Raw genomic sequence first — 66,759 nt, 5'->3', positions numbered from 1 at the left:
TTTGATTCTAAATATCGATTTTTAAGATATCAATACTAATTTTCAAATCGATTTAAGATACTGTTCTAAATCTTAATATCGATTTATATGTTGATTCTTGATATCGATTTAAGATATTGTTTTGATTCTTAATATTGATTTATATCCTGATTTTGTATATCGATTTATAAGCTATCAACAGGAATTTCCATATCGATTCGTGGCTGACAAAGACATCATTGCGTAAATCGCCTAAAACATGAACCGCTTAAAGGTATATGTTATTTTATTATAAAAATTTTGGCGGGTCCCATAAGCATTAAACTTTTTCTGCTATAAAAGGAGATCCTTGCAATATTATCCCATAAATGTTAAAAAAAATTTATAACGCTTCGTCTTCTTTCGTTGTAGCACCCTTTGTTGTCTCGGTGAGTTTTTGTGTTGTGCAGGTTACCAATGGCTTACATTCGTAAGAGAAAAAATACTTTGTCGTTAGAGAGAAGATCTCCTGACGAAATCGCCTAACAACATATTTTGTATGAGCAATTAGAAGCGTACTACAAAATAATAATGATTGAGAATGATAAATAAATGAAGCAATTGTTGGTAAAGTATAGAGCGAAGCCTAATCCGTCAGATATTGAAGATGATAATCCAACAAAAAATGATGAGAACGAAGTACAGGTGAAAAAAAAATGGTGATGAAGAGAAGCAAAAGGAAATGAATGAGGAGGATAATTGAAAAAAGCAAAGGAAATTGAGGCAAAAGAAGGAGGAGGTGGTTGATAGGGAAAAGCAAAAGAATAATAAGTAGAAGGAGGAAGAGAAGCGAAGGCAAAACGAGGAGGAGAAGAGAGAAAGACAAAGAAAGAATAAAAATAAGGAGAAAGACAAGCAAAGGCAGAAGAAGGATAATGTGAAGGAAAAGTAAAAGAAAAGCAAGAAGAAAGAGAAAGAAAAGCAAAGGCAATTGAATAAGAGAAAGGAGGAGGAAGAGAAACAAACACAGTTGAAAAAAAAAGGAGGAAGAGAAGCAAAGACAATTGAAGAAGAAGGAAGAGGACCTCTAGATAAGCAGACTACTATGTGTAGCTCTAAAGTTTGTCATATAACAATATTAGGCTTATGATGTTGACACCACTGTCTTCAAATTCTCATGTGGAAGACCTGAATGTAAACCACACAAAATTTAGCCATACACAAGTTTCTCAGCAAAAGAGCACTCACATTCATTGGCTCCAATGACAAAGTGTTCCATCTGAAGGTTGTCCAGTTTGATAATGTCAATAAAGGGGCGCATCTCGTCTGGCCTCATTTTTATCCCATATTGTTCTGCTCTGTCAGAATAAGTCAATACATTAACTTAAATACAATTCAAACATTAAAAGTTTAAAACATAGTAATACATGCAACTTCATAGACAAGGAAGTTGTTTATCAATAAGCCATGAGATATGCTCACCTTAAGAAACATGGAAGCAACAAAAGACAAAACTATTCACCCAGAAGGAATTTAAGAGATGAAAGTTGTCAAATCAATTGGTTGCATTTGGCTTTCCTAAAATTGAGCTCAAAAATAATGGGGAGAGCAAAGTGACAAAACATAAGCTGGTCTGAAAAACATTTACGTAAAGAAGCAAGAGGCACATGGACGCAATTCGGTTTTCAGGAAAGTTGAAGTACAAGGTCCTAAACCTTGTCAAAATGTTAAAATAATTTAGTGAAAATGAAAAAATATAAAAAAAGTCAAGAAAATTCTCAAGAGGATAAATCAAGGAGTGTGCAATGTTCCTCATGCATTTTCCTGAACAAAGAACAAGTGAGAGTTGTAAAACTTTTCTCTGGTCCGACCAAAAAATATTCTAGACTTTCTCATCACAGACATAGCCTACATAAATTATCAGTATCAACCTTAACCTGTTGTTATGAAGAGGACTTTAAACTTTCTTGAATTCAAATTTGGCTAGTTATTGTTGTAAAAAGGAGGGTCCATCTTGAGAGAAACATTTGATAGGGAAAAACAATTTGTCGATAGAAAGGACCTATGGTTACACTTTCTTTTTTGATATTTATCAAGGGAGAACCTCGCCAGTTCAGATGGTGGGGCTCTGAAGAGATTGATGCTCTGCCGTATGGCCAACACCCAAGTAGTTAAAACCCCTTGGCTGCCCCCCTTGCCCATCAGGAACCCAAATGCTTTGGCCATAAGGCAAGGGACACACACCGCGAATATGGAACTCATAACATCCTTCAACTTGGATGTCTTGCGCCAACCCACCTAGCCAGATGTGCGAAGTGCCTATGGTTACACATATGCCAAAGAATTAGAAAACATCCTTTGGGATATACAGCAGCACTTTAGGGCAGTGCAGATTGACCTTCAGCCATAGTCACAAATGCAACTATGTATCTTAAGTGCTAAGCTACAGTGGTGCAAAAAAGACAAGGTTGCAAAAGAGAAGGGAGGTGCTCCATCCACACTTGGGGTGACTCTAGGAGAAGTGAAAGATTCAGTTCCTGCTAAGCCACATGGCCAAGGCGGCAAGGCAAGCCTTCATGAGGCTCAAGCATACAGGTATGGTTCACATCACAAAAGGACAATGATTTAAAAAAGCAACGACTATTTTTTGAAATACCTGTGTATATACAAACAAAATAATATCAAAAGACAAGTGAGCTTTCAAAGAGAAAAATTCCTACTTGACACACTAAAAAATAGCTTAGAAAAAGAGAAAGAAAATAAAGAGAAAAGGACAAGAAAAGCTCTCTGGCAAAAGAATCAAGTGCGTGTGAAGAAAAAGAAAAAGAACATTCTGTTCTTCTGAGAGATTATTCTGCCTATTTTCAAAAGAGAGAATATTCTGAGAATCTTCATACGTGCATTCATACTTTGCATATCATTATTGTAAAATGTAGATGTGATGCGCAGACACCTAGGTAAAGAGAGAGAGAGAGAGAGAGAGAGAGAGAGAGAGAGAGAAAGTCGGCTGCAAAATAAGAGAACATGTTAATTCTAATTAGGGCTAGTATCTATGTTAAACAGAGAAAGGCCAACAAGAGAAATGACACATAAGTTCCTCATTAAACTACAAATTCAAATAACCTCTAGACTAGGAAAACTGAAATATAAAACATCTTAACCTCAACACTCCCCCTCAAGTTGGAGCATAGATATCAATCATGTTCAACTTGTCACAACATTTTGAGAAATTCGGTCTATCAAGAGGTTTTGTAAACATGTATGCAACTTGGTCCTCCGACTTTAGATATTTGATAGTGATATGACCAGATTGAACCATATCTCTTACATAGTGGCAATCAACCTTAATGTGCTTTGTTCTCTCACGAAAGACAAGATTGTTCGCTATATATGTGACAGCCTTGTTATCACACATCATGGTCATAGGAGAGGAAACCTTCACCTGAAGATCACGAAGAACAGTACGAACCCACATCAATTCAGTAGTTGTTTGGGACATAGCCCTATATTCTGATTTTGCACTCGATCTAGAGACCACATTTTGCTTCTTACTTCTCCATGAAATCCGGTTGTCTCCCAAAAACACACAGAATCCTGTGGTAGATTTTCTATCTACTACAGATACTGCATAGTCAATGTCAGAATAGGCCACTATCTTCAGAGTTCCACCTTTTATGAACAATAACCCTTTTCCAAGAGAAGATTTTAAATACCTGAGAATCATTGTAGCTGCATTCCAGTGTACCTCAGTTGGTTTGTCCCTAAACTTACTAACTTTGCTTACTGCTAAAGCATTATCCGGCCTGGTCAAAGTTACATACAGTAGCTTCCCTACTAGTGAGGGATAGCTTTTGCTATCAACCGGTTTTGACCATTCTTGAACCAACTGAACTTTATGGTCCATGGGAATATTTGTTGGTTTAGCTCCCAACATTCATGTTTCCTTTAATAAGACAAGAACATACTTCCATTGAGACAAAACCATCCCTTCACAGCTCATGGCAACTTCTATACCCATAAAATATTTAAGTGAACCAAGGTAAAGACAAAGGAAGGAGAAGGAGGGCGAGGAAGAGAAGAAAAAGAGAAAGGAAGAAGCAGGAGGAGGAATAAAAGGAAAAGGAAAAAAACAAAACAAAGGATGAACGTAAAAGAACGAATGAACGAAGAAGTACAAAAGCAGGAGAAGGAAGGGGATGTAGATAAGAAAAGTGTCACTAAGGTACGTTAATCGCTATTGGATGTCACGATGTACTGTTGTAGGTATTATTATGTATAGCGATTACTATAAATAGCGATTACTATTACAGTAATTACTATGTATAACGATTACTGCGATAGCGATTACTATGTATAGTGATTAATCATGATTTGATATTTTGTGTTACAGGTAGGTAAGAAGAGAAGCAAAACAGAAGGTGATAAGCTGAAAGGGCGGCGTCATTGGCCTGTATTTCTGTCGTGGTGCAGAAAGCTGAGTGAATATCATAAGGACCGATTATAAAAGATGCACTTCGGTGGCCTTCTTGACCAACATTATTTTGAAATTTGTTAGAACACCATGACCCACCTAGTCAATAAGTGGAACCATAAGGCAGACACATTTCAGTTTGAGGGTTTTGAGATGACGATGACCCTAGAAGACATGACACGGATTACAGGTCTTAAGTGCTATAGAAGTGCTGTCCTAACACGAGATTCAAACTATAACCCAAGGGACAATTGCACAGTTTTTCTAGGAATATTGATGGAGAAATGGCGTGAGTGCATTTTTGGTAGAAGCAATTCTTCATCGATGAAAGTTTATTTTTTTCGTAATAAATGAGAAGGCCGGTCCGCTGCACGTGCATCTGAAGCAACTGACCAAGAGTTGTACGACTTTCTTCTTTGTTTTTTTGGTTTTACTTTATTTTCTGATTGTTCTGGTTTGAGAATAAGTTACTTGTGGATGCAATTCCTGAAAGACTTAGATAAAGTCGACAACTGGGCATAGGGTGTTGCTATGCTCGCACACTTATATAGTCAACTTTACCGTGCGAGTAAGGTTACAAAAACCGTTGAGGGTTTTGGCCATTTATTCAGGTATTTGTTTATTATATATTTAATACTTATAGACTACTCTCATTGAAGGTTATGGTATTACTAATATATTATTTTTGCAGACCTGAATGTGTGAGCATATTGTCGCCTTGCGTCCTCAGTGTGGTCCTGCAGTTTGTGGTTTTCTCAAGATCGGCTAGTGAGCTTCAATAAATGTTAAGGAGGAAAATGCTCAATTCATTTTAGATAGACTGTAATTAAATGAGGTAAATGACTTAAAATCATTGCAGTGTTTAGCATTCTTAAGCAATCATCACTTTAGGATATTGTCTTCCTTAGTATAAATCGTTATCTACTTGGCATCTAACTTTCATTAGCGTAAATCATTATAATGTTTAGCATTCTCAAGCAATAATCACTTTAGGATTTTGTCTTTCTTAGTACAATTCGTTATTTTCTTAGCATCTAACTTTCATTAGCGTAAATCGTTATAATGTTTAGCATTCTTAAGTAATCATCCCTTTAAGATGTTTTCTTTAGTAAAAATCATTATCACATTCAACATTTTGCATGAATAATTATGTCTATATCTCAACCACAATCTTGATTGTATAAGTTGTTTAAAGACCGTATGGAGATAGGGAGGATGAGAACGAAGATGTTGTTGTTGTAGCTGCGAGACTGCCTGTATGCGATATTTGGCTCTTTAGCAAATATGAAGCTGAGTTGCAACATGATAGTCGAGTACTCCTACAATCTGGCTTGGAACAGTCGGTATCAAAAGTGCCTGTGTTATTGAGAAGAAAGATGAATAGTGATGGAGCCAGGAATGTAAATTGGCACGAACACTTTAGGAAACAATTGAATAGCTGAAACAAAAAAGGTGTTCATGCCATACCATATGATTATAAAGAACGATAATATGACCCTAACTATTTAAAACAATATTGGCAACCCATGCATCTAAATCAAGCAATTCTTTTCAAATTACCATAATATAATGTTGCCAATTTTATAACATTCAAATAGAGAAGAACTTTAACATTCTTCTCTAGTTTTTAAGGGCACCACAGTACCAGGGAAATGCCTCCCCTTATTTTGTTCTCGTTTCTTTTTTTTTTTTCTTTTTTTGGACGGAGAAAGCTGGGGCTAGGCAGACTCCTACCAATTATACAACCATACCATTGAGGTTCGAACTTGCAACGTCCCTAACACAAAGTGACGTGCACTTACTGCACCTGTCAGACAAGCGGAGCCCCCATTGGTTTTTTTCCTCCTTTCTTTTGTGAAAAGCGAATTAGAAATTGGTCAAAATACTCAGTGGAGAGAGAGCGAGAGACACCGGTGGGCCTCTGCTCTGCATAGGCGATCTGTTGAGCGACGTTGGGGAAGTAAGTGGCGTTGACAGCCCCCGAGAAACTATTGTTTCAGCCGAACCATCTTCTTCTTCCATTCACCAGCCTCTCGACCTTCAATTCTTGTTTCAGGTACCCATTTGATCTTTTCTCGGATGGAATCGGTAACCCATGTTGGACCCTTTTCTGATGCAAAGGAAAGAATCTACGAGTCTTCTTCTGTGGCTAGATATTAGCGATTATATGCTTCGTTTGTTTGGTCCAACCATACATCTATTTAATTCATTTCGTCTGTCTTATTGGTTCATTGTGATATTATAAATGCTATTTGTCTTTCCTAGAACATGATTTTACTGCAAAATTTTAGCAAATTAGAAAATCTTATTATCGTGGATTTCCTATAATCGGTAGCTGTTGAGTGGGTGCTATCTTTTGATTTGACATTTGATCACATAGTTTCACATTTTCCCTTTCCTTATGTATAACATTCTTAGTTTCATTCATTTTGTTCTTTCCAATTAGGAAAAGAAGAAGCGCTGAGCTGAATAACTAACACGGCAAAAAGACCTTTCTAACCAATTCAATGACCATCATTTGTTTCCTTCTTATGGAAGGATATGGTATATCTCATAACTCATAAGGTTATAATGGAATATTTGGAGCGCTTTACATCCCAATCCCAGCATATCATTAAGTGTTGTTTCTTGCGTGCACCTTTTGAATGGTGTAATTTCTTCTTGTCGACAAACCCATCTCATGTTTTACAGGATATGTCCCATCAAAGAAGAGCGGATTACCCAGCCCCAATTTACATCTCTGTTTACCATCAAGATCTCCATATTGTGCGTACAATGCAACTTTGCACCTCCTATCATCTGCTTTGGTACCCATTTCTTGTTCCCTGCCCGTGTATTCATATTCTATGTCAACTAATGAGTAGGTTAGAGTTTAGGTCTTAATATAGCATCAGTTATCTTTACATGAAACAAGAAATTGTCAGGGGTGATGTAATAGGAATGATATTTATTGCTACTCCTGCACGATTCTTCTTGCATGAATTCTACAGTTTGTTGAGCTATGTGTCTGAAGGGTTGTATCCTATAATTTATTTCAATAACATTTGTCATTAACCTAAGTTAACATGGCTCTAGATTTCCCATTAAGTAAATAATAGGTGCAGAAAACACAGATTCAAGGAGTATTGATTGGGTTCCACATGACAGTGTATCTTCATCTAGAAAATGTTTCGCATCTTGTTTCTACGTGCATTGTGCAAGCACATACCACATTTCTGGCTATGTGCGAACACATAATACAACCAGTGGGTATTTATTCCTGTGAATGTATGTGTTCCTTAACATTATACATAATAAGAAATTAAGCGCTCTATGTTTTTGCTGTCTAAGCTAGAGCATAAGCCACTTGTTGCACTGCAAGAAGTCCACTTGTTTGGACTGCAAATGAGCAGTGAATTGTGCTATCACTGCTGTGCAAGTATTGACTCGGAATGTTTGCTGCAATACTTAAGGCAGGCATGGCATAGAGAACACAAGCTGCTATAGTGAAGGGATACTTCGATAGTGTATAGGCGCACTTGGGTGCATCGGTGCAGTCACCAAGTGCCAGGCATTGCATGGTGCAAGTTTAACAGAACTTTGATGTCAAAATAGTCCCTGGATGTTGATTCATTGGACATTTCCAAATCTTGGTGATAACACTAAAATAAAGCAAAGTAAAAATGAAGGAATAGTGTAAAACAAGTCTCGGGTCACAAAAAGTGTAGAGGACTATAAATCTATAATGATGAAAAATGTTGGTTTTTTGTGCTGCATCGCACACCCCTAAAAATATATAGTGGCTGGTTGCACGGTCTACAGACTAGTGGGAAGAAAACCTGTAGTAATATGCTTCATTTTGAGCCTGTTATGGGATATAGAGACATATTCAGGTGGTTGATTGACTTGCACTTTGCAAATTGAAGTGATGGGAAGGGTTCACTCAACCTGATGGACGTTCAAACAGATGACTGTACAATGTGTACATCCACATGAGAAATAGCATTTATTATGATGCTATTGGGTATAGATGCATATATTAGCACTACAAACTACTAAATTTCTTTTTACAAACATGTTATACATCCCTTCCATGTGAATGTAGCATTTTGTTATCCAAGGCTTTTGTTGGAAAATAGCTCTCTCTCTCTCTCTCCTATATATATATATATATATATAGGAGAGACCGTAACAGTGGATGGCCTTAACGTTGGATGCACGTACGTCCAGCGTTGATTTCAGAAAATTAGAAGTGATCACAACCGTCGCTAATTGTTTGGGCAGAAAATAAACATTTAGCAGCTGTTGCGAACACCACTATTTGTCTTTGTTTCGCCAAAAAATCTGTGCACGATCAGCAGCAAATAATTGTAACGCCCCAAAAACTTAAACCAGAAACACGTTTTTTTTTTTTATTCGGAATCATTTTATAACTCATGGTTAAATGAATGGAGCGATACAGGTAAAAAGATCTTCAAACAATCGACACATCCTTTATTTCACTTCAGTTCATGAACTTTACAAAAGTATATTTACAAAGAACGAATTCCTGATGGCATATCAATTACAAGTTGGCCAGAGAACCAGTAGATCAAACAGATGTCGAAACCTCTCCTGTAACCGCTTGTGGTGACTACTCAGGACCTGAAAATGTTAAAATAGAATAGAAATTAGATTACCACGTCTAAGCAGAAATTCTGTACTGATAGTGCAAGTATATCGTGAATCGAGTGTGTGGTATGAGTATCATGGTTGATCTTTAGTGTATCATAAGTCAGGTAAACACTATGTAACAAAGATCTAAATTCATGTACATGAGCAGGTGATCAGTTATTTAGCAATAACCAATAGGCAACCTTGATAAGCAGGTGAGGTATGCCACAGTCAATGAAATAACATGTATATTTTCAGATAACAATTTAATTACCTCGTATCCACCAAGTTAAGAATTTTACTAATTTACAAGTTGATCACATAAAGCATCTGGAATACAACTTACATATCTCTCTCTAGTGTCTCCACTAGTTGTGAACCTAACTCTTCTAAATGATGTTTAATTATCTTATCCCGTGGGTACACACGGGCACAGGTGACCATCTCAGAAGAGAACGTTCGAGAGTATATTATTATTGGTAATTTTATTAACCCGAACATTCTAACTGAGACTGAATCCTCAAGGGAGCGACCAACAGCCGAGAGAATCTCCCAAGGGCGCAACTCAAGACAAGATGCATTCCCAACTTCTGCAGAAGACATGAAACTACCACTTAGGACACATAGGTAGTCTTGGTCCCTAACTCCGAGGACGGGGACCCACGAGCCGCTTCTCGCTCGACACCAAACACAAGTCTTCGAAGTCTTGGACCACCCACCCTCTCCAAGGTAGGTCTCAACTTTGTAATTGGGTTTCATTAATTTATTTATTTTCCCGAAGTTTAGAACATTTCCACAACTGTCATAGCATTAACCCCATTCTTAGTAATACACACACTCAAACATTGAGACCCAATTTCCTTGTCATGTCATAGCATTAACCCCATTCTAACTGAGACTGAATCCCTAAGGGAGCGACCAACAACCGAGAGAATCTCCCAAGAGCGCAACTCAAGACAGGATGCATCCCCAACTTGTGCAGAAGACATGGAACTACCACCTAGGACACATAGGTAGTCTTGGTCCCTAACTCCGAGGACGGGGACCCACGAGCCACTTCCCGCTCGACACCAAACACAAGTTCTCGAAGTCTTGTACCACCCACCCTCTCCAAGGTAGGTCTCAACTTTGTAATTGGGTTTCATTAATTTATTTATTTTCTCGAAGTTTAGAACATTTCCACAACTGTCATAGCATTAACCCCATTCTTAGTAATACACACACTCAAACATTGAGACCCAATTTCCTCGTCATGTGATATGTTCATTGTTCACCATAAATTAGACATAAGTACCCATCATAGGTGGCTATTCTATAAGTATGACCCAATTTCTCTGTTAACAAAAATATCATGTATCTTGAGAGTTTGTTAACAGAAATGTCAATTAAGCTACTCTGAAATTTGGTGATAATCTACCTTGTACTGACACTTGTTCAATATAGAATGCACTTGAACACTGAATTAGTGCAGAAATATAACATTTCATACATAGGTTGCAATAGCTTATCGAACAAATTTTTCAAGAAAACAATTAGCACAATTAGCAAAGGTTACTTCATCCAGATTTTATAATCAATCATAACTATTTAAGATGAGAGGTAATAATGGCTCCAAATGTACCAATATTCAGATCACTCAGGGACTGACATAATTCACTACATATGGCTAAAATAAACTGACGGAATTAGCCACTAAGGAATATGAAAAGAAACTCATTCTGGAACTACCCTTGCATGTCAACAGGGAATCAACATCTTTAGCAAATCAACAATAAAGGATTCAGTACAATCATGCATATAACAAAAATATGTCGGAACAGTAGCAAACAATCTGTGTTAGCATGATGCCCATACAACAGGTCCATCAAGAAGGGTGTTGGCGTAGTTTATAATATATATAATTATATATACATTTACCTTTCACACAACCATGTCGATATTTGAAACTATCATTACTTTTGGATTCTCAAGAACAACAGATGAAACGAAAGGAAAAATACATATATGGTGGCTTATCAATACCACTGGTTACTCATCTGAAGTTAACTGAACAACAAAACTTAACAATTATAGATTAGGATCGGATGCAAGAAAATGCTATTTACCACAAATCAACCATGAGCAAGAAAATCAGTCTGTCAGATAAAAAAAACAAATCCTAATAGGAAAGTGAATAAGATCCAACCGATGCCCAAAATGTTATAAATTAAAGATTTAAGGCTTAGTCAGTCAGCCCCTTTTTTACTCTTTTTCTTTGATCGCACCAAGAAAGGTAAACAAGAATCGACACCCCCAATCGAATTTGATTTGGGGATTAGGTATTGCCCTATTAGGGTAAATCAAGAAGACCCCCAAATCGATTTGATTTGGGGATTTCTTGTTTAGGGCTAGGCACAAAACCATATTCCCCCCCTCCAACTACTATCTTTACCCTTATTGGAAACCCCAAGCCACAACGTTGGATTTTCCAACATCCAAGAATCGCTTGGCAAGCTCATACGTGCCCACTAAATTGGGGTTTTTCTGGACCGACCCAACCCCAACTCGATTCCATCCATACCCAACACCATCAGGGATAGAAATCATACCTTTTCTTTTTCGACGACGAACGAGAAAGAACAAGGCTGACGACCGAGCTCAGGTACCTCCAAGATCGGGCTTCTTGTTGCACTCTGATGCTGTAAAAGCAAAAGGAATGAGAGGCGAGAGGTAGGGAAAAAGAAATACGGAGGGAGAGGTGCATGAGAGCCCCACCCTCTCCACCTACCTCCTTTATAGCGGCGACCCTCCCCTCGTCACCGATGAACTGGGAGAGCCGGTTACCATGCTGTAACCCCTCCCCTCCCCCGGTCTCTGCTATCCGCACCCTTAGGCAAGAATCGTGCCCTAGGCACGATTCTTATGCTCGACTTTTAATAAAAAAGGGGAACAGGTCCGGGTCCGAACCCGATAACCCACCGTACCGGATCCACTCTAAAGTGGATCCGGGTCTGTAATAAGTTACAAACCCATTCAAACCAGTAAATTTTAAAGTGGATCCATTGACGTGAGTTCGAACTAACACCACTTGGGCAAAACCTTAAGTGGATCTATTTGGGTCCATGGTGAATTCGACCCGACCCATATAATTCGTACCTTACTGCCTACTGCATTTGGATCCAGTGAAGGGATCCAAGACCCAAATCTCCCTAATTTTCGTAGTTATTACAATAATGGTCCGATAACAGTGGACAATTTGCTTGTCCACTGTTATGGGCTTCTCTCTAATTGTCTGGGCAGTGATCACAACCATCACTAATTGTCTGGGCAGAAAATAGACAATTAGCTGCGGTCCAAAAAGTGTCACCTTTGATCTGTTAAGGTGCTTTAATCATTTCAATTAGTTGAACATTGTTAATGTTCTCGCAACAATGCAGATTAAAATCACATAAAAAAACTAATATCACCTTGTTTTAAGCTAAGTTTCGATCATTAGAAATAGTGTTAAAATCATGATGTTTTTTAACATATCAGTTGTATTTATGTCTTAGGATATGATTTAACCTATCCATCTTCAAGAATTGCGCATGCCTGAAAGGCCATACTCTTACAATATTGGCATCAACTGGTGCTTGGTCACATTATATGGTTGGTGAATAAGATGAAATAGAGAATTGGGGTAGTAGTGGAGGAAAATGCCAAGGATTGCATTTCTTTTCATTGCAACCATACCCATGTTAGTGGCAATCCTCTCCCTTTCCGTATTCAGATACTCTCTCTCTCTCTCTCTTTCCCCAATAGTTTCCTACTCTCTTTCCGCTAGGGTTAAGGTTCATAGTGTAGGGAAGAGACACAAACTCGGGGGGGGGGGGGGTGAGGGTCAGGACTGTCTGCTAATTAAAACCAATTGGTAAGCAGTTCATGAGAATTGGATTCCCTTCTTCAGATGGAGAATCAAATTCTTGATATTTGAGGGGAATGGTAATCCAATTCCGCCTCTATATTCTGAATCCAAACAAAAAATGTGGAACCTTGAGGAATCCGATTCCAATTCCTTCCTCTGGATTCCTCAAATCCAAACAGGTCCGGTTAGATATTTCCCACCCAACCTGTTCTTTTTCCTTCTTTAGATGGTTTTATGGGATATTGGAGTGAGCAAAGTGGTACAGTGAGGTCGTCCACCATGGTAATGGTGTGCTTGCCTTGAACCCCGAAGAACAGAACTTGGTAATGATGGGTATCTGGGGTTCCTGTTGTGTGCATAACTCTCATTCGGTGGACACTTATCTCTCTTTTACAGATACAAAGTGCCCCCCATGTTAGAGCTTAGCACGTTCTCTAATGCTCTTTGCTTAAAAACCATGTTTTTGTTTTTTGTATTAGAAGGAAATGATAGAGGAGAATGAAAATTGTTTAGAAGTACAATGCAATCATCTTAAGGAAAATATAAATTTTGAAATTTCAGAATGTATTTATGTTGTTTTTAAGATGGAACAGATTGAAAATGGTTGATTATTGGTCCTTTAAACATAGCTAAGAGAATTCAAACCATAAAGAAGGTTGGGCCCATGATCTTCTTTTGGGCTCACCAAATCTGCGTGGAAGCAAGAGGTAGAGGAAGGTTTGGAGGAGTTGGTTTCTCACTTATGTTTTCCTCTCTGTTGGGACTAAGTGGGGGTTCCAAGAGGTTTACTGGCTGTATCCTGTTTTTAAGAGTTCTATGAATCTCTTTTCTCCCCATTGGCCAAACCCTGCTAGGGAATTAATATGTACTCTGATTATACTTATTTTACTTGATGAATATTTATCATTAAAAAAAAAAGCTTGGGTTGATCTCTCATTTGCTTAAAACCAACGAAGAGTTTAATAAGGTAAAGAAATAAACTTTAAAATTATAATTTTCAATTCTAATGCTTCTTATAAAGTTCTTAATCCACCAAAGACTTTTGTGTAGCTTGCCTCAGTTGTTGGGACTTCTAATATTATATGCATTGTGCAATTTTCATCAATGACATGCTATGGTGCCCCAGGGTGGGGGTAGGAGCGGGTCAAGTCCATATCGAGAGTGTGAAAAGAATCGTTTATGGATCTGGATTTAATCCAGACCCGTATCCACATATGGGTTGTGCTATGTTGTAATTTTAAACATTCACTAAAGGGTATTTCTGTACCCTAATCTTTGTAGTCTTTATTTTACATATGTTTTAAATAGATCAGTCACGAGTGGAAGAGGAAGCTGTGACTTTCAGCAGTTCTCTTTTTCTTTTCTCGTTTTCTCCTTGCGCAGGTAAACCTGGAGTTCACCTTTTCGCATGGTATCAGAGCAGTAGCCTGGGATTGCATCTCCAAACAGGACTGTCCAAAGAGATCTTAAGCTCCAAGCCGAAAATCTGTGAGTTCAATATATCTCGTCTGCATTTTCTCCTTCAATCTGCCTTCTTGGTCTAAACCCAGAATCAATCTGCGTCTTTCCCTCTTGAATCCTTTTAAACCCAAACCTCCAATCAATCAACGTCTGCCTTCTTTGTCTAAACCCAAAATCAATCTGCGTCTTTCCCTCTTGAATCTTTTAAACCCAGACCTCCAATCAATTAGCGTCTCAGCATATTTCTGTTTTCGTGCCTTCTTAAATCAGCGTCTCAACATATTTCTGTTTCTTTAATCGACAATTTCTGAAATTTCTTTTCTAAAATCAAGAACGTCTCTCGACTTCTATCTTCTTCTTCTTCTATTGACAACAATCTTTAAAAGGATCATCAATCTGCTGTCAATTTGTCTTACTTGATTTTTTTTTTCTGTGTTATCTATACCATTCTCGTTATTTGAGACTACGGGTTTTGTTGAAGGCTAGTTATGTTCATTCAACAAGGTATATTTCTTTTTATCAATCTGAAACCGATTCAGTGTTGACAACATCAGACCTCTTATGTTTGCTGACCACGACAGGATATAACCTTTCTGGTTAAACTTTCAGCAAAAAAAAAAAAGTCGTTGATTCTCTTATCTATTAACTGAATCTGGTTCGAAAGTTTTCTTTTTCTTATTCCCAATCACTTGTGTTACCCTCAATGGATTCCTCATTCTCACAAATGCTTCTTTCTTCTAATTTTCTTAGTCAACTCGTTTCTGAGAAGTTAAACAATAGCAATTTCTTGACCTGGAAAAGACAAATCGTCCCTTTTATAAGGAGTCAAGATCTCTCTGGACATCTGGATGGGTCAATTCCAACCCCTCCAAAGTTTATCTCGCAAGAAAAGGAATATGATAAAGGGGCATCCTCTACTGTGCTTCTCAGAAACCCAGATTATATCGCGTGGATGAAGAGAGACCAAGCATTGGTGGCATACATCACCTCTACATTGTCACAAGAGGTTCTTGTAGCCATCCCTGATGATTGTTCAGCCAGGGAATTGTGGGATAAGTTACTTCAGACATATTCACAAATATCCGAGGCTAGAGTTATGTTTCTTAAGCGAGAATTTCAGATGTTAATGTAAGATTCCATGTCGATCATGGAATACTTAAATAAAATGAAGAGTATCACGAATCAATTGGCTATCGTGGGATGTGTGGTTAATGACAAAAACAAAGTACAATAAACTCTAAGCGGACTAGGGCCAGATTATCATGTTCTAACAACGTCATTATTGTGCCTCCCAGCGCTTCCTAAGTTCGAAGATTAACGTGCAAAATTGTTACAATATGAGATGAGTCTGAAGGGGTTTTCTGAAGAAAATCATGTGCAATATGGGACTCAAGAAGTTCTTGCTACAGGGCTAACTTATGGCAGAGAAAGAGGAGGTAGTGCTTTTCGAGGCAGGAATGGACAGGGAAGAGTTGGTTTTGGGGGTCGTGGGCTACTTCCAACGCCCAATGTTTCTTTCAATTTGCAAGGTCAAAGGCCCATTCCTACCTGTTTCTTATGTAACAAAAGGGGACATATTAAAGCAAATTGTTGGTTCAATCCCCAGAATAAAGGAAAATCTTTACAATTAGAAGCCAAGAAAGCCACAGAAAATTCAAAGGCTTGGGGAGAAGTAAAAGAGTTACTATTGACAGCACTGGCAGGGCTAAATATGAAGCAAAATGATAAAGGCACTTAGTATGTTGACTCAGGGGCAGCAACCCACGTTTCAGGTGATGCGGGTAAACTCTTAAACCTTATTCCTTATGTTGGTAGAAATAGCATAGTCACAGGAGATGGGACTCAACACTCTATATCGCACATTGGAAATGTTGTTATACCCATGTCTAAGTCTTCCCTTCAACTTCCAATTGTTCTTCATGCACCAAATATTCAGAAAAATATTGTTTCTGTGTCAAAACTTGTTGATGATATTAATGCTACAGTTGAATTTACTCCCTCTTCTGTTTATGTCAAGGATCTTCGCACGAGGGAGACATTCGCTGAAGGAAAAATGCGAGTCAATATGTACATCTTTCAAGAAGATCCCTCCTCCACAGTTCATTCTACTTGTTCATCGAAGCTCTATCAGCATCCATCATTAGTCTCATCTGAGTCTGTGTTCGTTATTTCTGAATGTAATAAGCCAATCCTTTGGCACAGTCGATTGGGTCATTGTGGTCATCATTTCATTGAAAAACTTGTCTCAAATAATTTGATTCCTAAGTCTAGTCTGGGTTCGAAAACAAGTAAAATAAAATGTTCGAGTTGTCATTTATGTAAGAGTCATGTTTTACCCTTCAATTCAATCAATAAAAGAGCTTCAAGGCCTTTTGAAATCATATGTTCTGATGTCTGGGGCCCTGCCTCAATTGCTTCTGCTTCTGGAAGTAGATATTACCTTATCTTTGTTGACAACTATTCACGTTACACTTGGATATTCTTCATGAAGCATAAATCAGAAGTCTTTGGAATATTTCGAAAGTTCTATTCTTTTATCAAAAACCACTTCTCTGAAAACATCCTACATTTTCAATGTGACGGAGGGGGAGAGTTCTCCTCTAGTGATTTTATTGAATTCCTCCAGCATAATGGAATAAGGAGGAGAGTGTCTTGCCCCCCTACACCTCAACAAAATGGGATTGATGAGAGGAAGCATCGACATATTGTTGAGAGTGCAATGAGCATGATGCATGATAGTAACCTTCCTATTACTTTATGGTCAGAGGCCTTTCACTCTACAGTGTATGCGATAAACCGCTTACCCATGTCACTGTTGGAAGACAGATCACCATACTTTGCACTTTTTGGCATCCATCCTGATTACCATGAATTACGTGTTTTTGGATCTGTTTGTTATGTGCACATTGATAGCTCATTAAGGCATAAGTTTGAAGACAAAGCCTTGAAGTGTAGATTTGTGGGGTATGCAGATGAATATAAGGGGTACAAGTGTTATGATCCTTCAAGTAAACACATCAAAGTATCGAGAAACGCTATTTTTGATGAGATGAACTTTGATAATCAACCAACAAACTCCTCTGGCTCATGTTCCAATGTTGAGGTATATTGTCCATGGCTAAGCTCCGAACTCTTCTCCAACATTAATACTGAATGCCCTCCGGACTGCCGTCAGAAGGGTACATGTGAGGAGTCAGAAGATGCATCACAATCAGAAGAAGTTAATGGTCAATCCTTGGAGACAGGAAGGTATAAGGACATCGTCTACACTCGACGTGAGAAGGACCTTCCACCTGTCTCTGCTTCCTGTACGGACCTTAATATGCCTCCTACTTCCTCACAGATGTTGCCGGTCAGAAGGTCTACTCGGGCTCGTCACCCACTTGACAAATGGGTCAGTTACAAAAATTTTTCACTGGATTATCAATTGTTTTTGACACCATAACCAAAGAATATGAACCTCTCACCTTTTATCAAGCTGCCAACTCAAAGAAGTGGATTGAAGCGATGAATGAAGAAATGGAAGCTCTACATGAATGTGGTACTTGGGAGGTTGTTCCCATTCCACCAAATAGAAATGTAGTCGGATCAAAATGGGTGTACAAGATTAAATATAAACCTGATGGGAGTATTGAAAGGTACAAAGCTAGACTTGTTGCCAAAGGATTCACACAAGAGCAAGGGCAGGATTTTGATGAAACTTTTAGTCCTATGGTGAAAATGGGGACCATTCGAATTGTGTTGGGTCTAGCTGTTGAACATGGATGAATATTAAGTCAGCTAGATGTTAAAAATGCCTTCCTGCATGGAGATCTCAAGGAAGAAGTCTATATTGAGAATAGGTGGTTTTTAGTTTAAGTTCTCCTATATTAGAGGTTTTCTGAAATATTATTTTCATAAGGACTTAGATGTAATTTTTCTGTTTTGCCTCTCTCTATTTAATATAGAGAGAAGCCCTAATCTTAATTAACGAGTTCTATTGTGCAGCCGTCTCTCTCTCTTTCTCTCTCTCTCTCTACACTCACAGGTGGTTGTACACCCCCATCTCATTCTACATGGTATCAGAGCCCTCGATCGTGGGAGCGTGATTTTCATCAACAGGGACTGATTTTCATCAACGAGGAGCAACAACCCTACGACTTCTTAAAATCAGGTTCGGTGGTGGTTGACTGGGGAAGATCTGATCACAGATCTGGGATGTTACCCAGATCTGTCGTCAGGTCTAAGGAGAAGATCTACTGCGACCTAGTGTTGCCGAGACTTGTTTCTACTATGACGTGATTATTTTTTTTGTTCGTGAGCTGTCGAGGGGTATTCCTGATGGTTGGGAGTAACAGAATTTTTTTTTCTGTGTTGCCGTGATTGCTGAGTTCTTGTCAAGGTGTGTTCCTGCTGTTACAAATTTTTTTTTTTCTGTGTTGCCGTGATTGCTGAGTTCTTGTCGAGGTGTGTTCCTGCTGTTTGGGAGCAGCAGAAATTTTTTTTCTGTGTTGCCGTGATTGCTGAGTTCTCGCCTATGCTGATTGCGTGTTATCAGAATTCTGCCGTGAATGCAACTTTCTTTTCTGTGCTGATTACTTGTGATACGTGTTATCAGAATTCTGCCGTGAATGCAACTTTCTTTTCTGTGCTGATTACTTGTGATACTTACTGGATGTCGTGCCTTATATGTTGGAGAACAACAGGTGTAGTGAATACTTTGGTTTGCAACTGTAGTCTATCATTTATCGTGATGGGTTTGGGCCAGCAATGTTCGTGATTTCTGTGGTATCAACAACAACTGAAATTTAGTTGTTTTTAGTGGGTTGGTTTATTTCAGAATGTGGTTGGTGTGTCGAGTTTTTTTTTAAAGAAACATGGTAGCTTAAGTTACTGTGTCGTGGAAAATAGCAAGTGTGATTTCATGCTGGGCTGAATTTTATTTCGTGTGTGGGCTGCTGTTTGCTGTGGAAACAACAGGTGTGGTTTCCTGCTGAGTTGAAAAAAAAAAAAATTCCTCTTGATCACTTGCTGTTCAAGTGAGGTATTCTGTTTTTTTTTTCAGGATGGGTGAAACTTCGAAATGTGATTCCAAACTGGAACATATTGGGGGAGTATAAGGCTTTTGCCAACCCCTTCTCATATGGCTCTTTCGTAAGGTTGAATGAAACCAACTATGCCAGGTGGTCCAGAACTTTTATGATGTCGGTATCTGGACATCGTCGAAAACATATTTTGTTGGAAGGCGAACCCACTGAGAAATTGAGAAAATATGTCACTTGGGATGAAGATAATGACATAGTTATGTCATGGATCATGAATAGTGTCGAACCCCATATTGCCGATGGATTGATCTACTATAATACAGCCAAACTAATGTGGGACAATCTTCGTGATACATACTCACAAGAAACGAATGTGAGTCGTATCCTGCAAGTTGAACAAGAAATATATAACTTGCGACAGAGAGATCAGACCTTGGCCCAGTACTATGCCTCTGTCAAAGCTGCGTTTGAAAGACTTAATGCTCATAGGCCTCTTTGTTGCTCGAAGCAAAAGGATCATCGAGAACAAACCATGGTTGCTCGTTTTCTTACAGGTCTTTCTTCAGATTTCTCTGTTGCAAAAGTTCAAATGTTGACTGGTTCAGATGTTCCCACTCTTGCTGATGCTTACAATCGTCTGAGTAGACTTGCGATCTCTCTGCCACAATCTCAGCCTGTGACTCAGTCATCTGCTCTTGTTGTCCCATCTAGTTATGAGCGTGGAAATATTCAGAATAGCAGAGGACGAGGACGTGTACGTAGTATGGGAGGCAGAGGAAAGCTTCAATGTACATTCTGTGGAAAATCTGGACATTTAGAAGATCGTTACTGGGATAAGCATGGTCGGCCAATCTCTTCTTCATCAAAGTCATATACCCCTAAAGCAAATGTTACTACTATTGAGGCAACAAATGCACCAGAGAATATCACTGCAAATGAAAGTAGTATCACCCTTAGTCGTGCGGAATATGATGAGTTGATTGCTCTTCGACCTTTGAGTTCCCCCACTCCTATAGCTGGGGTTGCCTATTCAACCGGAAATCATCTCCATCCGAATGATAGTAAGTGGGTTATTGACTCTGGTGCATCCAGACATTTGTGTGGAAATTCACGTGTTTTTTCAGATCTAAAGGTCATTAAGGCTCAACTTGGAGTCTCATTAGCCGATGGGAGCTCCTCCCTGGTTGTTGGTCAGGGAAATATTTCTATATCCTCCTCATTACAGTTGAAAAATGCTCTTCATGCTCCAAACTTTCCTCAAAGTTTACTTTCTGTTAGTTGTCTTATAAAAGAACAAAACTGTAGAGTAATATTTGATCCAATGGGTTGTCATTTTCAGGATTTGCTAACGGGGAAGAAGATTGGTGGAGGCTATGAAGAAAATGGACTTTACTACCTACATCATCCAATGGGTTCTGTTCATGCTGCAGTGGAACATTCATTCAGTCCTGTTCAGTGGCATCGTCGTCTTGGTCATCCTTCATTGTCAAAGCTTCGGTCGGTCTTTCCTCAGATTCCTTCCACCACATCATTTCAGTGTGAAGCATGTCAGTTGGGCAAGCATCATCGAAGCTCGTTCCCTTCGAGTCAGAGTCAGTCTAATAATAAAGTTTTTGAACTCCTCCATGCAGATGTATGGGGTCCTAGTAAGATTCCTACTAGGACTCAGTGTCGTTATTATCTTGTTATTGTTGATGATTTCTCCAAGTTATCATCGGTATTTTTAATAAAAGAACGATCTGAAGTTCCAAGTCTTATCAAATCCCTAATTCTTGAAATAAAAACTCAGTTTGAATCTATTGTCAAGATTGTTCGCACTGATAATGCTCTAGAGTTAAAATCAAAAGGTCTGTTACAATTTTACCAAGATCATGGCATCCAACCCCAAACTTCCTGTGCCTATTCATCTCAACAAAATGGGGTGGCTGAGCGAAAACATCGGCACCTCCTTGATGTTGCCAGGACCATTATGATTCAATCAAATGTTCCTGCCTTATACTGGGGTGATGCGATTACCACTGCTTGCTATCTGATCAACCGCATGCCTTCGTCTTCTATGGGTGATCAAATTCCATTACATATCCTAAAACCTGATGCCCCACTTTTTTCTTTCTCACCAAAAATATTTGGATGTGTTTGTTTTGTACACAAACTTGACCCTGACTGTGATAAATTAGCCGCTCAAGCTACAAAATGCATATTTATCGGTTATCCAAAAAATCAAAAGGGCTATCGATGTTATGATCCTATTTCTCGCCGAGAGTATGTCAGTGCGGATGTATCTTTCTTGGAATCCTCTCCATATTACTCTAGTTCCGGTTCCCCGCTGCAGGTTGATCCAGCTGAATCTTTTCCATTACCTATCCCTCCTTTTTCTTTGGAATCTGTGCCCTCCTTACTGAACCAAACTTTATCCTCTTCCAGATTTAATAATCCTCCATTGGTATATGTGCGTAGAGCTCCACTTCCGCAAGAGCCTTCATCTTCTTCTTCTCCTGAGGTAAGTTCTACTGACAATAGTGATCTTCAGGATGATGATAGCAGGCCTATTGCTCTACGAAAGGGGACAAGACAATGCACCTTATATCCCATATCTCATTATGTCTCCCATGCCAGAATTGGACATCAAATGAAGTCGTTTATTTCAGCCATGTCTGCTGAAACCATTCCTCTGAACTATCACCAGGCAACACTTGATAATCGCTGGAAGCTGGCTATGCAAGAAGAAATGGCAGCTTCAGTCTCTCAGCATACCTGGGATCTAGTTGATTCCCCAGCAGATGCTGACATTGTTGGATGTAAATGGGTATATATAATAAAGTACAAATCTGATGGTTCTATTGACAGGTACAAGGCCAGATTAGTCGCGAAAGGGTATACTCAGAATCTATGGAATTGACTTCTTTGAAACTTTTTCTCCTGTGGCACGGATGGATACCATCCGTCTTGTTCTCTCAGTAGCTGTTCAGCATGGTTGGAGCTTGTGTCAATTAGATGTGAAAAATGCATTTCTTTATGGGGATCTATCTGAGACCGTTTACATGCAACAACCTCCAGGTTTTGAGGTTGAGGGGGAGTGTCAGAAGGTGTGCAGATTGAGAAATGCGATTTATGGCTTGAAACAAGGTCCTTGTGCATGGTTTCAAAAGTTGTTTGAAGTGATGTCAAGCTTTGGCTTTAATAGATCGGCAGCAGATCATACACTTTTTATAAAGAAAACTAGCTCTGACATAGTTGTTATGGTGGTATATGCGGATGACATCATTCTTACAGGAGATGATGTGAAAGCTATTGAAGCCACAAAGGCTCATCTTCAAAAACACTTTGTTACAAAAGACCTTGGTTCACTCAGGTATTTTCTGGGTATAGAAGTTGCTAGAAGCCGTGAAGGGATGGTTTTGTCTCAACGGAAGTATGTTCTTGACTTATTAAAGGAAACAGGCATGTTGGGAGCTAAACCAGCAAATATTCCCATGGACCATAAAGTTCAGTTGTTTGAAGAAGGGTCAAAACCTGTTGATAGCAAAAGCTATCGCTCCCTAGTAGGGAAGTTATTATATGTAACTGTGACCAGACCAGATATTGCTTTAGCAGTAAGCAAAGTTAGCCAGTTCATGGATAAACCAACTGAGGTACACTGGAATGCAGCCATAATGATTCTCAGATATCTAAAATCCTCTCTTGGAAAGGGGTTACTGTTCAGGAAAGGTGGAACTCTGGAGATAGTAGCCTATTCTGATGCTGACTATGCTGGATCTGTAGTAGATATAAAGTCTACCACAGGATTCTGTGTGTTTTTGGGAGACAACTTGATTTCATGGAGAAGTAAGAAACATAATGTGGTTTCCAAGTCGAGTGCAGAACCAGAATATCGGGCTATGGCCCAAACAACTGCTGAATTGATATGGGTTCGCACTATTCTTAATGATCTCCAGGTGAAGGTTTCCTCTCCAATGACCATGATGTGCGATAACAAAGCGACAACATATATAGCAAACAATCCTGTCTTTCATGAGAGAATAAAGCATATTGAGGTTGATTGCCACTATGTAAGAGATATGATTTAAGCTGGTCATATCACTACAAAATACCTAAAGTCTGAAGACCAAGTTGCAGATATGTTTGCAAAGCCTCTTGCTAGGCCAAATTTCTCCAGATGTTGTGACAAGCTGAGCATGATAGATATCTATGCTCCAGCTTGAGGGGGAGTGTTGAGAATAGGTGGTTTTTAGGTTAAGTTCTCCTATATTAGAGGTTTTCTGAAATATTATTTTCATAAGGACTTAGATGTAATTTTTCTGTTTTGCCTCTCTTTATTTAATATAGAGAGAAGCCCTAATCTTAATTAACGAGTTCTATTGTGCAGCCGTCTCTCTCTCTTTCTCTCTCTACACTCACAGGTTGTTGTACACCCCCATCTCATTCTACAGTCTATATGGAGCAGCCCGCAGGATATGCAGAACAAGATATTGATCAATACGTGTGTAAACTGAAACGAGCGATATATGGTTTGAAACATGCATCTCGTTCTTGGTTCGAGAGTTTTTCGCTTGAAATACAGAGACATGACTTCTCTATATCTTTTCTTGATCATTCATTATTCATCTACAAGAAGCTCTACATGAATGTGGTACTTGGGAGGTTGTTCCCATACCACCAAATAGAAATGTAGTCGGATCAAAATGGGTGTACAAGATTAAATATAAACCTGATGGGAGTATTGAAAGGTACAAAGCTAGACTTGTTGCCAAAGGATTCACACAAGAGCAAGGGCAGGATTTTGATGAAACTTTTAGTCCTCTGGTGAAAATGGGGACCATTCAAATTGTGTTGGGTCTAGCTGTTGAACATGGATGAATATTAAGTCAGCTAGATGTTAAAAATGCCTTCCTGCATGGAGATCTCAAGGAAGAAGTCTATATGGAGTAGCCCGCAGGATATGCAGAACAAGATATTGATCAATACGTGTGTAAACTGAAACGAGCGATATATGGTTTGAAACATGCAACTCGTTCTTGGTTCGAGAGTTTTTCGCTTGAAATACAGAGACATGGCTTCTCTAGATCTTTTCTTGATTATTCATTATTCATCTACAAGAAGCAGAGTGTGACCACACTCCTATTGATATATGTAGATGACATCATCATTACAGGTAACTGCGAAACTCATATTGAGGAAGTAAAGAAATTGTTGAATCAGAGATTTAAAATGAAGGATCTCGGAGATCTACGATATTTCCTTGGGGTGGAAGTCGACAAGACATGTAATACACTTACTCTCACTCAACACAAGTACACAGTGGATATTCTCAGTAGAGCGGGTATGATGAATTGCAAACCCTTGTCAACCCCAAGTGTCGTGCATCAGAAACTGAGTTCTAAAGGAGACTTATATGAAGATCCTACTAGATACCGCAGCATAGTAGGTATGTTACAATACCTAACATTCACTCGACTTGATATAATGTATTATGTCAATCAGGTATCTCAATTTATGCATGAACCTCATACATCACATATGGAGGCATTTAAGAGAATACTAAGATATCTAAAAGGTACTATCGACGATGGCCTTGTATACAGAAAGAGTGAGCTGAATCAAGGCGCACATGAGATCATTGTTTATGTTGACGCTGATTGGGCTTGTAATCCAGACGAACGTCGATCGATATCTGGTTATTGCTGTTTTCTTGGGTCAAACCTAGTTTCTTGGAACAGTAGAAAGCAGAAAGCCATAGCTAGATCAAGCACAGAGGCCGAATACAGATCGATGGCTTCCGCGACTGCAGAGGCTACGTGGATAAGACATCTTCTCACAGAGATAGGAGAATCGATTGCTCGATCATTTTTACTATGTGACAACCAAAGTGCCATCAATATGTCTTTCAATCCTATTTATCACAGTCGAGCAAAACACATTGAGATAGATCAACACTTTGTAAGGCAAAAGGTTGAAGAAAAAGAAATTGAGCCCAATTTTGTCCGAACAGAAGAACAAGTTGCAGATATATTCACAAAAGGATTAACAAAGGACAGGTTTTGGATGTTAAAAGGCAAGTTGTTCATGAACCAAGATCATGTACAACTTGAGGGAGGGTGAAAAGAATCATTTATGGATTTGGATTCAATCCAGACCCGTATCCACATATGGGTTGTGCTATGTTGTAATTTTAAACATTCACTAAAGGGTATTTCTGTACCCTAATCTTTGTAATTTTTATTTTACATATGTTTTAAATAGATCAATCATGAGTGGAAGAGGAAGCCGTGACTTTCAACAACCCTCTTTTTCTTTTCTCGTTTTCTCCTTGCGCAGGTAAACCTGGAGTTCACCTTTTCGCAGAGTGGAAATACTATCAGGAAAATGAAAGGTAAAAGCGGTCACTAATTTCAATCATAGTGACAAGTATCACTGGTATTTTAAAAATATTGCAATTTGTTATTTGTAATGGCTCTTATTTTTCTATTAAATATAAGTTAATATCTTTTCAAGATTTTTTAAGAAAAACTGAATTTTAAAAGTATCATAAGATCTTTCCTTGTGATTATGATTTTAACAATTGATTAGGCATAAAGTCATTCAGAAAACAAGTAACCATGAGGGAAGTCTTTGATCCAATAAAATTGACATCATAACTCTATCAGACAAAGAGGCAACCAACAATCATCAAAGGATAAATAAAATGGGAGAAAGAGAAAGAAGAAAAATTATATTAAAAGAAAAGTGAAATGAGTAGAATTCCCTTAAATATAAATGCTTAATGTACCAAATATATTATGCAGTTAGGATAATTAAAGATACCAACAAATTAAGCTTTGCTTGATGTTTTATTAAACCTACTCTCTTTCTCTCTAACATGCAATGCACATGGCGCCAGCTGATAGTTCTCTTCTATGCATGTAAACAAGCCTTCTTCTCTATTTATTTTACCTGTCTTTTTTGGACAGTCTCAACACCTTTCCTTTAGCATGTGAGGACTCAAAAGAGGGTAGGTGAAGCTCAATCCACTTCCTACTTGGGTGTTCTGTTTTTTATTCTTTATCTCAGTTTTCATGTTTTTTCCTCGATTTTCTTTTTCAAAGCTAAAGCAGACGAAATCGTAAAGGTTGTTGGTTTTTTGCACCTCCATTATGGGAATTGAATGGGCTTGTATAGGTTTATTTTTTTTGATTTATTGTTAGTTATGAGCATAAGAGGCAAGATATGCATAGGTTAGAAAATTTTAATGCTGAATTCCTAAAAAGAATACCTAATCATTTTTTATTATTATAAAGAAAGAGTAAAAAATGTTTTTGATTTGACTTATCTAATAAATTTTAATGGGAAAGGGTAAAGAATGTTTTTCATTTGATTTGACTTATCTAATAATTTTCAATGGCAACAAATTTGAAACTTGTAAAAACAACAAGTATGCACATGAAATGTCTCAAAAATAAATATTTTGTAACATTTTAAGCATGTATATAAATCTTTGTAAATCCAGTTCAGAGGTTGATTGTACTCTGGCAACTTTATGCAAGGTAGAGTTTGGTTGTTCGGGGGGGGTGATAGTGTAAAATATAGGGCATCATTGTGAATCAAACCGTAAAACATCTAAGAGAGAAAGAAGACTTGGGAGAAGAGATGAACTTTTCTTTAAAGAATAGAGGCTGCACACATTGAGAATCGTGCCCTCTTGCTTTATAATTTATATTTTTACATTGGACACATATGCCCCTGATTACGGGTTACAAAAATATTTCAATGAAAGGGTAAATACGTCAAGGAATTTTACAGCTTAAAACATGACACTCCATGTGTGGATCTCGGATCCTAATGATCCAATCCATTCCACACGTCTTAACACCCTCCCTCAAGTTGAACATGGTTTTGAACAGAGTTACCGGAAGCGCCTAGGCAAAAGGGGAAGCGCGAAACGTCGCACTTTCGAAGCATGAGGGGAAGCATCCCCCTTTTTTGGGAAGCGCGCTTCCCTTTTATGGGAAGCGTGCTTCCCCCACGTTTCCCCATTTTTTTCATTTTTTTCGCTTCCCCCTCGCTTCCGATTCGCTTCCTAGGTCGCTTCCGAGACGGTTCATAATTTTCTTCTAAGTGGTCCCACGCTTCTCCGCTTCCTAAATTTTTGAAAGTGCCTCGCTTCCCGCTCCCGCTTCCCGTATCGCTTCCCGCTCCCGCTTCCTCGACTCGTAACTCTGGTTTTGAACCATATTCAACTTGCTCTTCAAAAACCAAAATCTCTCTTTAGTGAGTCATTTTATAAAAAGGTCTGCTACTTGACCATTGGTACTAATGTACCTAGCTTTTAACTCAAGGTCCTCTATCCTCTATCTAATGAAATGCTGATCAATCTCAATGTATTTTGTCCTTCCATACTGAATAGGATTTTGTGCAATTTTGATTGCATTCAGGTTGTCACAATGGAGAATTGATATGGGACTCACTTCCCAAAGCTCACTCAATAGATGTCGTATCCATATGACCTTTGTTGTAGTTGCTGCCATGGACCGATATTCCGCCTCTATACTGGATGGTGCTACAACTCTTTGCCTTTTGCTGCTCCATGAAATTAAATTTTGCCCGAGAAAAACACAATATCCTAAAACAGACTTCAATTCATCCGGATCTCCAGCCCAATCTGCATCTGAGTAAACCACGATTTTCTGTTAAATTTTGGATAAGTGGACCTATAAGTTACCCTTACTGTTAAATTGAATACATAATTTTTGCTTATGTTAACTATTTGAGTTCTGCCACACCATGAAAGTTGCATAAAATAAGAGGCAAGAAGAAAGGAGAAAAAAAAGATGTTTCATTCCATAGAAAAATGAAAGAGTAATGCAACATATGTCTCTCTATCATTGGCTATTACATCTTAGAAGCCTAAAGTACAAGACTACCTCTACACACACATAGTAATACATAAATGGGTATTACCCATGCTAATGATACATGTTATTACATTCCTCAATATTAACAACTCCTAAAGCTTGTTTTCACCCTTCTAGAAAAAAACTCTAAAAGTGGAATTCTGAATGATGCTTATGTTATTTTCCTTCTTAAGTGGGTTATGAATGTTAACCCATACATTTGAATTAACTGCCGAAAATGCAGATATATTGCTACATAATAATGTTGATCATAATTTATGAAGGTATCTATAACTTGTTATTTATAATCATCGGTGTTTCTGGTGTTGCATATGAAATTTCACTTGGTGCCTGTTCTGGGATTATGCTCTGTCTAAGGTTTCATGTTGAACTTTCTATTTTAATTAGTAAATTGTCTCCTTATATGTGGATGTCATAGGTTGAGACATGATTTTGATTTCTATTTCTTTCTTGTGTAGATTAATTTGTAGGTTTTGAGCACTATATTCTGCATGGCTGTCACCTTGGCCAATATACTTGTCATTCATCTCACTGGCAGCATACGAGTTCTAATATAAAGATTATAATGAGATGTCAATGGCAGGATTATCATTGCTGGCTGCTTCTCGTTTATGTTTCCCCAGTTGTTGTTGCCATTGTCTTTGGGCCTTGAAAATGCATAGTGCCTACCATTCCATTCAATCACAGCCACCCCCATCAGGATCTCATCATGAGAACGTGAATGCCAATGCCAGTGATATCTTTCAACAGAAACGAGCTCTTCGCTCCAAAATACGAAAGGAGTTGAGGGCCGTGGCTCCTTCATTGAGACACGAACAAGGTTAGGTGATAAGTCTTGTTTTCTTGGCTTCATGTTGGATCTAATATGGTCTACTAACAAATCTATGTGGCTTTGGTTTTATATATGAATTATAGCATAATGATGACGGCCACATTGAGAATGTCGGGAATTTCTTTTTCATCTGTATGTGACCTCTTATTAGCATCTAAACTATCTAATACCTAGCTTTACCTTCTTTTTTTTTTAATTCTAACCTATTCCTCCTTATACAACATATCCACTTCATTCATTGGTTTGTTTGCCTGGGCGGTTGAATCCTAAATGTTGAGATTTTATTGCTACATGACACAAACAGTTTATTGAGTGTGCATGTTATATGTTAGCACAACATTGTCGCAAACACCAGTTATTGCCATAACACTTTATGGACAAAGTACAACCTACATCTACATATTCAATGCTGAGTTTGAACTTCATTTTTTAAAATAATCTTGATTATTTATTTTGTCATGACTTGCTGTTTTTCTTTGTAAATTGTCATTGACTATTTCTTGATGATCTTCAGTCTCAACTTGGTAGCTTGTGAACTTGAAAGTATATATAGTCTTGTGTTTATATTTTTATAATAAAAACTATAATTGTACTATCAATTGCCATTTCTGCATCATCTATACTGTTGTGCCCTATGTCCATGTTAGCATCCATGTGAGATAGCTTATCGTTTTCCTTGTGGATTAGGTAGCGAAGGATTGGAAAAATATTTGAGAGGACGTTAGAAGCTGCTAAATTGTAATATCAAATCAATGTTATTATATATATATAGGAAGATACATGCACATATATATTTCATATATATGTACACGTACCTACCTACATATATATATATAAAATATATATATTTATTTCTTGTAATAGTTGTAGGGCTAGTTTAGTCTTTTTGCACATATTCATTTTTCAAATATGTTGTAATTACTTTTTATTTATTTTTCTTTCTTTTTGTAAAAGTTAGTGTACACCTTGGAGGGGCCCACCATCTAGTCCTTGGGCTTTCCGTTTATCAACTCTCGGATCATGGGTGTGATATAAAGTTTTCATCTAACAAATGTTGGATACAGGATCGCCGGTTCGGGAGATTGATTGGGGAAGACTCTAGGAAGGGTGATCTATACTATGTCGATTCCCTTTAAATTCCAAAGAACCCGTTTTGTAATATTGTCCAACAAAAGGATATTAATGTGTGGCACAAGAGACTTGGACATCCAAATATTGCAAAAATTTCTCATTTGTGATTTCACTTGTAACGACTGTATACTTTGAAAAATGAAAAAATTGCCTTTTTGTCAAAGATCTATATTTACAACAAGACCTTTTGAAATTATTCATTCGGATGTATGGGGACTAGCACCTTTGGGCTGAAGCGGCTCTAGCATCTGTCTATCTGATAAATCGGCTACTCTCTAAAAACTTGAACAATATCTCGCATTTTGAAAAATTGTATACCAAAGAACCCGACTATAGTTGGTTGAGAATTTTTGGTTCTAAATGCTTCGTTCTTACTAACAAGAATGAAAAGCTTTCACCAAAAGTCATTGCTTGTGCCCTATGTCACATGGGTGCGGGTGTGGGGGTGCGACACTTTAAAAAAACTTGGGTGCGAGGGTGCGGCAATATATATATATATATATATATATATATATATAATTTGTGTAGGGGAGGGGTCGAGCCTTCTCCCTGCGCCCTCTTTGTGCAAGGGAGGGGTCGAGCTGATGAATTGTGGAGCTTGATTTAGAGTTTTTTCCCTTGCAGAAAGGGGGGTCCGGGGGCTCCCCCCGACGTGGGTCATGCTGCGCGTTCAGCGGGCGGGGGTCTCTGGGGGGCAACGCCCCCCAGAAGAATTTTTTTAATATAAAAATTGGACATAAGTAACCCTGGCTATGGTCAATGCACCCAGGGACGGGTTGATCGCACCGGGTGCTGCACCCGCGTCGCGTCGACGCAGGTGCGACACCCGGTTTGCTGAGTCCCTGTGACATAACTTGCGTCTTTCTTGGATATTCCGAAACCCAAAAGGGGTTTTGTTGTTATGATATTAAGAATGATAAGCTATATGTTTCCAGAAATGTGAGTTTTCTAGAAAATGTTAATGGTTTTGAAAAGAGTGAAACCTTTGAAGAAAACATGGATTACTCTTTTTTATTTGAAATGTTAGCATATGATGATGATAGTGATGACTATTTCATTCATAATGATGTCAACGATAAAGAAGATGGCTCATCCTATCCACTTATCTTCCAACATAGTAATGAAGGAGCATTGAGAGATCCCATAACATATACCCATAAAGATAGAACCAGTTTTAGGAGTGCAATTGAAAAATACAGTAAACCTAGTGATTTCAATTCAACAAATGATGAAAACCTGCGAAGAACTGAGAGAAGTAGAAAGGGGCCTTCTAGGTTTATCTCATATGATTCTTTTACTCCTAAATATAAAGTTTGCCTTAGTGCCATTCATTCCCATATAGAACCTAGAAACTTCGAAGAAGCAAAAAAGAATGATGAATGACTGAAAGCAATGGAATGTGAGCTTTCAGCTCTCAACAGGGCAAAGACTTGGGACTTTCAAGATCTCCATAAGGGTAAGAAAGCAATAGGGTGTAAATGGGTATTTAAGGTAAAAACTAAGAGCGATGGATCTCTTGAGAGATATAAGACTCGATTAGTTGCAAAGAGATATAGTCAAGAATACAGGATTGACTATGAAGAAACTTTTGCCCCTGTGACCCGAATGATCACTGTCTGATGTCTCATCACCTTTGCCTCCATCAACAAATGGAACATCTATCAAATGGATGCTAAGAACGCCTTCCTAAATGGTAATTTGAATGAAGAGGTATATATGGATGATCAACCAAGAATGGAGACTCCCAAAGGGAAAGTGCTTCGCCTTCGAAAAACACTTTATAGTTTAAAACAAGCCTCCGAGACTTGGTATGATAGATTTAACTCTGTAATGTTAGAAAATGGTTTTTCATCCTATTTCACTAACACTGCCTTATTTGTTAGAAAAACCAATGCAGGGATTGTCATTCTGCTTTTATATGTGGATGATATGCTTATAACCGAAAGTGATTCTAAAGGGGTTAAAAGCATAAAATCAATTTTGAAGGATAGATTTGAAATGTCTGATTTGGGATTCCTAACTTATTTTTTGGGTATTGAAGTAGCATACTCTCATAGGGTATTTTTTTATCTCAAACTAAGTTTGCCTTTGAAATTATTGACAGGTCAGGTATTATGGATGATAAGGTTTGTGAAACTTCTGCTATAGTAAGAGAAAAAATGAAGGTTGATGATGGTATTTGTAATAAACAAAAAAAAAATTTGTTGGATCGGGTCGGATCCAGTTTTGGACACGACCCAGATCCAAAGGGGGACAGGCGGTCGGGCACCCCGTCCGTCTCTCCCGTGCCTTTTAAGGTCGAGGCAAGGAAAGTGAGGGAGGTTCACGAAACCCCTCCCTCGCTGTCTCTCTCCCGCACCGCCTCTCGGTCTCTCTCCCCCGATTGACTCTCTCGTCTCTACACCCTCTGGAGACCCCTGTCAACCCAACGCCGACGATGCCGCCGCCGGCGACCACCAGGTACACACCTCCCCCTTTTTCGTTCACCACTCTCTCTCTCCTCTCTACCTCTCCCGTCTCTTCTCTCCCTCACCTCTCTGTGTGGCCACGGGAGGGGTCAAACCCCCTCCCTGTGCCCCCTTTTAGCAGGGGAGGGGCACGACACCCCTCCCTGCTCTCCGTTACGGTAGGGGAGGGGGGATGAGCCCCCTCCTTGCTTCCGTTACGGTAGGGGAGGGGCCGAGCCCCTCCTCCCTGTCCCCTTTTTGATGTGCCAGCAGGGGCCGATGGCCCCTGCCTTTTTGTTGTGCCAGCAGGCGCCATCGGCCCCTGCCTTTTTGTTTGCCAGCAGGGGCCGATGGCCCCTGCCTTCTTGTCTGCCGGCAGGGGCCGATGGCCCTTGCCTTTTTATTGTGCCAACAGGGGCCATCGGCCCCTGCCTTTTTGTTTGCCAGTAGGGGCCGATGGCCCCTGCCTTCTTGTCTGCCAGCAGGGGCCGATGACCCTTGCCTTTTTGTTGTGCCAGCAGGGGCCATCGGCCCCTGCCTTTTTGTTTGCCAGCAGGGGTCGATGGCCCCTGCCCTTTGTGCGCGAGCCTATACCCTTGGCCCGGGAAATCTTTGGAAGCTACATCGTGATGGGGATAGATCATTACAATTGTTGGTCTCCAACGAGGAATTCCTAGTAAGCGTGAGTCATCTGCTCGCATTGACTACATCCCTCTTTTGGCAGCAAGGGTCATTTGGCCCTGCCCCATCCTTTCTTTTTTCAAGGCAATTGGGACGGTTGGCCCCAACCCTATTTATCGGAGAAGTCGAGCCTTCTCCTTGCTTTTGCTTTTGTCTGGGTTGCATGTTAATATCGCATATTTGCAGCTACGACGGGTCCAGCTCGCGCTCCGCGACCCGAGCCGCCAATCGCGTACATCCGCGGACGACAGCAAGCTTGCAACTCTCAAAGGTAGGGGAAGAATGCACAGAAGACTTGGACAATTGAATTAAGTTCAATTAACTAAAAAGGGACCATTAAATAAATAAATATATATATATATATATATATAGAAATATATATATATATATATTTATACGAGTACACATTTAACTCAAGGACGCGGTTTCGCGATCTTTGTCCTTTACCTTGCCGTCGCGCATCGCGTGAAGGATATGCGTTGCACTTCTGTTTACAGTCTTTACTTTGCCGTCGCGCTTTGCGCTAGGCTCTTGCTTTTGCATATGTGTTGGTATTGCCTTGCTATTGCAGAGGTGCATGTCCTTGCTCTTTGCGTATGCTTTAAAGGCATCCTCGTGGAGAATGCAAGAGGCATTTACCCCTCTCCCTCTTGCGACAAGAGTTCAGTCGGGAGCGAGCGGCATATCCTTGTCTAAGGAGAGGGATACCTCGCAAGGATCCTGGCTCTTCGTGTGTGCAGTCCTGTAGAGTCGACTTGAGGTTTCAGGGAGCTGCGCAAAAGCATCAAAGACTGCTTCAAATCGAAGCATTTGGAAGGATGTGACTGACTGGTTCTGCTCTCCTTTTTGGCACATCTCGGGTGATCCCGATTTGGGGGTTCGAGCGAACGTCTTAGCGGGTGTCCTGTTGAGAAACCCGTATCCCGTCTATCGAGGCCGGTGTCGAGTCATGCGAGGCATGTAGATACCCCGATAGCGGATGTGATTCGAGAAAATCAATGCATAATGTTGGCACAAGGTACTGCTGTTTCAAAAGATAAAGTAAAGTTGATAAACTTTATATCTTTGTGAAACACTCTTGTTGAGGCTTCTATTGAGGAGCTATACCCCTTTCATCCTAGAGTACTTGTAGTCGTGCACGACACGTCTAGTACTGCGATGATCGGATGAGACGGTCGTGCGACCTCGAACAACGCTAAATGCAAAATGTTGTAATAACATAAATGGCCTCACATTCGCCTTGACAGGCAAGATGCTCGAGTGGTTTAAATACCACAGCATAGAATGGGTCGTTAGTTAAGCAACCCCTAACATACCTATTCGTTTCTGGTTGTCTGTCAAGGGAGAGGACAAAGCAGTACAAACTCCAATGGACAGGTTGTTAACAACCACCCTACGGGCAACGATCCGGCCTCCCCAGTCATTGGAGTTAGGGGCTACATTAGTTATCTCAACACTTCTGCAGAAGTTGGATGCGTCCGTGGCACAACCTCCTTTAGGGAATCCTCTCTCGGCTAAAGCCGTCCCTTTGGATCGAACTCAACTAGCTATTCGGGTTATTGAAAATACATAGAATAACAGACGCCCGAACTAGTTTCAGTTGGTTCTACGTTTTGCCTGCGCGTACCCGCAGGTTCGTAATTATCGAAACATAAGGTCTGTTCACACTGGTCGTTGAGTCGTGAGATTCGCTTGCACTACTGCTTCGCTTGCACTACTGCTTCGCTTGCACTACTGCTTCGCTTGCACTACTAATTCGCTTGCTTGCTCGATAGTTCAGTATGCTACTCGTTGAGCTGTGCACGCCTGTCAAGGCGTTACTCTAATTGGCTAAACTGCTTACGCAGTTCTTTGCGGAGTAATAAGGAGCTTCTCATACTGGTTAAATACTTATAATAATAGCATTATGCCAGTTGCTACATATTAGCATGTGACTTGCTTTATCCCTTGGTCGAACTGTTTGGTGCTTATTGTTGTGTAGCACTTGTTGGCTTGCATCTCTTATGATTGATGTGATTGCATACAGCTCGTAATCTACGAACTGGTGACAACTAGGATTGATGTGGCCGCTTGTCTTATAAGCTGCTTACATATTGTGATATAACAGTTGCCGTATGATTGCTTATGAATGGCTTGTGATGTAATGGTTTATGCCTTACGATTAATTTAATTACTTGTTCATGGACTGAGCCATTTTATGGTAATTATATGTTTTACGAGCATTGTTATGAGTGCTTGTCTTATTCAGTTGTTTTGTTTGGCTGACGGGTAGAGTTAGTTACCCTTCGCCTATAGAATCAACTGAATTGCCATATTTGCGCGTTCTCATGTGTCGTTTACACATGCTTTGAGGGCCTATTTGAGGATTGCAATATTCCTTGTGGCAATCATACGATGCGTAGGATTATATGCTTCTGCGTGGAGTGATACGATGCATACTGTTGATATACATGCTTGTGCCCATATTGTGGCTACTGACATCGAGAGCAGTCAACTGTTCGGAGCAGTCGATTGTATAGATGCGTGTATCACCGAGTAGGGTGTCTGTCGAGCACCTGATCTCCAAAGGATTATCTGCGAGGGCGTGTATGATCAAGACCAGGTATCCGGCTAGAGTGGTAGATTCTCTGTGAGGATGTACACTGTCCACGAACGGGTAGCCGCAAAGACGGTGAACTCCTGTGAGGAAGTGTATGGTCCAAGACCAGGTATACCATCTAGGGCGGAATTCCTTGTGAGGTTATACATGTCCCAGACCAGGTGATCCGGGCGTTGATCTTGTTGTTTGTATTAGTGGCTATCGACCCTGAGAGCGGTCATTTGTGTGGATGCGTGTATCGCAATGATTTTCATTGGATATGACATTTGTTAGGGACTGATCTCCCAAAGGTTTCGCTGTGAGGTTATACATTTCCCAGATCAGGTGACCCGGCTAGAGTGGGAGATCTCTGTGAGGATGTACATTGTCCACGAACGGGTAGCCGCAAAGACGGTGAACTCCTGTGAGGAAGTGTAGGGTCCAAGATCAGGTATACCCTCTAGGGCGGTAATCCCTTGTCCAGTCGTATATCTCTCGGACCGAACGATTCGACGTGGATCTTGTGTTTTTGCTTACCATAAAAAGTTATGGTGAGCTGTGACGATCTTCTGAGATTGTTTGTGATAGCCAACTATGAATTCATAGTTTCGGCTTTCTGTTTTAGCATGATTACATGCTTGACTCAGGTGTGAGAATCAGATCGTTAGCGATTTGAGTTAGTGATCATGTTTTGGACCTTCTACGGAAGGGTGAGTTTTTCTGAGAAGGTATGACGCCTTAGTGCGTCATAACCGGTGACGGTTAGCCGCGTAAGACTTTGAGAGATGAGGATAGATTAAGGTCGTTCAGGACAATGCGTTGGTTAGAAGTAGCGAGTGACAAACTATGTCCTGGTGGTGATTAGATGCAGAGACCTCGTTCTAGGAACGAGGACAAGCTTGTTGCGTAGTAGTTCACAGCTTACGATCAAATGGATCGTATGCTGCGTTGGTCAGTTGCACTGCTTACTTGCGTTGAGCTGCTTACTGTTTACACTACTTACGCATTTGCACTGCTTACTCGCTTGCACTACTTACTCGCTCGCACGCCTTATTCGCTTGTACTGCTTACGTGTTTGCACTATTCACCTGCTTGCATTGCTTACCTGTTTAACTGCATATCTGCTTTAAACTGCGTAGCCTACTGAATTAAATGTACTTAATTCAGTTTCCTGTTAGTCTCTCTTGTGCACCTACTAGTTTTTCGCGAAACTAACCCATTCTATGGGTACAGGTGATGTTTAGGTACTCTACGGGCGATGGCGCGATTGCAAGATGGCTTCAAGACTTCTTCTTCCTGCTCTTAGCTTGCGTCCTGGACGCTTGGGTTTGTATCGGATTTCCCTTAGGATATCCGAATTTTTGTGCGTTTTGGTTCTTTTAGCTAACGTGCCCAGAGTTGTCAGCTTGCCTTATGATTTATCAAAGAAAAATCTTCCGCTGATTTCATAAACCAACTCTGAAGGAAAGAGATATTTCTAGTCTCTTGCCTGTTTTTCTGAAAAGGTTCGCAAGTTTGAAATTTGGGCGTTACAGTATTCCTCATTCTGATCCCACCCCCTACAGATAGCTCGTGGGATCATTGATGTATCTGAGTATTACTAGACCAGATATTTCTTATGCAGTTCATACTGCAAGTCAGTTTCAACATTCACCGACATCAGTGATAGTTTTGCAACCTGCAGTCCGTTCCACGTTGGAGAGCTGCAAAGCAGAGAGAGGTAGAGAAAGGGAGAGAGAGGTTTGGGAAAACCGATACCCTGCTGTACATGGGTCGGCTGCTGTGTATTACTTTATGTTAACATGAGATTACAAACAAAATTAGGGTACTAGAATACCCTTTTTACAATAATCAATATTACATAATGCCATTAATGAAGAAGTGGGTGTACCCGTAACCAGAGAAAACACTTCTTTTCACCCTCCCTCAAGTTGTGCATGATCTTGAATCATGAACAATTTGCCTTTTAACTTCCAAAATCTGTCTTTAGTCAATCCCAGGGTTACTGGAAGCGCCTAGCTAAAAGGGGATGCGTGCTTCCCCGAAGCGCGCTTCGGAAGCGCGAAACCTCGCGCTTTCGAAGTGTGGGGGGAAGCATCCCCCTTTTTTGGGAAGCGCGTTTCCCTTTAATGGGGGACGCGTTTCCCTTTAATGGGGGACGCGCTTCCCTTTAATGGGAAGCGCGCTTCCCATCACGCTTCCCCCTCGCTTCCCCCACGCTTCCCTGTTTTTTTCAAATTTTTTGTATTTTTTATTTTTATTTTTTTCGCTTCCCCCTCGCTTCCGAGACACTTCCTAGGTCGCTTCCGAGACACTTCCCGAATCGCTCCTAAGTGGTCCCACGCTTCCCCGCTTCCTAAAATTTTGAAAGTGCCTCGCTTCCCGCTCCCGCTTCCCGTATCGCTTCCCGCTCCCGCTTCCTCAACTGGCAACCATGGTCAATCCTTTTGTAAATATATCCGCCACTTGATCTGTAGTTCGAACAAATTCAGGCTCAATCTCTTTCTCTTCTACCTTTTGTCTCACAAAATGCTGGTCTATTTCAATATGCTTGGCACGACTGTGATGAATTGGATTAAAAGACATACTAATGGCACTCTGGTTGTCACACAAAAGAAGTGAACGAGATATTGATTCTCCTACTTCTGTCAGTAGATGTCTAACCCAAGTAGCCTCAGCAGTGGCGGCTGCCATTGACCTGTATTCAGCCTCTGTACTGGATCTGGCAACAGCCTTTTGTTTCTTACTACTCCAAGAAACCAAATTCATCCTAATAAATACACAATAGCCGGATACTGATCTGCGTTCATCTGGATCTCCCGCCCAGTCCGCATCAGAATAAATAGTGATCTCATGTGCACTTTGCCCATTTGTCTTTCGTTTATATATAAGACCATCCCCAACTGTTCCCTTCAGATATCGTAGTATCCGTTTAACTGCTTCCATATGCCCTTCACATGGGGCATGCATAAACTGAGAAACTTGATTCACCGAGTATACTATATCAGGGCGAGTAAAAGTGAGGTATTGTAACATACCCACTATGCTACGGTACTGTGTGGGATTATCAAATGGATCTCCATCTTGAGAGCTAAGCCTTTGATGAAGAATGCTAGGAGTGCTTAAGGGCTTGCAGTCTTTCATACCCGCTTTATTGAGAACATCAATAGTATACTTATGTTGAGTGAGAGTCATTTCTTCAGAGGAACTGTCAACTTCAACTCCAAGAAAGTACCGTAGTTTGCCAAGGTCCTTCATTTTGAACCTCTGATTCAAGAGATGTTTGACTTCTTCAATGTGGTCATTGGAACTGTCAGTAATGATGATATCATCCACATATATCAACAACAGAGTAATTGTGTCTTGGTTCTTAAATATAAATAAGGAGTGGTCAAGAAGAGATTTCTTAAAACCATATTTTTGTATTTCAAGAGAAAAGCTGTCAAACCAAGATCGAGATGCCTGCTTCAATCCATATATCGCCCTTTTTAGTCTGCAGACATATTTTGTAGGATTACCTTCTGCGTAACCAGTGGGTTGTTCCATGTAAACTTCTTCTCTCAAATCTCCATGAAGAAAGGCATTCTTCACATCAAGTTGGCTAATGGTCCATTGGTGTTCAATAGCTAAAGAAAGTATGACTCACATTGTCCCCATCCTCACTACTGGACTAAAGGTTTCATCATAGTCCTGTCCTTGCTCCTGTGTAAAACCTTTGGCTACAAGTCTCGCCTTGTATCGCTCTATAGTCCCATCTGGTTTATACTTTATTTTGTACACCCATTTCGAACCAACAACATTTTTGTCAGGTGGTCTTGATACGACATCCCACGTACCACATTCATGTAGAGCTTTCATCTCCTCATTCATAGCTTCAATCCATCTTCTAGAATTTGATGCTTGAGAGAACGTTGTGGGTTCATCTTCTTTATTCAAGGCTGTTAGAAAGAGTTGAAAATCTAATGAGAAATTTTCATAACTGACCCACCTTTCAATTGGATGGCGAGGACGTGTTGATCTTCTAGTATCAACAATGTTGGATGTTGAGGATGTGTCCATGTCTGAATCAACTATGGTGGGTGACTCTCTTTCTCGTCGAGTATAGACAAAGCCTCTATATCTTCCTGGATTCAAAGTTGAGTCTGTATTTTCATGATCAATCATCCCATCAGTAGACACAGGTATCTTATCCTTTTGAGTGCAATTTGAGCAAGCATCACTAGCTCCTGTGAGAAGTTTATAGTTCAACCAAGGATAGTAAGCCTGAACTTCATGTTTTGATTCTGAAGAACTATTACATTGACAATCAAAATTCAATTCATCGAAGATGACATTTCTTGATATTTTGATGCGCTTGCTCACCGGATCATAACATCTGTACCCTTTATAGTCATCGGCATAACCCACAAACCTGCACTTCAAAGCCTTGTCCTGAAACTTATGTCTCTTGGAACTGTCAACATGAACATAGCATAAACAACCAAACACATGCAAATCATAGTAGTTGGGGTGAATACCAAAAAGAGACAAGGAGACTTGTTTTCCAAAATAGTCATGGGCAATCGATTTATCACATGAACTGCAGAATGAAAAGCCTCTGTCCATAAAGTGATCAGAAGATTACTATCATGCATCATGCTCATCGCACTCTCAACAATATGGCGATGCTTTCTTTCAGCAATCCCATTCTGCTGAGGTGTGTGCGGGCAAGACACCTTTTTCCTTATCCCATTACTTTGAAGAAAGTTAGTAAAGTCAATGGAAGAGAATTCACCTCCTCCGTCACATTGGAAACTTAGGATGTTTTCAAAAAATTGGTTTCTGACAAAGGAATGGAAGTTACAGAACAACTTGAAAGTCTCAGATTTATGTTTCATGAAAAATATCCAGGAATAGCGAGAATAACTGTCAACAAATAAAAGATAGTATATAGTTCCAGACATAGAAGCAACTGGAGCAGGCCCCCAAACATCAGAACAAATAGTCTCAAAAGGTCTTGAAGCTCTTTTATTGATAGAATGAAATGGTAAAACATGACTCTTACATAAGAGACAACTAGAACATTTGTTGTCATTTACATTTATTCCTAAACTTGACTTGGGAATGAGGTTACTTGAAACAAGCTTCTCAATGAAATTATTACTGCAGTGACCTAGACGACCATGCCAAAGGTTTGACTTATTGATTTCAGAGACACTAAAAACGCAGGTAGGATTTTCAGAAGACAATGATGATTGGAGCTTCAAGTTTGGGTCTGCAGAGCGAATATGTGCTGAAGGATCTTCTTGAAAAACATACATATTGCCTTGCCGTTTCCCTCTAGCGAACGTCTCCTTCGTGCAGAGATCCTTAACAAGAACAGAAGAGGGAGTAAATTCAACTGAGGCTTTGATATCATCAACAAGTTTAGAAACTGAAACAATGTTTTTCTTGATATTAGGGGCATAAAGAACATTTGAAAGATTGATGGAAGATTCAGGCAAGGGTATGATGGAGTTTCCAATATGTGAAACAGAGTGGTGTGATCCATCTCCAGTAACTATACTACTTCTACCAATGTAAGGAACAAGTTTTAGGAGCTTACCTGCATCACCAGTAACATGAGTCGCTGCGCCAGAATCCACGTACCAAGTGCCTTGCTCATTTTGTTTTAGATTCAATTCTGCTAAGGCTGACAATAACAACTCTTTTACTTCTCCGTTGGTCCTTGTATTGTCTGTGCCTCTTTTTGCTTCAGTTTGTGTTGATTTTCCTTTATTTAGGGGATTGAACCAGCAGTTAGCTTTGATATGCCCCCTTTTATTACACAGAAAGCAAGTAGGAATTGGCCTCTGTCTTTGTGGGTTGGTATATGAGTTGGGGGTAGGCAATAATCCACGACCTCCATGACCACTTCTACCTTGTGCTCCTTTTCCCTTGATATCATAGTTTCCTCGTCCTCGTGCATAAGTAACCCCTGTAGCAATAACTTCTTGTGCCCCAGCATGCATAGATGATTCTTCAGAAAATCCCTTTAGATTCATCTCATATTGTAACAATTTTGCACGCAGATCTTCAAAATTGGGCAGCTCAGGTAAACATAACAGAGAAGTGACAATCATATGATAGTCGTGTCCCAATCCACTAAGGGTTTGTTGTACCAAATCTTTATCAGAAACTGTACTTCCAACAACTGCTAACTGATCTGTGATAACCTTCATTTTGTTCAAATATTCCATGATGGTCATGGACTCCTTTCTTAACATTTGAAATTTTCTTTTAAGAAACATAATCCTGGCCTGAGAAACCTGTGAGTATGTCTGAACAAGTCTGTTCCAAAGTTGCATGGCAGTGCAGTCATCTGGAATGGCTACAAGAACCTCTTGTGAAAGTGTTGATGTAATATAAGCAACAAGCGCTTGGTCTCTTTTCATCCAAGCCACAAATTCAGGATTTCTAACATATACGGTAGTAGATTCCCCTTTGGTGTCCCTTTTTTCTTGTGATATGAACTCAGGAGGAACTGGAATGGATCCATCCAGATGTCCAGAAAGATCCTGACTCCTAATGAAAGGTATGATTTGCCTCTTCCAAGTCAAGAAATTACCATTATTTAATTTTTCAGACACAAGTTGGCTGAGGAAACTTGAAGAAAGAACTGACTGGTTAGGAAGAGAATTCATGTTTCACATAATGAAGAATGTATTCAGCACAATCTGCTTTTACACCTGCAGTTCTGTAATTTTTTTTTTGTAGGAACTAATTCAGATTGCTGATATGAAACAGAAATTTAATGAAAATCAGATTTCTGATTTGTATATGAAATGGAATATCGGATATGAAAATCCAAAAAAAAAAAAAAACAATGTGCATATGTATTCCTAATGTATCTGCTTGTTAATGGCTGAATGAGGGAATCTGGGCTGAAGCACTCAAGAGATAAAAATAAACAGTGGCGAAACCAAGGTTCGGCCACCACCAAAGTAGGAGAAAAGGAAACTGTAGGAAGAAAAATTGAGAAAAGAAGAGGATGAATAAGACGTGAATCCAAAGAGAACATAATTAGTTGGGTCAGTCGTGAGTCCCAGAAACCAGAAAAAAAATCTGAGTTGTCTGGGTCAGTCGTGAACCCAAAAAGAGGCGAGAAACAGGCTGAGACTGACTGGGTCAGTCGTGATTCCAGAAAGAAATAGGAAACAGGTGTAGGATCTGCTGAGACTGATTGGGTCAGTCGTGATTCCAGAAAGAAATAGGAAACAGGTGTAGGATCTTCAGACTTTGGAATGAAACTGACTAGGTCAGTCGTGAATCCAAAAAGAAAAGAAAACAAGAACATCCGTACCTTTTTTTTTTTGATTGATTTTCAGACTTTGGAAGAGGAAATAGAGGAGAAAAGAATCTTCAGACGTGTCTTTTGAATCGATCCCAGTTTCAGTTGAAGCGTGACTCTGATACCATGATAGTTTTGCAACCTGCAGTCCGTTCCACGTTGGAGAGCTGCAAAACAGAGAGAGGTAGAGAAAGGGAGAGAGAGGTTTGGGAAAACCGATACCCTGCTGTACATGGGTCGGCTGCTGTGTATTACTTTATGTTAACATGAGATTACAAACAAAATTAGGGTACTAGAATACCCTTTTTACAATAATCAATATTACATAATGCCATTAATGAAGAAGTGGGTGTCACGGGTCATGGATCTTCAGATCCATGACCCGTAACCAGAGAAAACACTTCTTTTCAATCAGTTCACATGAGTGTCATCTTACGGGTCGTAAGATATATAAAAGACACACTAAATAAGGGAGTATTTTTGTCCTCCTCTTCTAAATTAAAATTAATTGCTTATACTGACTCTGACTGGGGAGGTGACCCAAATAACCGTCACTCCACCACTGGTTTTTGTGTGTTTTTAGGAGACTCGCTGATCTCATGGAGATGCAATAAGCAGCAAAAAGTGTCTCTCTCCTCAACCGAAGCTGAATATCGTGCCATGACAACTACTACCATGAAAATTATATGGATTCATCAGCTGTTAGAAGACATGGGGATCACAATAGAAGGACCCACCGAGCTATGTTGTGATAATAAGAATGCAATATATATTGCCAAAAATCATACGTTTCATGAGCAGACTAATCACATTGAGATGGACTGTCACTATGTTCGGCAAGCCTATCTGAAAGGAGTCATAGAACTTTCGTGCGTCACTTCAGAATATCAGTTGACAAATTTCTTCACCAAAGCACTATGTTCTCCGCGATTCAACTTCCTTCTTGATAAACTTTCGGTCATCATGCCCTAAGTTTTAGGGGGGTGTTAAATTGTAATATCAAATGAATGTTATTATATATATATATATTATATAGGAAGATACATGCACATATATATTTCTTGTAATAGTCATAGGGGTAGTTTAGTCTTTTTGCACATATTCATTTTTCGAATATGTTGTAATTACTTTTCCTTTTTCTTTTCTTTCTTTTTGTAAAAGGTAGTGTACACCTTGGAGGGGCCCACCATCTAATCGTTGGGCCCCTTCCAACGGTCACATTTGTGACCGTTGGAGGGGCTCCACCGACTAGAAGTGGAGCCCCTCCAAGGCCTCCACTTCCTCTATATAAAGGGGTACTCCCCCTCTTGTAATTTCATGGCTTTGGGTCAAAGCCCAATTGTTTTTCAATAAAGCATTTTATTCTTTTATGCCTTTGTGCATTTGTGAGATTTAGTGAGTTGTGCTTTTGTGCACAAGTGTTCTAAGAGTGCTTATTGTGCATGTGTGCACATGTTTATCATCAAGAATATTAAAGTCTTGATCATAGTATCTTGTTAAAGATACTTTCACAGAAGCATCATTGCTTTACACTGTTTTCTTATAGATCTACAACCTTTATGTGAAAATGAATCAACACTGCTTACCTTTCAGTTATCATTTAAGTATTGTTATATTTTCTAGAAAAAGGACAAATTCTGTTTATACAAGTGACTGTAATTTATGTGTACTATATATATATATATATATATGTGTGTGTGTGTGTGATACTATATGTGCATGTGTAGTTAAATATGCAGATTGTGAAAGAAACCATCCATATGACAAGTTGTAGGAAGCCAGTAAGAAGTGTATAACATGTTTTCTGTGTTTGGCTGTATTAAATGTAGATATGTGAAGAAAGGTTTGTACTTAGAACCAAAGGTCGATGTTGAAAGTATTAAAGTGGTCTTTGTTAGGGTGTTGATCCTTTGGTCTTCAAACCTAGACATGTAGAAATACCATATTGTGGAATTTATGTTGATTTCTGATTTTGACTGACTATAGTAGGTGGCAGTGTACTTTATGCTTGTGTATAATTAGAACATGGGTCTCACTGTTAGTGGTACATGGAGTTTTATTTTTTAGGCATGATTCTTAAACTGATGCAATATTAAAGTTTCAATATTGAAGAATAGAACCCTGGGACATTGTCGTATGTTGAGATTGCATTAAGCATGTTGTAGAATATATTTTCCTATGTCAGAAAGATACGAATACGACTCAACACGTGACTCAGGTTTGACACGTGAGTTCAAAAATTTTCTGAGAAAGGGATACAGTGATATTTTTTTATAAATTGTAATCCATGAAAACTATTTTTTGATATTTTAGTATATAAAAGTTCATTTTTATTGAAATATTATTAGAAGTATTAAAAGTGTTAATATAATGCCCATATGTGTCAAGGTCTTGTCAGCGTGTCATAACATGTCCGGCTTGTGTCATCCATGACATACACTGTAAATGGTGTGTCATTGTGACAGATTTTTTCTTCTAAACTGTCTTTTAATCTTCCCAAGTACCCAGTGAACATTTCATATTTCTAGAATCATGCTTATTTATTTACTGGAATTTTATCCATAATTCTCATATGTCATGATCTACTTTTCATGTATATAATATGCACTTTCCGGATTTCATGTTTCATATTGATGTTCTAAGATGAAAATTCATGTGATGATGGTTAGCTTTGTGATTATCTTAATTTGTGCAACCCCTTGCTGTAATTAAATCTGTTTCCTATATTTCAGATTGTGCTATTCAGAAGATTGTTTTGGAAGCCCCATGGTTCAAATCTTCTACTAGTTTGTGTGCCTATATAAGCTGTGAAGGTTTATTTGAAGTTGACACTTCAAAAATTGTCTCCGAAGTTCTCACTTCTTGTACTGGTATGCATTGATATATATCCTCTAAAGATTTAGAAATATTTGTCCTTGTGGTAAGGTTTGATATGTAAATTTATCATTCTTGTCCAATATCTTTATGAAACATACATTTCCAACTGTCCATTGATGAACATGAAAAAGAACTAAGTTCAAGTTGTACAATCTATTTAGGTGTTCTATGGGCTCAATCAGTATTTTTTTTAGATATTTAATGTGACTAAGTGGGCCTACAGGCTTACCTGAGTATGCAACAGTTATGTGTATAGAAGCTCAGATGTGGCTTACAAGTGTTTCATAAAGAGTACCTTAGCACTATCCTCTTTTATTCCTTACTCTATTTGTAAATCAATATTTTCATACAGAGATCAGGAAGAACCTGTATGTGCCACGTGTGGAAGACAAGAACAGGCATATGCGGATGCTTAAAATTACAAATACAGAAGATCTAATTGCAAATTCCATGAATATCTTGGAACCATCATCATTTGATAGCTCTGGCAATGAACGAGAGGATGGTAATATTATCGCTTGCTTTTCTAAATTTTTTTGCTAAGGTTAACTGTATGAAATTTTGTTGAAATAAAGTGGTATTGCTTATCCTTGTGCCAGAACTGTTAGAGGATTGCTTTTCCTGGGTTTTAACATATTTTAGGTAGCACAAATGTTTCATTGGCTCATTTGCAAAGATGAATGGTCCTTGCTCTTTTTGCATAATCACCCACTCATATTCATGTATTTGTTTTTCCTTTGGATATGCTCAAGCTTTGTGGCTTTTCTGTTCTTTTAGGAAAATGTTCAAAGAAATGAATGACAGAGAAAGAGTTAGGAAGTAGAAAATGTAACTTTCTGCTCAGAGTTTATAATCCATATTAAAACAGTAAAAGGTGCTAGAGTTTGGTTTCATTCCAATGAAATACTAGAATCCTTTATATATGCACATCAAGACAATAAAAGGAAGGATCAAAACACAATATCCCAACCACCACGATGCACTAGGAGAAAAGGAGAGATAATACACACACCTTTATATAAACTATAGACATGAGTAGATACATTGGCATGCCTCCTCACACTCATGGTGAAATCAGCAAGTGTTTGCTAAGGGAGGTGTGAAAGCAAGCGATGAGATTTCTTTAACCTGGTGGTTATTTGCATATTGCTAGGATATATGTGTAATACTAAAGTTCCCAAGCACCTCTCTTTGACTAGGTGACAATCCACATTGACATGTTTGATGCACTCATATATATATATATATATATATGGTTTGAGTCTACTTTTCTAGCTAACTATCGTGCTAACTGGGCTTTTGAAGAGTTTTTCCCATGTATTACTTAAATCTAACCATAGCCAAACATGGGTATTTATAGGCACCCGCCATAGACCATGGATCCGGGTCCTACTTTCCTCTTTTTATTGGCATTACTATAGTGAGATTTCAAAGAAATGGGCTTCATTTTTTAAGCTTCTCATTACCCGCAGGAGTCCCACTGTAACGACCCCAATCCATACCCTTTTAAAAATGCGGAATATTTTTTTTTTCTAAGAGTTGCGGAAAACTTCCCAGAGACCTGGGGTCCCTACAGTTTCAATTTCAGTTGGATAACCACACACCACAAACGAAGTTGCAATTATCATCCATATCAACCAACTAAAACTCTTTTATTAATGAGTAATAAAATTTCAAAGACAAGGTTTTCTTCAACTGAAAGTAAAGTAACAATTGCAGAATTTAAAAGAACTGAAAGACAAAAGAAAGAGCCACAATATCCTCTACTGAAGCTGACAAGTCCAAGTATAACTCATCCATCCCCAGATGCATGTCCAACTTCACTGTCCACCAATTCCTGTGAAAAACCAACAAAGTAGGGTGTCAGAACCGAAATTCTGAGCACAGCTACTTCTAAAGAAACCAGGTGAGAGAAAGAACATGGATAAGATTTCATGCAGTGATTTGAGTGAGTGCAGATATAAAATTTGAAACATTTAAATTTCCATAACTACCAATGATTGCATTTACTCACCAGTCAATAACAGTAAACAGTGTCATATATCAATAACTAAATGATCAAACCTTTCAGCATGATTTCACAAAGTAAGTCATATGCTACCAACAAATGATGTCATGATATCAAGAATGAGTCAAACATGCATGATCTAATGCATAACAGAAAAATGCATGATTAGGTGCAATGCATGATTTCTTCTGTTATCTTTCATTTAAGTTTCATCTTTCCATATGCATGCCCTATTAGATGCACACATCTTTAAGTTCCTCTTTTTAATTACCGTGGCCCGCGGATACACCAAACAGGTACAAACCCCGAGGTCAAGTAGGTTCCCAGGGTAGCTTAACACACAATTTGTATTTTATTACTGGGTTCCAACTTAGCCCTCGACCGATATCAGGAAACAGCACCATCCATCGGAACATTAGACCTCCACATCTAATGTCGGGGACACAAGGAACACCCCACGCCCACAAATGCCACTTGGTACCATAAACTCACAGCTGTGACTAACACACCACTCCCGGGTAAAGTGGCGGATTCTCCCTAAAACCGTGGCCAGGAGAAGAACCTCAATATCGGGTTCAGGGGCAACAACGCACACGGAGTTTTTGTATCCTCACAGTCTCCCCAAGACCGGATATCCAAGATTCTCATACTCCAGATGAGATATCCCAGAATGTAAATTACACTGTTCTTATTATATTTTTATTTAATTCATTCTTTAAGTTTGCAACACAATATGCAAAAGTAAAGTGAAAAATCCGCATCCTCCCTTGCGGGGACCCATTCGGGACTCCAGCCCGTAACCACCACTAGAACAGTGTAGTAATGTGCCAAGTGATGCATTTAGAAACATAAATAAAAGAAAACCAACCCACGGCACTCCAGGCCGATGATGGTCCAATTTGGCCATCGGTGCATCACATAATAAAACCATAACAGTGTTTCCTTTATAACACTAAGCCAAAATGCCAAACAACATACATATTCATGCAAATATAAACCCAAACATATGCATGTCATAATTCATTCATATGCATTTTCAATATGTGTGTGTTACCTACATCACATATGAGTCTTAACCAATCCATGGTTTCTTTAAGTGTGTGAGTGTATATGAACCATTTCACACATAAATCAAGTGTACATGTTCAAGAAGACTTACTAATAATTGAATCATGCTCACGCTCATGCGTACCATAATCATAACAGTTAGTGAAAGCATAACCTCCACGGCAAGTGTTTTCTCTCAATCCAATACACAAGCTTTTAAATAACACATGGATTCTAGCCAAAAATATAATGTTCATCTAGGGACATACAAGCAAGATACATTCCATATGTATAATTTCAGTTTCATGTATCCATCCTCCCTAAACAGTGTAACATGAGCACTGTTATACACAACTGACCCATTAATGATTACTAACAAGTATAACTAGTTAGTCATGCTTCATTTTATTCATTTTATGTCAATATATTGCCTAACAGTAAATACTAATGAACCCATTCTCTAATGATAACAGTGGTGCCCAGTTTACCGAATATGAATGGGGAACTGTACAAAAGAATGGAGGTCGGCTATGTGTACCTAATAATGCTGTCCTCCTATTTGGCACATCACAATATGACATTTCAAGACAAAATTTTAAATAGATTTCGGAGGCTTGATAACCCCAAATGAAAACAGCAAGAACAAAACAAATCATCCTTCTCATGAAACAGGTTACAGATTCCTTTCAGGTATAACTATGCCATGAAGACATTAATTTAGTAATAATCAAGCACAGGTAAGAAGAATAAAGGAAGCAAGAGTGGGGAAGGACCATATGATTTCCAGCTCAACTCAAGTGAAAACTCCATTATGACAGGTTACGGACTAACTATCAGTCTAGTGAAATTTCAGTACAAGAATACAAGGCAAAATACGCAGGCCAATATATGCAGTTTTAAAACTGAACACACGTTGAGCTGTGTAATGGCATTTCAACATTCAGTTTTAGATTCTCATTCTAATACCCAATTTCAGTTATATCATGCAGCCTTTCATAAGTCTGGGTGTTATGATTTCAAAATTTTGCGTATTCAGCAGCAAGTATAGCAGTACATTCTCATACTTATCAAAATATGAAGGAATGATATTCAGCAACCAATCACATCAATGTACACGGCTTAATATGAACATTTTAATCCAATAGCATAAAAAGATTTTGTCTACAAAAAACTTCATGATGCACCTAATGCCCATCGTGTAACCTACCCAAGTCAGGTTATACATGACTCTCCCTATGCACATACAATGATAACAAAAACCCCAAATAAGGTTTTATTTTAATTTGATAATGGCAACCGAATCCCCCAAATCTGATTGATTAGGGTCTCTGACAACCTTCATAACCTCCTCCCCATTCAACATCAACACTGAAACCCAACCGTTTATGTGCCCAGAACAGTTCTTTTTGCTATTTCACAAACACCAACTTGAAAAAAATCGCCCAAATTAGAAATCTCTGTCCAGGCTATTTATTTTTCTTAAGCAATTCACCTCTTTACGTAATACAATCATACTAAACACCACAAGAAAATCCAAAATGAAGAAAACAAGTAAAACAAACAGATCCAAAGACTATATAGCTCCAAAAACAATACCAACATCCAAAAACATCATCTACCGAAACACCCGTTAAAAATCTCTAAGATTTTCATTAAAGGGGATCAAGTGCACACACAGGAAACCCTCTTTTTTTTTTTCCTTTTTTTTTTTCATACGAGTCACAGGCCAGCACCCAGCCGACTGGGTCGGCTGGGCTTGTCGCCTCCAACCCATGCACTAGTGGCCTGCAACATGAAACAACATTTTTTTTTTCAAGCCTATACGATTACTGTTTTCATAAACATATACGATTTCTGTTTTCCGATTTCAATATTTAGGGCATATTAAGAAAACCCCCAAATCAATTTGATTTGGGTATTTAGGGTTTATCAAGAAAACCCCCAAATCAACGTATGGAATCGAACCCCTGTTCGATTCCTCATCCAGGTTCGAAGAAGAACCGTACCTTATTGAAGATTTCCGGCGATCGGAGGCTCGGGACGTGCAGGCACAGACGGCTGGTGTCGCTCCCCGCGGCTGCCGTGAAGAAGGGAGCTTGCTGGAAGACTTTGGTGGCTGTTGGTGGCTACTGGTGGTTGCGGTTTGCCGCAACACTTTCCGGCGACCTCTTCTTCCTCCGGTGTGCGCACGCAGACAGGGAGAGGGAGATTGAGGGACTGAGTGGAGAGAGAGGCGAGGGATAGAGATGAGGCTGAGTGAAGAGGGTCCCCTCTCCACTCCCTCTTATCGGGCAAGACCCCTTCCCCCCTTCACGCCGAGATGGGGGGGGAGGTCGGTTACGCTCTGCGTAACCCCCCCCTTTCCCCCTTTTCCTTTTTTGTTACGGGAGTTTCGGGCAACCCTTATCGGGTTGCCCTTTTCTCTTAAAAGGGTTGACATGGGGTGGGGCTCGGGTCCGAACCCGGGACCCGTAACCCGCCCCCAACATAATATGGATCCACAAGTGGATCCAAATGGATCCACTGTGGATCCTCGGATAAATTTTAAAACTTAATTTTTTTTTATTTAGTGTTATTATTATTATTAATTCAAGATTTAAACCAAATAACCCTAATTACCCCCTTTATGTGTCCTAGATCCGAAATATGGATCTAGGCCCAACTTGAAAATTTTTGAAATATTTTCTAATAACAATCTCGGGTTTTACACCCACAGCCCTTAGCACCTTTCTTAGTACTCCTTGAGCCAATCCCTCATTGTTTTCGCCGATCCCTCGAGTCAGCGATTGTTGTTTCCGCTTCAGAATTAAAATAATTGATTCCTCCGCTGCTTGTTGCTTTTGTTGCCCATAACAAAAATAAAGTTGACGAAGGTGTGAGCCCTGAGTCAGCGATAGGCAGGCATTCGCTTCGGAATTAATAAATTAATCCATTTGCTGCTCGTGTTGCTCGAATGTTGAAAATACCATAAAATCCAGCAAGTAAAGAACTAGATAAAAAGAATACTTAAGGAAAACAACAGAAGGTTTGATAGGAAAAGAAATGGCATTTGGCCCTGTCTTTGATCTCAAATAGCTTTCTTTGCATGTGTGCTTTGTTTGATGGGTTAGTGTGAAGGACCCTTCCATAAGTGATAGATTATTGAATCCACTATTGAACTTCATAGTAATGTAATTGGCTATATGGCATCTCTTTTTCAAGTGCAAAAGATTGCCGGGGTCACATTTTTGTCTTCTTTGAAAGATGGGAACGGAGGATCAACTCAATTCGAATCGGAACCAACCACCACTACGCTCAAAAAGTTGAGCGGCCTAGGCCAGCTACTTCCGTGCACATATATAGATTCATTCTTTCGGCACGGTCAATTTACTAGGAAGTGGCACTTGAATCATGTTTTTTATATGAAAAAATGAATTTTAAGCCTTGAATATTTAGGAAAATCTTATACCATTGATTTTTTAAATCTTATAAAAACCTACCTGTATATCGGAATTGGATGATGCAAGAGTCAATTCTTATAAAATCAAGCATGTCGAACGCATCTATACAGACAAATTTAAGGAAAACATGGAAAAACCCTTCAAACTCCCTGTTAACACGACAATTAGCTAGAAAAGTGGTTGGTAGCTACCACCTTCTCTCTCTCTCTCTCTCTCTCTCTCTATATATATATATATATATATGGTGGTTTTGTACAATGATACTATACAATGGTAGACACTTTTGTTTGGATGGATCTAGCCACCAAATGTTAGATGTAACCGTGCAAATATGTTTAGTCTCACAAAGACTTGGAATTAGGGAAATCACAAAGAGAAAGAAGAGAAGAGAAGAGAGAGGAATAATATGGACTTCATTAGCTTAAAGAATGAGAAGTTACAACTACATATATGGACGATCCCTCTACTTCACTAAAAGACAAAAAATGTTGACTCTACCACTAGCTACAATAGAAGTACAAAAAATGCCCCTATAAATAATGATTTGTACACAAAGTGGGGGGCTAACACTATAAGGGTAAAAATACATTCTCAACACTCCCCCTCAAGCTTGAGATGATGCTAATAGAATCATTCCAAGTTTGGAGAGAAATGTTCTAAAGTGACATAGTGGAAAACTTTTTGTAAACACATCAACAATTTGATCTTTTGACCCCACATGCATGAGAGAGATAATCTCATCTTCATAAGCACGCCTTGTGAAGTGACAATCAATCTCAATATGTTTTGTTCTCTCATAGAATTCAGGATTCTTGGCAATATGAATTGCACTTATATTGTCAAAGTATAGAGGGGTCTTCTCATGAATAATAACACCAAGATCTCTCAATAACCATATAATCCAAATGTGTCTTATTGTGACTTGAGTCATAGCTCTATACTCCGCCTCAATTGTAGATAGAGCCACTCTCTCTTGTTTCTTACTCTTCCATGAAATCAACCAACTTTCAAGAAACACAAAGAAACTAGATGTAGATAGTATGTATCTAGTAGAACCCCCAAAGTCGGCATCACAGTAGGCTCTAAGTTCACAAGGAGTGGAAGAGGAAAACATCCCATAGCTCGTTGTATCCTTAACACATCTGATTATCCTTAATCCAACAAATAGGTGAACTAACCTTGGTGCACTCATGAACTGGCTGACATGTACAACATATGAAATATCTGGTTTAGTTATGGTTAGGTATATCAAACTACCAACCAATTGCTTGAATAGAACATGACTATTTAGTTTTGCTCCAGCTAATGCTCTTAGCTTTGCATTAGCCTCCATAGGGGATTCCACTTTCTTAGTATCAACAAGCCTTGCTTTTAACACCAAGTCACTAGTATATGTTGGGCCAAATAGATTCCTTGTCTTGAGTATGCCACCTCAAGACCGAAGAAATGTTTTAGGATTCCCAACTCTTTCATTTCAAATATACTAGCCAATTTTCTTTTTGTGTCTTCAATCTTTTGAATATCATCTCCTTTAGCAATCATATCATCCACATATAGAAGAAGTATACATTTCCCTAGATTAGAAGATGACGAACAATGTTGGATCATGATGACTTTATTAAAATGCCAATGATCTGACTATTGATGTAACGCCCCAAAATTTCGACTTGTGATTTCGAAAACCTTATCGAAAAACCTTTCAAAGATTTAAAGTTTAATATTTAAAAACAACAGCGGAAGACATTTAGAAAGGAACACAAGTCAACAATCCTGGGTACGTTAGCTGGAAAACCATCATTCACATGTACAACATCTTAAAGGAATTTAAGAAATAAGACAATCGATTAAAATCTGCAGTTTATTACAAAATGAGCATTTTATTCCAAAGTTCAATAAATCTAAGAAAAACTCCCAAAAGTCCCAGAGCTAAGCCGTCGGCAGAAAGAAGATGAATCTTGATCCATGTTGCACCACGCCATCGGCCGCCAGTGAAGTCCTACTCCTCACCTGCTCATGAAATGGGTCAGTTTCATAACAAACCAGTAGGTGCACGAACAGATAAGTATAATGAAAATAAAACAGGACATTCGTGAGATAAACAGTTATGATATTTAAGCAATTAAAGCAGTTGTAGTCTATTCTAACAAATGTAATAAGTGCAAAGAGTGGTTAGTTGAAGCAGTGTAAGTCTCAGTCATCTACATTTATTCATAAAATTATTATTTAAGTTCTGATATTAACTGGCCTGTGGGTACGCACAGACGCGAAACGTAGAAACAGTCGAGACCGATCCGGGAGTTTATTATGTCAGGTGTTTTCATTAACCCGGATGGCTGACTGAGTCCGCTCCTAAGGGGACGGTCAATGACCAAGAGAGTAAATCCCCAAAGGCATTCGTGGCCCATGGATGCATCCAACTTCTGCAGAAGTGCCTGGGAGTTACCACCTAGGATAATTTATGGTAATCCCATTTCTCCTAACTCCGATGACTGGGGAAAAACGAGTCTTTTGCTCGTGGGGTGGTTGTTAACAACCTGTCCATCGGAGTCTTTGTACCATCCATCCTCTCCCTTGATGAACCGTGAAGATCGGAAGGGTACGACGGGGGTTTCTTAACCGCCGCCCCATCCTACATGCTCTGGTCTATTAGACCCACTCGAGCATCTTGCCTGTGAAGGCGAATGGTCACCTTTTTATGTGATCTCAGCCTTTTGCTAATTGCACTCATCGAGGTTGCCACAACCTCATCATCCCACCATCGTAACCCACATGGGACGTACTTGTCCAAAAGTACGATCGTACCTTCCCAGAGGTACAACTACGATGAGAGGGCAGCATAATGGTTTATGATTCTTTTGGTTCATACGTAACATGAATTGCTCTCTGAGCAGAGGGGCCTGGGGAGGCCGGTATCATCTCATGGATATCAATAAGGAATTTCTTAATCACTTTGAGGTACTGAATGACCTCCCGTACTATTGTATCATACTTTTCTTCAGGTCTAATTACCAAAGTAAATTTGTGGGTTCTCGATAGATAGCCTATCACGAGGTTTTATAAATGTCTGTATTATGCTTGGCATGCTCGAATACTAAGAATCAAGAAGTCACCTCCAAGATTCATCAGGCAATAATCAATAAGGCATTTATAGTAACTTATAACAGTGAGCCAGGCGAACATACAGGAATAAGGTCTTTCTAGCAATGAGTCTACTCGTAGAGCTTCAACAATAAGTATGAAATTTCAAAAGAATACAGATGCAGAAACACAACACAGACAATCACCAGTTAGGAAATTCTACGATTGAGAATGCATGCCAAAAAAACTATTCTATCACAAAATCCTTATAATTTTATTTCATTCTTACAAACCCATCGTGCGACTTTCCCCTACCTCGGGATGTCGTGCAGCTGCGTGCGTCTACGCGTGTAGATGATACGAGGCTCGGGCCGCGGAGCCAGAGCGGGGGTCCGATGCGAGGTCTGCAACAGTGCTACTCTAATTATTATGCGGAGAAGTAGAAAAATAAGCCTGCCTATAGGAGAAAAAGAGAGGCAGCAGGGGTGTGCCCCTGCTGGCCGAAAACCGAAAAACGACAAGGGGCGGGCCCTTGCCTGCAGACAGCAACGGGGCGACAAGGGATGAGCCCCTGTCGAAAACTACTGAGGCGGCAGGGGGTCAGCCCCTGCCAACGCAAAGAAGCGGCAGGGCTGAGCCCCTGCCGGCAAAATAAATGTGGCAGGGGCTGAGCCCCTGCCTACGAAAATGAAAGTGGCAGGGGCTGAGCCCCTGCCAGAACCGATTAGGTGGCAGGGGCTGGGCCCCTGCCTGCGTAAATGAAGGTGGCAGGGGCTGAGCCCCTGCCAGAACCGATTAGGTGGCAGGGGCTGGGCCCCTGCCAGAACCGATTAGGTGGCAGGGGCTGGGCCCCTGCCTGCGTAAATGAAGGTGGCAGGGGCTGAGCCCCTGCCAGTACCGATTAGGTGGCAGGGGCTGGGCCCCTGCCTGCGAAAATGAAGGTGGCAGGGGCTGAGCCCCTGCCGGAAACATCGAATCGGCAGGGGCTGAGCCCCTGCCGACAGACACGAGACGGCAGGGGCTGAGCCCCTGCCGATGGCGGTGAGGTGGCAGGGCCTCGGCCCCTACCCGGAAGAGTCGACGAATGGCAGGGGCTGGGCCCCTGCCAGACCGAGTCATGGCGACCCCCAAAATGATGACGGCAACAGGTGCCGCAGGGGTGACTGGACCCCTGTTGGCCCTTCGACAGCCCCGGTAGAAAAAGAAAAATGGCGACAGGGCCCGAGGGCTCCCTGTCGACCCTCCGAAAGGTACAGGGGACGCAGGAGGGCGCGGCAGGGGCCGTGCGCCGCCTGTCGGCCTCCCGGCGAGGAGACAGAGGGGGGGGGGGGGAGGAGAGAAGAGGGAGGAGAAGAGAACGGCGTACCTGGAAGTGGTGGCCGGCGTCGGCGGCGCACGCAGCAGGGAGGAGACCGGCGCGGAGGGGGGAGCGAGGGCTGCGAGAGGGAGGCGTGACTCCCCTCGCCCTCCAACCTCCCTCAAAAAGGCGCAGGGGCAATCGAAAGGGGAAACCCCTGGTGGGTTTCCCAAACTTGCCCGCACACGAAGGGGAAAGAAAGGGGGGGGGGGGTTGCGGCGCCCGAATGCTCGGGTTTTTCTTTTGAAAACCCTAAAATAAAAAGGGGGGCCGGGTCGGGTCCGGACCCGACCCGGCCCGGGTCCAAACAGATTTTTTTTTTTTAAATGGGGTTTTACAATTGAACTGAACTCAATTCATGCTCTTAGAGATTATTTGAGGCCATACATGCTCTCTTTAGGTTGCACACTCTTCCTTCAGGATCAAAATATCCTTGCAGAAGCTCCATGCAGACTTCTTCTAAGTCTCCATTTAAGAAAACATTTTTTCATGTTTAACTGCCATATAATCCAAGACTTTAGAGCAACAACCATAAGCAAGGTTTTGATGGACGTCATATGAGCCACAGGAGCAAGTCTCTGCAAAATCAATGCCATACTGATGATTGTATTCCTTAGCTACTAACTTGACCGTAGACCTCTCAATTGAACCATTTGCTTTAGTTTTGATTTTATAAACTCATTTGCATCCCACTATATTTTTTCCAGGTGGTAGTTTTACAACCTCCCTTGTCTGCATTCTTTCCAGAGCACTTAACTCTTCAATCATTTCCTTTTGGCATTCTTTTTTGAAAATTGCCTCTGCATAAGAACTAGGTTCAACATATGAATTGATTAGGGCCAAGAATATACAATGCTTTAGAGAGAACAAAACTAGTGGGAGGAACAGAAACATGAGAACTATGACGTACCTAAATAGCAAGAGGGGAAGCAACTTGAAATGCATCAACATAATCAACCAGAGGGGAATTAGGATTGGCATATAATGGTTCAATCTCTTTCTGCTCTACTCTTTCCAAAAAGGGTATTGTCTCTACTCCTTGCCTCCTCTCATATGCTTGCTTAAATCTATCGAATAATACTCAAAATCACTTTGAAAATGAGCAACTTCATTTTCTTTTTCTTTCCTCTAGGTAAGGCATAAAAAATGATATATTTTGCTCACTCTCTCTCCCTTATTATGCTCAAAGTAAGGCATATGCTCCACAAACTCCACGTCTGTAAATCCAAATTTTCTTATTAATAGAATCATAACATTTATATCCCTTTTGTCCTTCTGCAAACTCCAGAAAACAACATTTCACAACATGAGGAGAGAACTTATCTCTATATTTCTCAGGTAACAACACAAAACATGTACAACCAAAAACCTTCAACATGTTATAATTGGGTGTTGTAATGAAAACGGAAGTAAAAGAAAGAACCCACTAAGGGCATACAAGAATACAGTAAAGTGTGCACATACACTAGTTCACCAAGAAGAATACAAGAACTAAGTAAAAACAATTACAAAAGCACAAAAGTGCAAAGAATAGCACTATGGGCAACTACAAAACATAAAAATAATAAATCTTTATTCACTTGAACAATACTTGAGAAAGAATAACAAGAGTTTAACCCCTTTAAATAGGTACATTGGACTCCAGGGGGAGATCCCTACAACTATAATTATAGCCGTTGGGGAGATCCCAACAATTATAATTATAGTCATTGGGGAGATCCCAACAACTATATTAGACAAAGTCCAATATGCCCTTATATAAAAATAAAAAAAATAAAAAAAAAATAAAAAAACAAAAAATATATACAATGACAAAACTGTCCCTAATGGGCAGTACTAATTACAGCCATGTAAAAAGACAAAAAAGTCCCTACATGGGCAAACCGATAGTCTAAGATTTTTTTAAATATTCAAGGCTTAAAAAAACATGTTTTTCATCGAAAAAACATGATCCAAGTGTTGTTTCCTAGTTAATCAACCATGCCGCAGCCGAACACATTTGTACAGTCAGATTTAAGTAATGCACGGGAAAAACCCTTCGAAAGCTCTCTTAGTGTGTATATATATATATATATATAGAGAGAGAGAGAGAGAGAGAGAGAGCACCAGAATTTCATTACAACTTGTAAAAAGGAACTTCAAGGGCTTCAAAAATCAATGGCTCACAATGCACCAAATTTCATGACTTAAAAAGCCATGGTTTTATTTTGAAAAATGTGACCAAGGCATGATTCCTAACAAACAAACTATGCTTGATACGTCCATAAGGTTAGATTGAGTGTGAGAGATATTCTTGACCCCGGGCCCCATGGGTGTACACTAAAACTTGGTGAACACCAGTGAATGCCCTTGTTTGGTCTGTTCTTTCATCATACTCAAATATATTATGATAGTCAACCTGATTTATTATTTTACAGCATACATTTCTTCACCAACTTGTTTGCAGAAATGAATCGGGTTTGACCATTTGATCAAGTTGCAACTTTTAAACTCTGGTGTTTGGTTAGAACAGGCTGGAGCATTGAAAGCTGCAGTCATTTAATCGTGCTTGTTTTTTTCATAGATCACTACATTTTGAGGCCTGTCGTAGCTCTTATGTTTTATTTTGATAACATTGATGTCATGAGAATGCCAAGGCTTTTACTGTTTACTCCTTTGCAGTTATTCAGGCAAATCACCCAGTTGACCTGTTACTGTTACCTGGTGAGCAGCGTCTCTTGTGAAAGTATTATTGGAATGTGTCTTTAGTAAGTCAAAGTACTGATTGTCCTCTCTAACATTCTCTCAGGTTATGCTTTTGATAGATCTGGAAGACGCTTGGGACGTGGAGGAGGGTATGTTCATATCAAAGAGTCAAAGGCTTATATTATTCTGTAGCTGACGTTTGTTTCTGATGATTCTCATTTTTGTTTGGTGTTTTCTCCAAGCAATTTTTGCTATGATGTTAGGCTTCCATAATAGTATGTTTCAAACTTAACGTTATTTTTCATCTCAGTTACTATGATTGTTTTCTGACAAAATACCTGGAGCTTGCTTCTAGGCATAAGTGGCGACAGCCTCTCCTTGGTACTTAACCAACTCATTATTGTTTACTGCAATACATCTTCGTACCAGTAGCACACAGCTTAGATTCTTCTTTTTTTGCAGTTGGACTGGCATATTCCTTGCAGATAGTTGATGAACGTCCAATTCCTGCAACTCAAACTGATGTTCCTGTAGATGCAATTGTATCTCCAGGAGGTGTCGTTCGAATAACCCCCACTGCGATGGAGAGAATTTAAGTGATGATTGTAATGTTTAATCATGTTGAATGGTTGGATTGGATTGTAGATCCTAGTTCTTTATGAACTTATTGCAACCTCTCTCTCTCATATGTTTTGCTTGTGCACTTCATGTGCTGCATGTAGAAACACGTTATTTAGATGTGCTGTCAAACCGTCCATTGTTGCAATTGCTGCTGCTCTTCTTGTGTGGCCTTTCCATTCGGTCACAATTTGATTCCTTCATACATCCCCCTTGCAAGCCGAAGTCCAGCATAGGCCTTGAGGGCGAGGGTCCTAGCTTTGGAGTTTTAGGCCTCTGGAACGATAACTGTTGGTATTGCAGGATGAACCAGCCCAACCAGGTCTTTGATCTTAGATGTGGTTTCTTTGAGTAAAAATAAATAAATAAATAAAGAATATTAATTGGTGATGTTTTAGAGATTCCCAGAACTTTTTTCTTATTAGTATATCTTCAATCCGCTTAGGGGGAAGTTTTCAATGCCCAAAAAGTGGACTTTTCGTTGCCAACTTGCAGTCTATGTCACAAAGACAAGAGGATACGAGACAAGGGTTCGACTTGGAAGTTTTTATTTTCAAAAATATGAAACGAAGAAATAAATTTTTAATTATTAATCAATGAAATATTATTTTTTGATATTTTAAGGCTTAAAACTGCTTTTTAATGAAACATTATCAAAATTAATAAAAATTGTCTGTCCAAATCAGCGTGACATAGCATGTCCGGTCGTGTCACTAAGGACAACCTGCCAAAATGGTGTGTGTGTCCCTGTGACATATCTAACAGTTAATGAATAACATGATGGATCGTTCTTAGGGGTGTAACTGGGTCAGGTATACCCGACCCAACCTGATGTCTTGAACCAATATTTATGGACCAGTGGGTTTGGATTGGGTCCAAAATAGACCTGTAGTAAAAATGGGTCAGCTCTTGGGTATTGTAAATGAAAACCCAAACCTAAACGGACCTGACCTGATTATGTACCTGGACTCAAATGACTTCATATTTTAAAACTGAAACAATCTGAACTGAACCTGACCTGATTATACACCCAAACTCGAACCAACCCCTACTCAATCCGACTATACACCTGAACCAACCCGTACTTGAACCTGCTTCATACCCAATCCATATGAAAGTTTCCAATTGGTAAATATTATATATTCAATTAAACATTTAAAGATGTTGATAAACTTAGAATTAATATGCATTGCATTTTAATAATCCAAACTTTAATTCTTTTTTTCATATACTTCCTATTGCCCTTTTGTCATGGATATTGTCAGATTGTTTGTTTCAGCTTAAAATGTCTGGTTGGAGTGAATATATATATATATATATATATATATATATATATATATATATATATATATATATATATATATATATATAGAGAGAGAGAGAGAGAGAGAGAGAGAGAGAGAGATTTTGACATTATTTAAAATAGATATTAAGCCCTTCTTTTGTTGGCATATAATTTTCTTAATAAATGATTGATTTTATTAATCTACATATTTTATTCAAAAAGTGATCATATTGTATGACAAATATGATGTGTTTCTCAAAATGGCCTATAATTTTTGCTATTTTTTCTTTGTCCAAAATTATAAATATTTAATTTTATAATGACCTTTATACCCTTCACACGCGATTTCTTATATGTAAGTGATTTTTTTTTAAACATGTGATTGTTTTCTGCATGACAATCTTTGTTATTAGATCTGTATCTCTCTAATCCGACGTTGAAAACTTACACTTTACCGACATTAAAAATTGAGGCATAGGCATGCAACTTTTCTCTTTTGAGTCAAAATCGAAAACCCCTCTAGGATTCCTATTTCTGCATTCCAAAACAAGAATAGAAGCATGCTCCGCAGACTGGAATAGACGTGTCTGCGCCTTTTTCATCTATTTTATATTATTTTTTAGTTATATGCATTAAAATTCGAGAAAAATAGAAAAAACAGAGATAGGTCAGGACGTTAGCTTTTCAACACCTCCAAGATCACCTTGTTCCGATAAGCGATTGAGGCGAAACATCTTCTGGACGATAGATTGTTTGGCTGTTCTAGTTTGCAAAAGATATTTTTGGTTTTGAAGCTAAAAAATGGGAACCCTATATGGGTGTTTGGCTCTTATTCAAAATAGGAAAGTTATAAGCCTATGTCTTAGCTTTCCAACGACTATAGAAACATAGATTTTTTATGTTGGAACGAAGAGATACAAACTTGATAACATAGACTATTCTACAAAAAATATATATGTGCTTTTTGCATATATTTTTTGTGATTTTCTCTTAACTATATGCGAATTTCCTTTATATATGTGATTTTCTCTTAAATATGTATTTTTTCTCCTATATATGTGGTTTTTCTTTTATATATCCAATTTCACCTAAATATATAAATTTTCTTTTATATATATGATTTTATTTTATATATATGCAATTTTCTCTTAAATATATGTGGAGTTTCTCTTATATATGTTATTTTCCTTTTATATAGATGGAGAAAAATCACATTTATTTAGAAAAAAAATCACATATATTTAGGAAAAAAATTACATGTTTAAGAGAAAAATTGTATATATTTATGAGAAAATCATATATATAGAAGGAACTCCACATATATTTAAGAGAAAATCATAGAAAATATATGTGAAAATCACATATATATTTTTTATAGAACAATCTTTGTTCTCAAGTTTGTATCTCTTAATTCTAATGTAAAAAATGTGTTTTTATAATCGTTGGAAAGCTGAGACATAAATCTATAACTTTCTTGTTTTGAGTGAGAGCCAAAAATCCCTCTAGGTTTTTCATTTTTTATCTTCAAAATCAGAATAAAAGCATGCTCTAGAATAACTGAACAAGTTATCTTTAAGAGAATGTTTTTTTTTCAACAAATTATTAGATCAAGGTGATCTTGGTGGCATTGAAAAGCTAACGTCCTAATCTATCTCTATCATTTTTTTCTTGATTTTTAGTGAATATAACTAAAAAATAATATACAACAGATAGAAAAGGCGCAACTGCACCTATTCCAGTCTTCTATTTTGATTTTGGAATGCAAAAATGAGAACTCTAGAAGAGTTTTTGTTTTTTATTCAAAACATAAGTTGCAGGCTTATATCTCAACTTTTCAACGTCTTGAAAAATGTAAGTTTTCAACATCAGATCCGAGAGAAACATATCTGAAAACAAAGAGTATTCCGCAAAAAAAAGTCACAAGTTTGAGAGGAAATTCATATATATTTAAGAAATCTCATGTGCGGAGTTAAAACGATCTTTGTGAAACCAAATATTTACGATTTTGCACGAAGAGCATAGCAAAAATTATAATTTTTTTTTTGAGAAATGCATTAGATTTATCATACAGTACATTCATTTTGCGTATTTTATTGGTATGTAATTGGCTCTAGTGTATTGTTCATATCAAGACCTCAACTGAAACCCCAACCCTTGACCTTTATGTACCAGACTCAAATCCAATTAGAATCAAAATGGTTCTACTAAAGACCCGAACCATTAACCCATATGGGTCCACAGTCTGTAGCTGTCTTCGAATCCGAATTAGGTTGGGTCTGGGTCTTATTTTAGACCTGATTCATAATCAGGTCAGACAAGACCCGAACCTAACCGGACCCGGTTACACGTCTAATCGTCCTTCAACCATATTGTAGAGCGATAGTGCAGTGACTAGCCATGCAGACGCACAGCGTCTTAAAGCAATCTTGAGTGTGTAATACGTTCAATGTGAGAAGTGCTCTTGTCCCACGATTTTCTGTACTTACGAGTTTGCTCAACAGGGATTGCATCCATACTTCTCAAACTGCATTCCAAGCTTAACATGTTTCTAACAGATATTTATCCCCAAAAAATCGTGTGTTTTTATTTTTAAATATTTTTATTTTTATTTCATACTTAAAAAAAATCATTTGTTTATTATTACCCATATTTTACCCCCAAAACGTGAGGTTTTCAAAAATTTTCTATTTCTCGCAAGTTTTTGGCTGCCGATATTTTCCCGTTTTACTTTTTTCACCAGATGGCAACAAAAAATTCGGACTTTATTTTCAAACTGAACACAGGGTCACGTTTTCATTTTGAGTTTTTTCTCTCTCTTTATTTTCAAACTGAACACGGAGAAAAATAGAGATTGGTCAATTACTCAGTGGAGAGAGAGAGAGAGAGAGAGAGAGAGATGAGCTCCGGTGGACCTCTGCTCTGCATTGGCGATCTGTTGAGCGACGTTGGGGAAGGGAGTGGCGTCGACCCCCCCAGCGAATCCATTGTTTCCGGTGAAGCATCTTCTTCTTCTATTCGCCATCCTCTCGATCTTCAACTCTTGTTTCAGGTAACCGTTTGATCTGTTTCTCGGATGGAATCGGTGTTGCACCCTTTTCTGATGCGAAAGAAATTCTTAGTGTGGTTTTTTCCTGCGTTCAGTAGCTATTGAGTGGTCACCATCTTTTTGATTTGGCATTTGATCACACGGCTTAACATTTTTCCCTCTGCCCATTTATATTCATTCTAGCTGCTTCATTAATTTCCTCTTTCCAATCCATCATAAAAAGGAGAAGAAAATTGCTCAGCTGGATTCATTCATGACCCCGCCCCCGCGCCCCCCCCAACCCCCCAAAATTTTTTTATTAAGCAATTTATTGACCAACATCGGTTTTCCTTCTTATGGTATATCTCATAAGGTTATAATAGAGTATCTGGGCTCTTTACATCTCAATTCCAGGTTGCACACACCTTTTGAATCGTGTAATTTCTTCCTTATGGACAAATACATCCAGGCTCCGTTTGAGAGCCCGAGTTGGAAGCGGCTGACGGGGATTCACCAGATCCCCATCGGCTCCGCTGTTTGGTGTCGCTGAGTTGGGATGAGGATCGGAGATTGGAGGGACGTCGACGTTAAAATCTGCGAATTTCGACTGCTTCCACGCAAGGATGTTGTTGTCGAATCCGTGGATATCGACGCCTCTCCCGTCGCCCTTCTCGAATCCCTCCGCACACCGGCTCCCAAACAGAGCCCTAATGTGTTCAGGATATAACCCTTCAGAAAAGCGCGGAGTAGCCAGCCCGGATTTACACCTTTTTTTCTATCTGGATCTCCACTATCTTTTTTGAGAGAAAACAGAAATCATTGGCATTAAAACATAATAGACAGTACATAAGCAGGGGACGGGGTGTCACCCAAATGCGAAGAGAGAGGGAATACAAGGTAGGAATAACATGTTGGGGGTATGCTCCTCCTTACCGGTAGCCTGCGCAGGAACAGGGAAAATACACAGCAAAAACTGTTTTAAACAAAAACAAACAAACAGGGGAGACTTTGAACCTGATGCAGCCATTGATGGACTGCGACTGTTGCCGATGGTGGAGGTCGATTGGTGCAGAGGAGAGCCGGTGAGCAGTGGTTGATCAAGCAAGGAATGGTTTCTCCTCAGCTGGGCTGCAGCCTCCACGAGCGCATGCTCTCTTTATGCAACCGGTGAGCAGGATCTATTCCCTGCTGATGGAAATGGATTCTATGGAGAGGTAAGAACTTAGAAGAAAACCCTCTCTCTCGATTTTCCTGTATTTCTCATGTATTTGGGTCGCTCATGGTACTCATATATATAGAGCACAGGGTGTGAACGGTTTGCGTAACCGTTCCCTCTTGATCATCTGCTGCTTTATTGGAAGGATCACCTCGGATGGAGGGTGTATCCACATCGTGGATAACCATCACTACTTTAGTGGTAGTTAATCCAACATTCTCTCACTTGATCCGACGATAAACCCTTAACCAGAAAACTTTATAGGAATGACTTGATGAATAGATTGGCCTTTATGATCTATTTTATAGATCCTTGGTTGAATCTCTAATCCTTATGAGATTAACAACAAAAAAAGGGTGCGCCCATGGGTGCCTATCACCCGGTTGGGTGGTGCCGACCAGCCTGCATGCAGGTCCAGACCGTGTGAGGCCAAGGGATAACCACCAGCCACAGACCTTAGGTCTATGGCTCCTGGTCTGACCCAGCCCTGGGTCCAGACCAGGCCACACACTGGCCGACGCCCCCACCAAATGGGTGCGCCAAGGGGGAAAAGCCCGGGTGCCAAGGGCACCCAGTCCCTACCTGCCTATTGGCAGACCAAGAAAGGGGAAAGGGGCTATGCAACCCCTGGTTCGAGCCTAGTGGGGGCTCGGACCAGGGCTGCAACCCTTTTCCATGCAACCCACAAAGAAAATGAAACCAGAAAAAAAAAAAACTGAATATATATATATATATATATATATATATATATATATTCTAAACTGCAGCCGAAAGGCTGCCATTTTCTGGCTGTTTGCAGGCTGTTTCGGCAAAAACGCGAAACATGAA

The 66,759-nt window shown here is 39.4% G+C and overlaps 2 protein-coding genes across 5 annotated transcripts in view; both read left to right on the top strand.

Annotated features, from left to right (window-relative positions):
* Nucleotides 1–6,298: 6,298 nt before the first annotated feature.
* LOC149841214 (5-formyltetrahydrofolate cyclo-ligase, mitochondrial-like) lies at nucleotides 6,299–60,551 on the top strand. 4 transcript variants are annotated; one of them, XM_090003688.1, is made up of 8 exons: nucleotides 6,299–6,485; nucleotides 28,901–29,137; nucleotides 46,028–46,165; nucleotides 46,525–46,677; nucleotides 59,764–59,805; nucleotides 59,891–59,936; nucleotides 60,098–60,168; nucleotides 60,250–60,551. In XM_090003688.1, exons 2-8 carry the CDS (start codon nucleotides 28,972–28,974, stop codon nucleotides 60,381–60,383), a joined length of 750 nt encoding a protein of 249 aa, XP_089859814.1. In that variant the 5' UTR covers nucleotides 6,299–6,485; nucleotides 28,901–28,971; the 3' UTR covers nucleotides 60,384–60,551. The 4 variants fall into 4 exon arrangements, with proteins under 4 accessions (XP_089859814.1, XP_089859816.1, XP_089859813.1 ...); XM_090003687.1 differs by having other exon boundaries at nucleotides 6,320–6,485; nucleotides 28,776–29,137; XM_090003690.1 differs by lacking the exon at nucleotides 46,525–46,677.
* Nucleotides 60,552–64,542: 3,991 nt separating this feature from the next.
* LOC149841213 (histone-lysine N-methyltransferase) overlaps nucleotides 64,543–66,759 on the top strand; it is a 19,061-nt gene continuing 16,844 nt past the window's right edge. The window contains exon 1 of the mRNA XM_090003686.1: nucleotides 64,543–64,739. Within this exon, the coding sequence (XP_089859812.1) occupies nucleotides 64,587–64,739 (153 nt within the window). The 5' untranslated portion in view covers nucleotides 64,543–64,586. The remainder of the gene's footprint in view (nucleotides 64,740–66,759) is intronic.

The sequence above is a fragment of the Nuphar pumila genome, chromosome 4, assembly GCF_984573655.1.
Source record: "Nuphar pumila chromosome 4, dmNupPumi1.hap1.1, whole genome shotgun sequence".
NCBI classification, from domain to species: Eukaryota; Viridiplantae; Streptophyta; class Magnoliopsida; order Nymphaeales; family Nymphaeaceae; genus Nuphar; species Nuphar pumila.
The sequence above is the reverse complement of the archived record's forward strand: the minus strand, read 5'-3'. Positions and strand labels throughout refer to the sequence as shown.

Coding starts and splice junctions, on each gene's coding strand:
- LOC149841214 (XM_090003687.1), top strand. CDS start 28,888: ATGTCAATGGCAGGATTATCATTGCTGGCTGCTTCTCGTTTATGTTTC. Junction 46,678..59,763: donor TGGCAATGAACGAGAGGATG/GTAATATTATCG, acceptor ACTCCTTTGCAG/TTATTCAGGCAAATCACCCA. Junction 59,806..59,890: donor TGACCTGTTACTGTTACCTG/GTGAGCAGCGTC, acceptor ACATTCTCTCAG/GTTATGCTTTTGATAGATCT.